Source organism: Eleutherodactylus coqui, chromosome 4, assembly GCF_035609145.1.
Source record: "Eleutherodactylus coqui strain aEleCoq1 chromosome 4, aEleCoq1.hap1, whole genome shotgun sequence".
NCBI lineage: Eukaryota > Metazoa > Chordata > Amphibia > Anura > Eleutherodactylidae > Eleutherodactylus > Eleutherodactylus coqui.
This window is the reverse complement of record NC_089840.1, coordinates 140,021,879-140,093,967: the sequence shown is the minus strand read 5'-3', so window position 1 is coordinate 140,093,967 and position 72,089 is coordinate 140,021,879. Positions and strand designations below refer to the sequence as shown.

The window sequence follows — 72,089 nt, the reverse complement described above, 5'->3', positions numbered from 1 at the left end:
CCCACACCCTGACTTGGGTCTCCGCGTCCACGTCCTCTAGGCCTACCCCTACCCCTCAGCATGGTGTATTACCAGTAGTGCAGAAACAGAACGCTGTAATTAAATGTGCCGCTTATTGGCCTGTGGTTGGAGGCTGACTTCGCTTACGGAACGCCAGGAAATAATTTTGCGCAAGCCTGCTGTAACACTTAGCTGGCTGCGTATGAATTAGGAGGACTACTACCCCCAGCAGAGACCCAGTACACTGAGGACAGTCACAGGCAGCCCAAATAAAAATTTTTCCCCAAATGTTTTTGCAAAGGCCCATTGCCTATATTCAATAAATATATCTCTTCTCTCTCTGCGTCACCGCTACTGGCCCTGGAGTATGTCAAATAACTGCAGAGTGTTGCACTGTGGACTGGAATACAGCGGTGATTTAATGTTTGTGAAGTTTGTGAAGGCTCATAGGTGTCAGAATAATAGATACCCCCACAAAAGATAGCCCATTTAAAAAATACACATCTTAATGTATTCACTGAGCGTTTTGACCCAACAGTTTCTTTTCAAGAGTTAAGGTAATTTAGAGAAGAAAAAATTAAATTTCATATTTTTGCAGACCTTTGGTCGTCGGGAGCAAGGCTATTTAAAATTTTCTGTGCGCTGCCCTCCTTCTACGCACGTGTCCATCATTTTGCTGTCGGGTGCATGCACAGAAGCCGGAGGTCAGTGGAGGATGATTGTGTTGGGGTTCAAATGTGGAAGCCTCTGGTAAGACGTTTCATCGCCCCTCACCAGTCGCATTTATTTATTTATTTTTATTTTAACTTTTACGTGATCGCTATCATTCATTGGATAATGGTGATCACATGACCGGGGATTGCTCACTGCAGCCCTCAATCACTACTCCAGGCTCTTTGCTACCTTTAGTATCCAGGAGCAACATTTTAAATTTCCCGGGCCCTCCCCAGCTCCTGTGCTTGTGTCCGCCATTTTGGCGACAGGCGCATGCACGGAAGCTGGGGAAAGGTCCACGGACAAAGATCCTGTTGGGGGGATGTCGCTTGAGGCCTTAGGTAAGTAAATTTTACCTCTCTTCACAGATTGGATCCGTGATAGAAAGTGAAACAAACTTTTTTTTTAACTTTTACAAGATTACCGTTATATATTGGACAACGATGATCACGTGACCAGGACCGAGTACCACAGCCCACTGTGAAATCTCCAGGCTCTCCGCTTTAAATCTCCTGGGCTCCCCGGCCTTCTGCACATGTGCCCGACATGTGCGCAGGTCCTGGAAGGTCATGGGACATGATGAAGGTGAGTAGTTTTAGCTCCCCTCATGGATCCGATCCGTGAGGGAAGCTGAAAAACAATTTTTTTCACTTTTATGTGATTGCCATTATCCATTGGATAACAGTGATTGCATGACTTGAGGTCGCTCCCCAAGGCCCCCCCATGACAGCTCCAGGCTATCGGCTACCTCCGGCAGCCGTTAGTAGGGAGCAGTCACACACACAGACCCTGGGGCTTTAATCCACAGTGAGGCCATCAATTGACGGCCGTGCGGTTATAGTGATCAATAAAGTTACATTGTTTTGTATATACGGTAAGTGGTGGGATTTAGGGACTTGGCGCAGCCTTTGCGAAGTGTAGCCGCATACAAAACGTCAGTAAGCCATATTCCTCCTCATCCTGTGACTTTTCATGAGTTTTGTATAATTGAAGAGTGCTGCAGCATTTATATATTGTTTGGATGGCATCATCCCCGGGGTGAAGACACTTACAAATATGAACCCACAAGCCCCATAGAAGCAAACTAGAACAGGGAATGGAGTCTCTCTAGCTTTAGATTGTCAGTAAACCGATCTCAATCTGACAGTGCTCTCCTCAAAATACTTTACCCAAATGTCCTCGTCAGCTAGATGCCAGGCATAGTATACAGGGGGAGAGATTAGCACCCACTAGTTAAACCCATTATGGGCATCCGATTGTTGCCATCTCAAGACAGAAGTACTTGAAATCAAGAGTTTATTTTATCTGCGTGGTGAATAAGAAAAGTACAAAGAAATACTGTAGAAGCCTTCTGAGCTACACATGGTTTATTAAGGGAAGTTACATTGCAATCACCATTAATACTACATGGATACAAATAAGACGACTCATATCTGTTTACTCTTTCAGAAATTAAATCATTTTTGAACCAATCACATCAACAGCAAGATCAAATGTCTGTTCTAATTAAGGCCGGGCTCACACGAGCAGTTCCGATGCTGCGTGCGGATATCTACAGTGGAAGACTTGAGACTGATTGCAAAAAACAAATTGTGAATGGTCGCGCATGCATGTGGTTTTCCGTGCGGATGTACGAGTATGGACAGTGTATCATCCGTGTGAAAGAAGGATCGCTAGTAGGGAATGATTTAGAATACAGCCAACCCCCTTCTATCACCCTGGCGACATTCTCTTGTGCAGTCACGGTGAGATGTTCTGAAAGTCCTCAAGACAGGATGCAGCTCTCTGGGCTCAGTTGGTTTACACTACTTTTTTGGAAGTAGTATAATCCGCTTTAAAAAACCCTACTTATTCTTGTGGAGAAAGAGCGTAGAAGAACAAGCGGAGGTTGCAGACAGTCTAGATGGGTTGTTGCTCCCCAGACTCCATCCTGCATTGGCTGCCAAATTCCGGCTTTCTTTATACCAATTGTTATCTGGTCTCCTAGGAACGTGTTAGCGAACCCGCGTCCATACCCAATGTTAATTGTGTATGCACTGCGAATCAAACGCATCCATAGACATCAATGGAGCTCATACGCATGTTAATCCACGGTAAAATAGAGCCTGCTGCAATTTTTCTTACGAATTCGCAATTCCTACCCCCAAGTGTGAGTGAACCGTCAAAAGTCCATGCATATGAATGCATGCGTATTACCACGTATCGTCCGCTTGGGTGGCGTTCGCAGAATCAGCAACTCAAATCCACTCGTGTGAAACCAGTCTTGCTCTGTTGCTTAAAAGAGCAAAAAGCTGACATTTTACTAACTATAAACAGGAATAAGACATTTTCCTTGATTTTGAACTTGTTGATGTGCTTTGTTACACCAGTTATATCTTGCATTAACAGTTCTAACAAATCCACTTTCAGAAAGTTCAACCGTACTCTCATTCATGAAAGGGTTAATTACACAGATTCAGAAATAATTGTGCGTATCCAGCTTTAACATACATCTGTTTCTTCTCCATTACGCCTCGGTCACACAGTGCGATGTGCTGCAGCCTTGATGCGGATTTCAGTCAGAACCAGGATTACAGCCTAAACAGAGCAGAACATAGCAAGAGAAAACCACGAAACCACTACAGGCCGCTGGTCAAGATAGAACATGCCGCGTTTTTTTTTGCGCTCGCGAATTATCTAATTCCGACACACAAATATGATTGGAACTGCGTAAGCCAATGTAATTGATTGCCTGCAAATTACCATGTATCACACGGGCGTACAGTGCACGTGCAATACGTTCATGTGAACCCAGCCTTAGGCCTCATGTCCACGGGCAAAAGAAGAATTAAAATCCGCAGCGGATTTTAACTCTTCTCCCGTACGCGGATCCGCACCCCATAGGGATGAATTGACCACCCGCGGGTAAATAAATACCCGCGGATGGTCAATAAAAGGGATTTTTTTTTAAAATGGAGCATGAAAAAATCTGGACCATGCTCCATTTTCTTGCGGGTCTCCCGCGGGGACGGCTTCCGCAGGCTTCTATTGAAGCCTATGGAAGCCGTCCGGATCCGCGGGAGACCTAAAATAAGAATATACTCACCTGCTCCGGATCTTCCCTTCGCCGCGACTTCATCCTCTCTCCGTCGCGGCTGGATCTTTTTTCTTCGGGCCGGCGCATGCACACGGCACGCAACCGACGTGCCATGCACATCCGCCGGGCCGAAGAAAGAAGATACGGCCGCGACGGAGAGAAGATGAAGCCGCGGCGAAGGGAAGATCCGGAGCGTGCGAGAGGTAAGTTTATTCTTATTTTAAGCGCTCATATCCGCGGGGCTGGAGGGACCCGCTACGGATTCTATATGGAGAATCCGTAGCGGGCCTGATTTTCCCCGTGGACATGAGGCCTTAGGGTGTGTTCACACATAGCAGAGTAGGTGCAGATTTGCCACAGTGGAAAAACCCACAGCATTCAGCGCAAATTTTACACAGATCCGCAGCAAGTGGACGTTGTGAAGTCTGCCATGGATGGGAGTCAAAAGCTCCACCAAACGGTATGGATTTTGATTTGGAGCCACACCAAAATCTGTACCGCAACGAATAGCAGATTTTCTACAGCGAAAAATCTGTTAAATGTGAACATACTCCTAGGCTGGAATCACATATGCAGTTTTTGGTTCAAAACGAGGACAGGATTCAAAAAAGAAACGTGAAATATAAAGGAAGGACTAAATAGGATTTCTGCTGGATGCATTTTTGGCACTGGCTGAAAAAAAAAAAAAAACTACTATGTAAACAAACAATTAAAAGGGGTTTTCAGAGTTTTACCAATTCTTCAAATCCAGCCCCCCATGTACTAAAATAACAAATATTATATGCTCAACCTCTCCACACCCCTATGTGCCTCCCCTCTGACAGTCTGTTTATAGGACATCACAGGTGCTACAGCCAATAACAGAGGTCAACACTTGATTAGTGAGCTCTGTTATTGGCTGCAGTGCCTGTGATGTCCCGTAAACTGGGACTGCAACACAGGCGTGGAGGACCGAGCAGTGCTGTGGGACACAGCGGGGAGCAGGGAAGGGTGAGTATATGCTTATTTGTTACTTTAGTGCATGGGGGGCTGGTTGGATAGAGATGGTAGCACTCTGAAAACCCCTTTAAATGGGTTATAGTTTTTGTACATTTTCTCTTACCTCAAATGCACTTATTAACATATGACAGTTTACATTAGACTGAATCATTGGATAGTTCTACAACGCTGATGTATCTTAGGTTTATTGCAATGAAGAGAGCAGATTACCATCTTCTATATATATTTGTACAGTAAGAAATACACGGCTGCTATTGGTCGGCACGGAGAATTGCTTACGGTTTTCTACCATAGGTAGATGTACACAGTGGAGGCTGCAACCATTGTGTTACATTAAGTGGCTTTATCACAACTATTATCAAAGGACTATTCCATAGCAGGTTAATGTGTGAGCAGAAATATTGGTCCGCTATCTAAAAAGTTACTCTTTCTATTGAGTGTAGTTAGCCGAAGTTGTAAAAATCGGAGAAGCAGCAAGGAACTCAACAGTGAGATACAACAAAAACATCAGTCAGTAGTTTACATTGTATCACAATCACAGAAAGAACTGCAGCTTTTCAAAAACAAGCCGGTCTTCGGACCAGCGGCATGACTTGTAGTACAAATACATTATAAATACCCAACAGTACTCTCAACGTCGTTACTCAAGTATAGAGTTGTATCAGCAACATTAAAAAACCCTTGGATTCATACACTCATGTCTCAAATACACAAATCACGCTGGATCGCATGCCGCTGGTCCTTGGGAAACCATTACTGTATCAACCTATATTAGAGTGTTTAAAGAAAATCATTAAAATATATGCATCTTAATTAACCATGTACAGTGATTAAAAATTACAAAGATATAACATTATGAGGTTGTAAGTTTTTGTGGACACTTTGTGCTCCAAGAACAGTTTTCCACGTTCTAAAATAAATTAATAAATTCTAAAAAGAATCAGACTGACACATCTTGAATGAAGGCCACAACATGAACATTCAATGGATTAAAAAGAAATTAAATAGTCACTAACTTTTCAAACAACTCGTGCTGAAACAATAGCCATGTGATAACTAGCAAAACTGTCCTATCTTTTATTTACCTAAAATTAGGTTTTTATGCTCAAAAATCACTAAGGTGCTGACCACTAGTGATCTAACTTCCTGCCTATTTTCAAGAGATGTTATCTCTGTAACTTGAGTTGGCAGGACAGAGAACGAGATGTGTAGGAGGGATATGAGTTACCTTGTTCATTGAAGTCTATGAGAGTATAGGGGAGGAGGGAGAGACACACAAAGATGTCCTTCAGGAGCTAATGATGAGTTACCTACTATTTATTTCCATCTCCACTGCTCAGTACTGCTGTACTCTGTCCTACATATATCTTTACGTGTGTGCTACAGACAGAGAACAGAGTCTGTACTTTTCTATAAACAGTCCATAGAAGGAGGATGAGGATATATTGGGTGGATCGGGTCCCCCCCTGGTTAGCGCTAGAGATAAGCTCATCCAGGTTAAGTTTCTGCACCGCATATATTATGCCCCCTCCAGGTTGTGCACAATGGGCCTGCTCCCTACTGCAACGTGCCCGCGATGTTTGGTGGCAGACGGGATGGTCATTCATGTGTTTTGGGAGTGTGCGGTCCTACAGGAATACTGGAGAGAAGTGCTTGTCTTCATGGAAACGCATCTAGGGGCACCGAGGATCATGCATCCTGGAACGTGCCTCTTTGAGCTCATGGGAGACCTGCCGGTAGCCGCAGCAACATGTATACTGTACAAGCTGCTACCCTTTTATGCAAAAAAGTGATTCTACTTAATTGGAAACACCCTGGGAGGCCGACTAGGAGCGCATGGGTCCGGGTCGTTAACGCCGAAATCCCAATGTACAAACTGACGCACATGGCCAGGGGGTGCCCTGAAAAATTTGACAAGATCTGTGGTAGCTGGGTGAGTTGCCCCGCGACAGCGTCGGGAGAGCCAAGCCAGGTGGTGGGGGGGGGGGGGGGGGGGAGTGAGGGAGAGAGAAGGATAAAAAGAGAGACATCTGTTCAATCTGCTTTCTATGTTAAAACCCTATGCTCAGAAAACTATCCTTTTTTTATTTCTCCTCTATTCCCACAGTTCTTCTTAAGAGTGTCGCGCCAAGGGGTTGGGGGGGGGGTCTAAGTTTAAGTTTTTGCTTTCTCTCCTGATTGACTATAGTTGATCTATTCAAAGGTTAAACTGCTGTTTAGTAATAACCGATAAAGTTAGAGTTTAAAGGGGGGCGGGGGGGGGGGGGGGGGACGACGAAAGAAATAAAAAAAGTACTAGCTAGGTATAACATGCCAAGAAGAAATATATGTATGTACGCAGTCAAAAGAATGCCTCTACCCTGTTTTTCATGCAATGTACTGTCTGCTGAACCTGACACCTGCGGTGCCAGTTATCCGTGTTTATATGCTTGTTAATTTCTGGCTAAATAAAATCCCTTTAAAAAAAAAAAAAAAAGTCCATAGAACACCACATAAGAGATATGACTCCTCCCACCAGTTCTGGCAGAACCAAGAATTAGGTATACAGCATGCAGAGGTAACGAGGGGAAAAATGCAGGAAACAAGTCCTATATTGGCCAGAAATCGTGTTATTCTTCATGTACACACGGCAGCTTATTCTGAAAAGACATCTGAAAAGCTAGGAAGGTTTAAAATTTGCAAATTATAACAGATAAGTCAAAATTTGCAAGAACCAGCTATACAACTACTGTATGGCATACAATAGAAAAAAAATCCAGCAGTTTTTGTGTAGCAATGTATTTCTAGGTAGAGCGTGTAATAAAAAGAAGGATCTAACAGCAAATACACCTTGATCATTTACCTAAATACACTAATCTAATGGCTTACATGGACTACTAGAAACATTACTACTGCATGAGGACAGAAAAGTACAGCAACCAACGGGTCTGATAAGAAAACATGGAAATGGCCTTCACCTATCACTGCTGACAACAGCCGTTGTGGAGTTGAGGAACGACTAAGGGTACGTTTACACATAGTGGAAATGCTGCAGAATTTCCACAGTGGCAAATTCCGCAGCATTTCCCCATCCAAAATGGAGTCAAAGTCCTCACCATTGGTGCATATCTGGACTCAAAAACCAGCTGCGCATGCACGGCAGATTTCAACTCCAAAGTCTTTGTGCTGTCAGCACTTCCCAAAACCCAGTACCCGGCGGCCTGTAGTGAGCTCAGCGCCGCTGGTCAGGTGATGCGGACATCCTGCAGTATTCCCACTACATGTAAACGTACCCCAAGGGTATGCTCACATGCCGCCGATTTACTGCAGATCTTGTTGAGGATTTGGTGCGGTAATGCAGCAGATTTCATGCCTTCAATATGAACTCAATTGAAAAGGTGAAATTCACTGCAGATCTGCACAGAAATGCGCAATAAAAGCTGCAGCCAATCAGCTACAAGTGAACATACCCTTATACAGTATTTATGTACCACTCCCAAAGAGGAGCCGGAACTCCAGCCGTCCAGTAACATCCTGAATGCCTACACTGACTACAGCAATTTCTGGAATATACCCCTATTTTTAATGCCATTTCTCACATCTTCGATATTTTCAATATTCAAACATATCTAAAAACTCAGTTTGCTTTGTATAGTATATGTACTATATAACACCGATTTACTATATAGCACCGATTTACTATATAGCACCGATTTACTATATAGCACCGATTTACTATATAGCACCCATTCTCAGTCCAGCACAAACAATGCAAGCTCAGGAAGTAGTAGTAGCTGCACAATGCTATTGGATTTCAGTGCTGTATGCCCGCAACCAACCTGGGTTTTAGATAATAGTGAATTTTGAAGTGTAACTTTACTATTAGCCCCTAAAATGTCAGATATGTTGCTTTAACACCAGTTGGTTTATAGTACATTGACAGACAACAAATAGCAAAGGACATGTTCCATCTGCTAGACTACACAAGATATTACACAACGCCGTCCAACAGCTGGTGCCGGCAGAGGTTTTATAAACTCCATGCTCGAGACCGTCCTTCATACACCGCTAGGAGTCTACAACAGAGCGACAAGAGGGACAAAATACAAGTAAATCCCTTTTAAGCTTCTAAGGGGAAGGCTGTGTGCTAAAAGCCCCTTCGATGGGAAGAGATCTGTGCAGCAGTTATGAACCACGGAACGGACTAGATGGATGAAGCCGGGACGTTCTGCAGACTCCGGGCCCATTTACACAACAGCAGAGAGAGAGTGAAAGGCATCGCAACCTTTAGGGTCAGCGGTTCCCCTGGAGGGAGAAAAATACTGTTAATGCTTGGAAGTCATTACATCTCCAGTCACATGCAATGCAAAATGAAGATTAAAAAAAATCTTTTTATCCCCATTTGCAAAAAAATCCTAACTCTTATTTACCCATCGACGAAGAAGTCTTGGGGCTTGTTTTTTCATGGGATGAGTTCTATTTTTTTCAATGGTGCTATTTAATGGACAGTATTATGTACTAAAAAAACGTCTAATTGTGCAATCTTCAGGGGGAACTTGTTTCTGTGGTGTACACACTACAGCAAAAATGCAATAACGTTATTCCATGGGTCAGTACTATTGATCAGGTGGGAACTTTGAAGTGCCGTGAATAAAAACTCCTTTTATTGTGGTCTGTGCATATACAAGTCACAGGTTCAGAGGACTAGTTTCAGCTCCTCATGAGCCTTGATCACCTCTTACAAATAACATTGCTAGCCTATTTAAATAGTGACACTAATTAAAAACAACACCTGATTATTAACCCTTTGTTTCTTCTTTCAAAACACCTCTCACCCTGTTCCCTAAGGGTGGAAGTCATTTTGTTTGAAAAATCACTTAATCACAATTTTATGGATACACATAATGCACAATCTGTTAGAGAAGAGTTCTAGCCCAAAACACATGTCTATCAAAATGATTATACTAGTATAGAACATTTGTCTTTATACAGCAATGGGGGATGGATTTCATATTATTCAGTAGCATACTTGTTATAAACAGCAATGAATTATTATTACCTGTTATTCCAGCGAATACTTATCTTGAATAGCCAAAACATGATTTTTTTTGTCTGTATTTTAAAGTTAGACCCAAATACTTCATTTCAATGTAACATTCATCAATATAAAACTGATTTGATGATATATAGTATAAGGAACATCTCGGCATATAGGCATATGTTCATAATACATTTTAGCTTTTTAAAACTATAGGCATGTGTTCGTTCATTTTACTTTTTCACTTTATGTGGGTGTATTTATCCAATGCCAGAGGTTGTTATATACCTATTGAACATATGAACCATAATATCTTGTTGGTTGCATAATCTCTTATAACTTTGAAATTAAACCAAATTTATTGAAAATAAATATTAATTCTAGTATATAGCGACATAATAATCAGCCTGCAACAAAAAAAAAAAAAAAAAAAAAAAAATTCTCAAAAAAAAAAAAAAAACTTTTATAGAGAAATATGCAGCACAACACAACCAAAACTGGTATGTTACACATAATTGCCTAATATGACAAAATAATTAATATATATACAACAAATCAGTTTTGAAATTCAATCCCTTTGGATATCTAGTGTCCAGAGTTAGGATCCAATAACCCTCCTGTTTTAGAACAGAAAACTTATCTACATGTTTTCTTTTGTTTTTACATTTAACCTTTTCAATGCCAAAATAAGAGAAATTTGCCAAACTCCCACCATGTTCTTCTAAAAAATGTCTTACAGCGCCAGAATGCTCAGCATTTTTATTTTTAATATTTCTGACATGCTCAGTTATTCGTGTTCTCAATTTTCGGATTGTGCATCCGACGTAACATTTCTCACAAGCTGTACATTTGATGACATATATTATATTGGTGGAGTTACAGTTAATGTATTCTTTTATTGGGAATGCTTTTGTTTTGGAACTATTCTCAAAGGTATTACATTGTTTTGCCATATGGCAGGTGCTACATCTGGTGTGTCCACATTTTGCAAATCCCTTAAAGGGTAACCATGTACATTTATTTTCTGTTTGTTCTAACGAGAAAAAACTCGGGGACAACATGTTTCCCAGATTCCTATTTTTTCTGGCTACAACCTTTATACCTTTATCCAGAATATCACTTGTGGTTTTATCTTGACAGAGAACAGGAATATATTTCTTAAAAATTCTTTTTATAGCATTAAATTCCCTACTGTAAGCAGTGGAGAAGACTAAAAAATCTGATCTTATATGCTTCTCCTTTTTTCTGAATAATAATTCATCTCTATCTATTTTACTAATATTTTTTGATACTTTATAGAGATAATTTTTATTATATCCCCTTTCTGTGAGTCTATTGATAATTCCTTCTTCAGTTTCTTTATAGTCTTTTTGTAGGGTACAAGCTCTGCGAGCTCGAATCATCTCACCAACCGGTATAGCCTTTTTCACATGGTTTGGATGTCCACTATCAGCGTGTAAGATAGTGTTGCCAGCTGTGGTTTTTCTATAGGACTTGAACTCTATTCTACCTGTCACATCATTGCCTTTTAGGACTAGATCTAAAAACGGAACCTCATCAATCCTCCCTTCTCCTGTGAACCTTAATCCCATATTATTATTATTGATGTATTGGAAGAATTCTTTGATTTTTTCTTTACTATCAATTATGGAATCATTATTCCAAATTATCACTATGTCATCTATGTAACGTGCATACCACACCATGCGGCCCTCAAACGGATTATTATCACAAAAAATAAACAAAGACTCCCAATAACTCATGGTAAGATTTGCAATGGTGGGAGAAAAACGAGAGCCCATCGGGGCTCCCGATATCTGTAGAAAAAATTCATTATTAAATGTGAAAAAATTATGCTTTAATAAGAAATCAACTGCCAATAAAATAAACTCTTTTAATTCCTTAGTATAATTACTGTAATTATTTAAATGAAATTTGACAGATGTCAGTGCCGCATGGTGTGGTATGCACGAATACAGGTCTATTACATCACACAAAACCCAACTGTTATTATTGTTCCATGAAAATTCGCTCAATTGCTGCATGACAGATTTACTGTCCTGCAAAAACCCAGGAACCCTTTTGACCAACGGCTGCAGGGACCGATCCACCCATGCGCTAAGACGTTCACAGGGTGAATCGATCCCTGCAACTATGGGCCGAAAGGGCGGGGGAAATACATCTTTATGCAATTTGGGTAGCCCATGAAAAATAGCTAATGTAGGATTTTCTGGGCACAGGAACGTTGTCTCTTTTTCTTCTAAGACTCCTAATGTGAGTCCCATATTCAAAAGGTCTTTCAACTTTTTTAAACAGTCCTGTGTCGGATCATTAGGTAATTTCCTATAAATTTTTTCATTGGACAAGATGGAATTCATTTGTGTTGCATAAAAATTTGCATCCATGACAGTGATGTTTCCACCCTTGTCTGATTTTCTAATCACCAAATTTTTATTAGATGATAATTTTTTGAGTTCCCTCATTTCTTTAAAGGTCAAATTATTCTTCTTTATGTCACATCCATTTGTTTCTTCTTTTAATTTCTGTAATTCTTTCTCACAAATTAGTTGGAAATCATCCATAAATTTTGATCTTGCCTCACGAGGGTAAAATTGCGTGTTGGGGATGTCAATTTTGATTTTATTTGTTTCAATTTTTTCTTCCATGTTATGACTCTCTTGTTCCAATTCTGTTAGATTCAATAATGCCAGCATTTCGTTGAAAGTCTTGCCCTCAAAAATATTTTCAGTATTTGAGGGCAAGACTTTCAACGAAATGCTGGCATTATTGAATCTAACAGAATTGGAACAAGAGAGTCATAACATGGAAGAAAAAATTGAAACAAATAAAATCAAAATTGACATCCCCAACACGCAATTTTACCCTCGTGAGGCAAGATCAAAATTTATGGATGATTTCCAACTAATTTGTGAGAAAGAATTACAGAAATTAAAAGAAGAAACAAATGGATGTGACATAAAGAAGAATAATTTGACCTTTAAAGAAATGAGGGAACTCAAAAAATTATCATCTAATAAAAATTTGGTGATTAGAAAATCAGACAAGGGTGGAAACATCACTGTCATGGATGCAAATTTTTATGCAACACAAATGAATTCCATCTTGTCCAATGAAAAAATTTATAGGAAATTACCTAATGATCCGACACAGGACTGTTTAAAAAAGTTGAAAGACCTTTTGAATATGGGACTCACATTAGGAGTCTTAGAAGAAAAAGAGACAACGTTCCTGTGCCCAGAAAATCCTACATTAGCTATTTTTCATGGGCTACCCAAATTGCATAAAGATGTATTTCCCCCGCCCTTTCGGCCCATAGTTGCAGGGATCGATTCACCCTGTGAACGTCTTAGCGCATGGGTGGATCGGTCCCTGCAGCCGTTGGTCAAAAGGGTTCCTGGGTTTTTGCAGGACAGTAAATCTGTCATGCAGCAATTGAGCGAATTTTCATGGAACAATAATAACAGTTGGGTTTTGTGTGATGTAATAGACCTGTATTCGTGCATACCACACCATGCGGCACTGACATCTGTCAAATTTCATTTAAATAATTACAGTAATTATACTAAGGAATTAAAAGAGTTTATTTTATTGGCAGTTGATTTCTTATTAAAGCATAATTTTTTCACATTTAATAATGAATTTTTTCTACAGATATCGGGAGCCCCGATGGGCTCTCCTTTTTCTCCCACCATTGCAAATCTTACCATGAGTTATTGGGAGTCTTTGTTTATTTTTTGTGATAATAATCCGTTTGAGGGCCGCATGGTGTGGTATGCACGTTACATAGATGACATAGTGATAATTTGGAATAATGATTCCATAATTGATAGTAAAGAAAAAATTAAAGAATTCTTCCAATATATCAATAATAATGATATGGGATTAAGGTTCACAGGAGAAGGGAGGATTGATGAGGTTCCGTTTTTAGATCTAGTCCTAAAAGGCAATGATGTAACAGGTAGAATAGAGTTCAAGTCCTATAGAAAAACCACAGCTGGCAACACTATCTTACACGCTGATAGTGGACATCCAAACCATGTGAAAAAAGCTATACCGGTTGGTGAGATGATTCGAGCTCGCAGAGCTTGTACCCTACAAAAAGACTATAAAGAAACTGAAGAAGGAATTATCAATAGACTCACAGAAAGGGGATATAATAAAAATTATCTCTATAAAGTATCAAAAAATATTAGTAAAATAGATAGAGATGAATTATTATTCAGAAAAAAGGAGAAGCATATAAGATCAGATTTTTTAGTCTTCTCCACTGCTTACAGTAGGGAATTTAATGCTATAAAAAGAATTTTTAAGAAATATATTCCTGTTCTCTGTCAAGATAAAACCACAAGTGATATTCTGGATAAAGGTATAAAGGTTGTAGCCAGAAAAAATAGGATTCTGGGAAACATGTTGTCCCCGAGTTTTTTCTCGTTAGAACAAACAGAAAATAAATGTACATGGTTACCCTTTAAGGGATTTGCAAAATGTGGACACACCAGATGTAGCACCTGCCATATGGCAAAACAATGTAATACCTTTGAGAATAGTTCCAAAACAAAAGCATTCCCAATAAAAGAATACATTAACTGTAACTCCACCAATATAATATATGTCATCAAATGTACAGCTTGTGAGAAATGTTACGTCGGATGCACAATCCGAAAATTGAGAACACGAATAACTGAGCATGTCAGAAATATTAAAAATAAAAATGCTGAGCATTCTGGCGCTGTAAGACATTTTTTAGAAGAACATGGTGGGAGTTTGGCAAATTTCTCTTATTTTGGCATTGAAAAGGTTAAATGTAAAAACAAAAGAAAACAATATGTAGATAAGTTTTCTGTTCTAAAACAGGAGGGTTATTGGATCCTAACTCTGGACACTAGATATCCAAAGGGATTGAATTTCAAAACTGATTTGTTGTATATATATTAATTATTTTGTCATATTAGGCAATTATGTGTAACATACCAGTTTTGGTTGTGTTGTGCTGCATATTTCTCTATAAAAGTTTTTTTTTTTTTTTTGAGAATTTTTTTTTTTTTTTTTTTTTTGAAAATGTTTTTTTTTTTTTTTGTTTTTTTTTTTTGTTGCAGGCTGATTATTATGTCGCTATATACTAGAATTAATATTTATTTTCAATAAATTTGGTTTAATTTCAAAGTTATAAGAGATTATGCAACCAACAAGATATTATGGTTCATATGTTCAATAGGTATATAACAACCTCTGGCATTGGATAAATACACCCACATAAAGTGAAAAAGTAAAATGAACGAACACATGCCTATAGTTTTAAAAAGCTAAAATGTATTATGAACATATGCCTATATGCCGAGATGTTCCTTATACTATATATCATCAAATCAGTTTTATATTGATGAATGTTACATTGAAATGAAGTATTTGGGTCTAACTTTAAAATACAGACAAAAAAAATCATGTTTTGGCTATTCAAGATAAGTATTCGCTGGAATAACAGGTAATAATAATTCATTGCCGTTTATAACAAGTATGCTACTGAATAATATGAAATCCATCCCCCATTGCTGTATAAAGACAAATGTTCTATACTAGTATAATCGTTTTGATAGACATGTGTTTTGGGCTAGAACTCTTCTCTAACAGATTGTGCATTATGTGTATCCATAAAATTGTGATTAAGTGATTTTTCAAACAAAATGACTTCCACCCTTAGGGAACAGGGTGAGAGGTGTTTTGAAAGAAGAAACAAAGGGTTAATAATCAGGTGTTGTTTTTAATTAGTGTCACTATTTAAATAGGCTAGCAATGTTATTTGTAAGAGGTGATCAAGGCTCATGAGGAGCTGAAACTAGTCCTCTGAACCTGTGACTTGTATATGCACAGACCACAATAAAAGGAGTTTTTATTCACGGCACTTCAAAGTTCCCACCTGATTGATTCTGCTTTACTTATAAACACCACCGGATCGAGTGGCTAATGAAGTATGTGAGTATACTCCTGCATGTGAAATATATGCTGCAAGCTGAAGTGGATAAGACGAGGTGAGACTTTTTCTGCTGCTTTACAAAGGTCAGTACTATTACTGCAATACCAATATTATATTGGTTTTTTTTTTGCTCTACTACTTTTAAAAAAATATATATCTTTGGGAAAAATGTAAATTTATTTTGTGCCATCTTCTGACTGCCATAACTTTTAATTTTTTACAGATGCAAGAATACCAAGTATGCTTTTGTTCAGTTTTCATTTTTTTAATTTTAAGTATGGGAATAGTTTATTTTTTTTACCTTTTTTATTCCCTTTATTTAAAAAAAAAAATCATCAGAAATAAAAATGTTCCTTTAGTCCCCACTAAGGACTTGAACCTGCGATAATTTGATCGCTTCTACAGTATAATGTAATGCCATAGTATTATATTGCGATCTGACAGGCAGCCCACCAAGCGACACCAAAGGCATGACTTTATACGCAGCCTTCAGAAGGCCCGGCCCCCAACTGCCATAGACGAGTTTATCTAGTTGTGAACTGCATGCTTCGGGTACTTTTGACTGCAAGAGCAGCGCTGCGGGCTGCGCCATTCCTGTCATCCAAATGAAACCTCAGAGACTGAGCCGAGTGCGGGCAGATTTTACAACTGAAAACAAATGACAGCGAACACTTCCTGTATGGTTTTCAGTGTGCTCTTAGTAGTACGTCGTTATTTCAGGTGGTTCTGGTCATACTGATGTAAGCTCAATGTAATACTGATGTAATACTCACATGCAGGCAGCTTCCAGAGAGCGCTGTAGGGTTAAAGACAGAAAAACACCATTAGATGTCATTATAGAGCAGTGATGGCGAACCTTTTAGAGAGCGAGTGCCCAAACTGCACCCCAAAACTCACTTATTTATCACAAAGTGCCAACACGTCAGGGGGCGGGGCTTATCACGATGTATGATTTTACCGCCATCGTTCTAAAAAGGACAAGGCTGTTTCAAAATAGACATCGTGCAGATTTTGACTGCTTTTTGGATGCAGAAATGCTGCAGAGTTTACCACAGAATTTTCCGCTGAGGACATTCTGCAACATTTCCGTCATGTATAAACATACCTTTACAGCTGGGTCCGCTGTGGGGTGTCACTATTACCACTGGGGTAACACCCCCAGAGCAGCCCCAGCGGTAACTGTGAACCCCCTCCCCCCCACACACACACACAGCGGCCCCAGCAGTAATAGTGACATCCCACAGTGGCCCCAGCAGTAATAGAGACATCCCCATATACTTTCCCCCTCCTCCTCTACTCGGCACTGCTGCTGGCGTTGATCCCGGGTGCACACTGTGACGTCAGTGTGTGCTGCCAGACGCCTCCTACCCTGCTCTCACGGAATCAAGTAGGAGACGTCAGAGGAGGAGGATCCCAGGTGCACACTGACGTCACAGTATGCACCGGGATCAGTGTTGCTGAGTGAATACTGGCAGGGGAGCTGTGGCCCCTGCCGGTATTCACTAAAGTGGTGAGCGGCCAACGGCGCAGTTTGCCAGCAGGAAGGGCTCTGCGTGCCGCCTCTGGCACCCTTGCCATAGGTTCACCACCACTGTTCTAGAGGAACGCCTTGTTTCCTTCCTGGAAGGACGTGAATTTCAGATCAGTACGGGGTTAACCCAATAGATATGCCTTTCTACCTGGTAAGTATCTTTTATCTGCAGGTGATTTCATTGCGCTCCGCTGTGATGCAGCAAGATGCCGGGACCTAAAAGGGGTAATCCAGGGCAAAAAAGTCTGTAAAACTTTGCTTGTACTGCAGTATTAAAATAACAGATCACATGGTCGCCCCTCCGCTCTACCTAGGCACTGTCGGCTCTCCAAATCCGGCTGAACTTCACTTCTTGGTGGAGAGTCATGATGATCTGACATTGCGTCACGCGAGAGCCACAGCTATTCACCAATTGGCCGCATTGGTCATCATCGCCAGCTCCCTGTACCCTGCACCTGACAGTAAAGACCAGCAGGGACTAGACAGCTGGTGGAAGGGGGGTATGTATTCTGCGATTTTAATACTGCAGGCTGAGCAAAGTTTTACAGAATATTATGTCCCCAGATAACCCTTTAAGCTCCATGCGGATTGCCTGAAATACTAACTGTGATACAGCAGAAAAAGAGCAGAGTCCTATCCTGTCAGCTAATTGAAGTGGCGGAGGCTACCGCCACCACAGAGCATGGCACAGGCTGCGGAGCACCCTCATCTATCCTGCAAGTGCTCTGATGTGGAATGTGTAGCAGCCAGTAGCAGTCCAACCTGAAAAATGAGAGAGTGGTTTGTGCAGAAAATGTGCTGTGAGTTACCATGACTGCTGGGAAGATATCCCATGAGTGGTTCCTGTCTGCTGCAGCCAATGTTGTGAGCCAAAAGCAGGCTACCAAAAGAATGCCTATTACTTAAAGCTGTGTACTGAGCGTTATATGTTGACAGAGAAAGGGCGTCTAAATTACTGCCCAGGTCCGGCATGATCCATCCACAATACGCAGCACCAGGTGACTGAAGCAACTGACTTGTTACTGAATCCTAAAACTGAGTGTTGATGTTCTACTGTTTACCATTAATAAATGTTCTGTTGAGCAAGTTAATCTGTGGCCTGATCTTAGAAAGAAAGGAATTAGTTGGCAGCAAGTAGCTGAGCCTGTCGGACCATCAGATTAAAAGACGGTTCTTTGGACTGAAAACAAATTGCAGTATGCTCTATTTTGCCACGGATCCCGCAGTGATGGCTTCCATTTAAGTCAATGGAAGCTGTCCGATCCGCGGTACACCTGCAGCTATCACGGCAGATGTGCTGTGGATCCTGCGAGAAAGCAGGAGATTTAAAAAAAAAAATCTCCACAGCACATGTGCGGCAGCCGGCGGGCCGATTCACATGCCAGTGTGCCCTCCCACATCCCCAGAGGAGAAGATGGAAGACCTGCACAGCTACACAGAGGATCCAGAAGGGTAAGTAATGTCCTCTTGCCACGGGCAGGGTGGGATTCAGTGGCGGGCTCCCGCCCACGGAATCTGACCCACCTGTGGACATGAGGCCTCAGTGTGACTAGTGGGGATCCAACCTCACGTACTTCACAATCAGCAGAGCAATAATCCATTAAAAAAATTTTCCTTATTAAAAAAAAAGAATGTCAAAAAGATGGCAACGCTGCAAAGGTCCTAGTGTTAACAATCAACATTACGACAAACTACGGCCTTCAGTGACAAATAGTGAAAGTGGTTAGAAAGAAGCGTGTATGACAGTAAAAGATCAATTCCGTTAATCATTCATGAGTTGACACAAAGGACACTGACTTGTTTCAGTGGGCGATCAGACCCATCCGGAGCTATTCTGTATCTGTCTGCCCCTACTGGATCAAGCGGACGGCTTCCAACACTGTAGTTTCGTGGTCGTCTGACTGTATCCGAACTGGACAAAGGAGTAAAACTGTTTCGCCTTAGTCGCATAGATGTTTGGTTCACATCAAAGGTGCCCTAAAACGATTTGGAAAATCATAAAACATTGATTATAATAAAAGGAAATACTTTAAAAGTATTAGTTTGCTTCTACATCTCGTGGACAAAGCTATGAACAGAAGCGCCATGCTGGTGCCAGCATAAAGCTCATATTGAAGGGTTGTCCAGGCCAGTGAACTGATATTTTACCAAAAAGCTTAGAACATCATAAAATAAATCGGATAAGCTGGAGCGGAGAGACTGGTGGGGGCCCAGTAAGAGTACTAACCAATCCCCTAGCACTGCTTCCCAGGTTCCCCAACAGTCTCTGTTCCCTCTGCTAGAGCAACGACATGTTGCCCTGAACACACTAGCGTCCACTGCAGCAATCACATGCCATTGCTGCAAATGGGTGAGCAAAGACTGACAGAGGATCTGGAAAATAGTGGTGAATCACGGAGGTATTCATTTGGTATTTTATAGCATTGTAAGCTCTGTGGCTTATGCCCACGGGCGTTTTTTCACCGTGTATTATGTGTGCGATGCATGGTCGCAGGATACGTGGTGAATGGAGTAAAGGAAAATCAACCAACTCTCATTGATCCATGCACATGTGCGTGTAGACACTGCAAGTAGATACACATGAGAAATAGATTGCAGCATGCTCTATTTCTCAAGGTACCACACAGCGTGGGCCCTATACTTTTGTAACTGCAGTGCATGCAATGCTGCCCATACAATTTATATGCAACTCCACTACGAAACAGAACAGGGAATTGGAAAAAAATAATCACACTGCGCCTGACCGCGTACATGTGACATGCGGGCAGACACAGTGCACTCGCTGGCCATACGTGGTCTCTCCTGGCAGAGGCGGTATCTACAAGCATCAGTACGACGAGGCTGGGAGGATTTTTACATAGCTGACATGATATAACAATTAAATTACACTGCGCCTGACCGCGTACATGTGACATGGGGGCAGGCGCAGTGCACTCGCTGCCTATACGTGGTCTCTCCCGGCAGAGGCGATATCTGTACGACGAGGCGGGGAGGATTTTTACATAGCTGACACATGATATAACAAAACATGACAATAAAAACATTGCTGATTGTATTTCTGAGCTACAAATCTGATCAACTATCAATGTTTTGAACTCACCTCGGGCTTTTCTCTGTGCGTGTCCACTGCATCCACATTAAGATTGATCAATTCAACTTTACAGCCTACAACAAAAAACAGAATCAATCTATAAAATGGATATCTGTCTAGAAGCAAGAGTAGATTGAGTTTGTGTCTGTGCGTGTTGGAGGGAGTCATTTGCCATTATGCCGCGGGCAGAATGTTGCTGCACGAGTGCCTGGCGCTAACTTCTGGGTTGCAAGTCTGGTTTGCGATTTCTAAATTCTGCGGGAGAAGAGTACATACACCCAGTGCAGGATCTGCAGTTTATCCTAGAGTTGAGGAAAGCACCAGGACTTGAGGGGTGTGTAAGAGCCATAAGTGCTTTCAGGGCAAGTACACCATTGCAGCGCTACCTGCGGGCACTGGTGCGTATTTTGATTTTGTTACAGGCATTCCTGCTGCAGCACCATAGCCTCCATCGAGTTCTTGGTACTAATACTGTGGAGCCCTTATCTTGAGCTGAAGAAGATGGAAAAAGAGCAAATGGAAGATTTGCGGTTTGCTATAAAGCTGCATAAAAGAGCAAATCTGACCAACACCCTATTCTACAGACAACTTATATAAGCCCCAGAGCCAAATATCTAGCAATGGTCCAGGTCTTAACCCTGTATGTGCAGTAATTAAGCTGGAGCGGGGAGTGGTAACCCCTGATAGGAGAATTCTGGATTGTAGTGATCTGGTCATAAAGTACCAAAAAACAACCTGGACACAAACCTGTACCTTGTGAACATCGGGTGACCTCCTTATTTACTCCCTTATTGAAATGGCCATTAGTGAGCAAAATAAAATTTAATGGATACCAATATCTCTCCTGAAAAACTTAGCAACACTAGTTTTAGGTGGATTAGAAATTGACAGTGGTGGATATGCTCCACCTATTGGCATTATATTTCATCTGATGATTTAGAGGAAAGCCATTAAAATTTCATCTAAGCCTTGTTCCGACCAGAATTTAGCACTACTTACAAAAAGGTTCCCTTCAACAGTATAACTATCCTCCCTTCAAGTCTCTCAGAATCACCAAAGACAAGGGAATGAAGCAAAGGGACTCCCAAACGCCAATACGAGGCACACTCCTGGAGTGGTTTGCTTCACAAGCTGCAGCTGATTCAATTCCACCTTCTAGACTGCAAAGTCCTGTTGAAACCTGGTGAAGGCTGCTAAGGGGCCCCACTTCCCCAGGGATCACTCTGCCTGTCCCTATGGTGATGACTCAAAGCATGGCAGAGGAGGAGGAGGAGGAGGAGGATAGATGTTCTTTAAACTTGCATTTACCCCTTCTGCAGCGCTTTACAGAATTTGCATTCATGGAGGCTCTATGGGATAACCATCCTTCATGACATAGTAAGTGAGGACACTTTCTGCACATTTCAGCAGCTGCAGTTAACCTTTTAATATTCCAGATTACTTTTTATTACATTTTTTCTTGGAGAAATGGTGACCAAAAAAAAAGCACAATTCGGGCGTTGCTTAGTTTTTTCCGTTCACTGTTCGGGGTACATAATGCGTTACTTTGATGGATGAGACTTTTACGGACGCATTAACACCAAGTATGTTTTTTTTGTTTTATCATTTAGAGTCTTATTATAAACATAGCAAAAGGCGAAGGGGTTAAACTTTTTACCTTGTAGTTTTTTTAAATTAATAACACTTTTTTACATTCGTTTTTTTTTTAGTCCCCAAGGGGAATAAGAACTTGTGATGCTTTGATCGCTCCTGCACTATAATGTAATGCCATAGCATTACATTATGCCGCAATCTACCAGGCATTCTATTAAGCCATGCAATCTGCAATGGCAGCCCAGGGGCATTTCAGAATGCCCCCAGGCTACCATGGCAACCTGTGATCTCATCGCAGGGGAGAGTGCGGGACACCCCTGTACATCGATCGGGGCATTTAAATGCCACTGTCAGAATTGATGGCGGCATTTAAAGGAGCTTCTGCGTGCGGGTGTCAGCTGTAAAAAAACAGCCAGCAGCTGCAATGTATGGAGCGGGTTCGACTTCTGATCCCTCTTCATACATACCCTTAACGCTACAGGGTGTAGTTATGTCCTGAAGGTTCGGGGTATCAGATATTATCTCCTTTGTTGGGTATGATCAGATCAATCAATAATATGGTTTTACATTGTTAAGTCAAGCGGAGACATTTTTTTGTTTTATAGATGGCAATCAAGTTCGGTTCTATAAAACATCAATTTAGAGACCAAAAAAAGCTCGTAAATCCTTATCTGTGGACTCATTAAGGATTTACTCCCCAAGCTCATCCATAGGTGATAGTCTGATGGCTAAGGAAGTCTCAAAACTTGCACTGTTCGCGTCATTTCATTTTTAGCCATTAAAAAGCCATCGCTACAAGATTATTTTGTTTCTCTAATTACACATTACGATTATTGCTCAAAATGTGTTCTAATGAACGAATCTGAGCGATAATCATTACGTGTAAATGGAAATCGCTCACCATTCGTTCACTTGTCCTCATCGCTGAGCGAGAAGCCCGCAATCCAGCGACAAGTCTTTCAGAGTAAACGCTCTGCACCAGCACTAACAATCTTAGCGGTGATGTCAGCGCTCCTGCAGTTGTTTAAATGACTGTTGGACCGTATAAAAGGGCCATTACTGAGAGCAATTACCTCCTAAACCAGATTTAATGAACGGCTACTCACTCATTGGCATCATCCTAAATATCAGGGAAGGGATTTTTTTGCATTGACCTATGTATATATTTTAGGTTGATTGCTTTATCAGAGAGGTTCAGCCTTTGTTTTTAGCGGTCCGTGGGCTCCGGTAACTTGCTATCTTATTGTTTTTCCATTTCAGCCTGATGAAAGAATTGTTTCAGACACATTGCTGCTACGGCTATGTACTATACAGGGATACAATGTAATGGATTATACAGTACTTGTCTGAAATGTTGTAACACCCGCATGCAAAGTACCTTTGATTATATATATTGAAGTATCAATCAAAGAACGGTTATGTGCAAGAATTGAAGTTTGGAGAGCTGTTCCCTTTCTATAGTTCAAAATGAGATCCAGTGAGACTACTCACCGTAAGCCACTGGGGTCAGCTTCAGTACTTTGTGCAGCGGACAACGAAGGTACGGCAAATCATCTGGAATTATTAAAAAAAGAAGGGCCCGTTAAATCTATGCAGAACCATTAAACTAGGCCAAAAGTAAAAAGGAATTGTTTAAAGAGCGTATTCAACTCATAAAAAAATTCTCAAATAGTGTTTTTCTAATTAGACAGTTGTGTTCTCTCTCTGCAAATGTGCAGGGTGGCGCAACGCCGCACATGCGCGAGTCACGCTGGCGACGACGAGGATCCGCCTCAACTGGCAGTGGGATAGATGGCTTTCATTCACTGTAATGGAAGCCTCCTGTGCAAGCCTTGTACTAGAATAGGACATGCTGCGATTTTCCTCCACGAGCAGAAAATCAGTCAATTTCCACTCGTGGGCATGGAAAAGAGTTTTCCTAGCATGTCCTATTGGAAGTATTTGCTGCGAGATCGGGAGAAGAACGCTCGGTCCGGATCCTGCAGTGCAAATATGGCTGTGCGCATTGAGCCTAAAAGCAACATCTTTATTTTCTCTGTATCTCCACCCTTCCTTTTCAGCTGGAACTCTGCGTCCTCTCGTAGCTTCCTAGTCCACTGTGACATTACATCCAGGGGACATTAAATAACGCTCAGAAAGAGTGAAATGACCCGTGACATCCCCTTAAGATGTTGATTTGTGACATTTCATATTCTTGGTGCTGGGAAAAAAAGACACACGACAAGAATATGAAACCTCACTGACTGCGCAGAAACGCAGTGGAGGTGCAGTCATGTGACCACAACATACCGGCAAAATGGTACCTCTTCAACAGAAACATTATTAGTGAGTGGCATAAACAGGGGGTCAATCTCTGAATTCAATATAATATTTTTTTTTTTTAAACTTTGTTACCTGCACTTTTGTCCAGAAAGTATGCCAAGAGACACCTCATCACAGCCTGGTGGCAGATAACAAGAATGTTTCCCTGACGTTCCAATTCCATTATGACAGGTTCCAGGCGTTGAACCAGATCCTGATAGGACTAGATACCATATTGAAATGTATTAATAAACTAGCAAATCAAAGCAAAAAACAAACATGTAATTTAAATCTCCACTTTGGAGCATCTTAAGGGGACCATAGAAGCAGCAAGGGTACGTTCTCCTTCACAGCCCATACCCCCCTCCAATTGGTGGTGCTATGTTTACACAGATATATCTTTTTGCCTCTCAGACCCGGATCAATGCCTACTTTTCGATTCCTCACTGCTTCTGCACTAACTGTATGTTTTGTGCTGGCTTGATATTGTGAGTAATCTCACATGCGTCAACTGTCGCCATATTTGTTCACATTCACAGACAGGATCTCCATGTATCCATCTCTGTCCCTTCGGTGAGGTTGTTAGGAAGTAAGTTGATGGATATTAAGAGCTCATTGGCCTTTTCCCTCACCACCCGTTTTCATAGGTCTTTGTAATTTTGTGCATGTAACAAACAGTCTCTTCGTGGTAACTGGCTTTTTGTACATGTATGGGATTTCTTGTCTACATATATACGAGCCATGAGATGGGCATTAGAAGGGGTAGGGGGCAAGAAAAACAAGGTCTAAGAAGTCTATTGAGTTGCATCAAATACCAAACATTTGGTTAGTTTGTGCTGTTCTTTGATTGATAATTGCATGTACAGAAATATAAACCTCTGTAGGGATTACAAGACAGGTCTCCCTTACAACTTGTATTCTTTCTGTGGCCCATCAGTCAGATTACTCCTGCTCATCAATGAAGAATGTTGTGATCAGTAATATACCAGACTTGGTTCACCTTTTGCTCACTTGCATTAGAATATTAACACATACAGATATGTATAGATGTAAAAACAATACAGAAACTGAAGCAATTTCTAAAGCTCACCTCCCCTCCAGGGTAGCGATAGAGGTATTTATCCTGGTCTCTCATAGAAAACTCTTCTGGGTATTTGTCTTCAATCTCCTTATAAGTCATCTCCTCACAAACTCCCTAACACAAAGGAAAACAGAGAATACTGTAATTGTATTCTACCTGTGTCACACAACTGCATATTGGCAGGGCTTTGAAGACATTGTACTGAAGCGATTAGCAAACCATAGTCACAAATTAACCCGTTAATGAATAGTTGCCATAAAAGTTACAGGGGGCAGTTACAGGTGAGGTATGGGAGCTCCATACCTGGTGGGTGCCGGGTGCTTGAAACAGCTAATACTCACCTGCAACAACCACGATCGAAGCAAGATCACATTGCAACCATTTAACTACTTTGATACCGCAATCAATGCGGATCATGGAAACTAAGCAGTTTTTTTTTTTGCTGTACTACGTTTTTTTTTTTCCCCCCAAAGACATTATATTTTTTTTAAATAATTTTCTGCCACCATCTTCTGCGTGCAATAATTTTTTATTTTTCCTTCAACATAGTTGTGCGTGGGCTCAATTTTTGCGGGATGTCCTATAGTTTGCGTTGGTATCATTTTGGAATACATATGAGTTTTTGATTACTTTTTTATTACATTTTTTCATGGAGACAGGGTGACCAAAAAAAGCGCATTTCTAGCGTTCTTTATTTTTATTTTTGGACAACTTTCACCGTGCGAGGTACATAATGCATTACTTTGATAGAGCAAACTTTTACGGACACAGCGATACTAAATATGGATTTTTGTTTTAGGATTTAGATTCTTTTATTATAAATATGGCAAAAGGTTTTTCTTAAAAAATTTCTTTTTTCTATTTTATAATTAGTAAAACTTTATTGTTCTTGCTCCTGTCTCCATCAAGATATAGAAAGGAGCAGGATGAATTGATACGCTAAGCTTCTATAAATATACTCTAAGTTCTGTATTAGGGATGATAGTGTGACGGCGCTATTTAACAGACTATCATACATAAGAGATATATCAACAGTTGGTTTCATGCATGATGGATTATCTCAAGTATATATCATCTGAATCTGACTTTTGATTTAATCAGCTAGCTGATATGTAGTATATGTTCCTCAGTATATAATCATTACTACAATATGCATCATTGAACTGATACACATCCCTGCTGAGTGAGAGTGCAAATTATCTTTACCCTTACTCTTATGTCAGGGGTCTCAATCTCTGGATACAACAGAATTTAATTCACTTAGCTTTTGATGATCTATCGCTCATCGTGAAATATAAATGAGGAACTATATACAATATACAAGAATTAGATGCAGTATACATCTGTAAGCTGGTATAATCATTTGACATCTATTATCAGGGCAGAATAGTCAGAGAGGAAGCCATTCTATAGGAGGCTTGACCTGATTAGAGGAGTTCCCTTTAGAACCCGGTTATGATTTGAATAGAACTGGGCTATCAGCTTAATTGATAACAAGGAACATATGTAATATTATGAATAATCTTGATAACCCTTAATCTATAGGGGTCTCCATAGTGATATTAACAGTTTAAGTGAATGGAATGATAGGAATAAGTGGTCATAATAAGCTGGGTTGTTGAACTTTATATAACAACCTTTTTACTTATCTTCTGCAAAATTTAAAAAAATTAAAAAAAATTTAATAAAGGTTAAATTTTATTTCATTTCTGTTCCCTTCGGTGATTACTAGAGGTTTTTTTTGAAACATGTTTTTAAGAACCTGCATCATCATATGGTTTTACCAGATAAGGGACAACTTTACAAAAGCTTTTTGTTACAACGTGATTGCACAATGCAAATCTCCCCAGAGCGCACTCAAGTTCAAGAGGAGATTCTCAGAAGCTCCCACAATAAAATGAAGTTAGTAAGAGATCACTGAACTAAATGCAGTATCCATTGTATTCTCTGGATCTACTGTCATCAAGGGTCAAGAACCACATTGAATGCAGTACTTAGTTATCAAATATAGTAGGGGCACTATAAATTAATTATACATGACCTGACATGGGTGTATGAGAAAGGGCTGTTTATCATCATATTAGTAAACTGAAGGCAGCGACTTACAGCATCTATCTCATTGAGAATTTTCCACTGTTCATACGCCACACCGAGCGCCTCTGCGGTTTGGATGGTTCTCTTCAGCTGACTGGTCCAAACCTTGAGGTCCACAATTTCCTGTTCTTCAATAAACTTTTTGAGTTCCTGGGCAAACTACATGAATAAAATGTACTTCAGTAAGATGTAACTGGTTAACATGGTTCAGTTTTTTTTTTATTTTGATGAACATTAGAGCAATATCATACATAAAAGCATTTTCATATTCAGCTCTCGACAAACAAAGACGGCCAAACCGCTTCTCTGACTACCTGATGCACATAGTAGGAATCGAAAGCCTAAAACACTGCATGCTGCGTCAGCACAGCTCATAATGACAGTACTAATCAAAGCAGGTGTGGTGCTTTAAGGCGCATTAAAACACAGTGATTATCGCCCAAAATTCTCTCAAAGCCATCTTGTGAGTGATAATCGTTGCATCTAAATGCATGGACATCATGGAATTTTCGTGCATGATTCGTTCCTCGCTCAATTCTAGTTTTCTAGAATTGAGCAATGAACTCTTATCAGCAGTGCAGGCTGTTCTCATAGTCAGCAGCGCTGATAAGATTCTTTCAGCTCCTATCCCGCTGCTGGTTCACAGTTGGACGTGAGCTGTAAGCGCAGAGAACAATGCAGCTGTTTGGTTATGCAAAATAGCTGTATTGTTCTCGTGGTGATCGCGATGGTACCCGCTCCGCCTGCATAGCTCTTTAGTAGCTAATTAGCTACTGTAGACTATGCAAAGATTATCACTCAAAACTGTGACTCAAACTGTGGTTTGAGCAATCATCGTTCAGTATAAATGGGGCTTCAGACTAATGAGGTCTACTATTACATAATGTACACCAGGTAGTCTGAGAAGCTGGTGTGGACACCTTTTTGCATCCAGGCCCAGAGGGTTGTTTTAATTTAAATCACATAAGGTTGTCCTGTGGTTTCTCTCATTTGTAATTAAATGGGTAAGCCAAATTCATGTTTCCCCCCAACATTTGCATTCTGTAATATGTACCCGTTTCCCTCGTGCCGAGAGGCCAGAGTCTCCTCCAATCCTCCCAGCTAAGTTACATTCACTTTCGCCGTGTCGGCACAGGTAGATAGTCCGAGGCTGTACGTGAATGTTCATGAGATAGTAGACAATCTTGCTCTGTATATAGTCCTGAACCTTGTTCACCAGGAACCTCTGGCCAACATTGATAACTTTTATAAGAGAGTGTTCCCTATAGGGGAAAAAAAAAAAAAGTAGGTTACAGGTTTATATAGTCAGAAAAAAGGACAACATAAGAGTGCAGATGTCTGACAGCCTGCTACACATGTTACTTCAGCAGCAGTTACGCTATTCACCTCCACAAAACAATCTGCATGGATTCTACCAGAATACTCACAGATTCACTTATGGAAATTGCAGGTCCAAGGATAGAGGGGGAAAAAAGGGAGCAGAATAAGTGAGTGCAGCGCAACCAGAAGCTATACAATGCACCTGAAGACTTACATCACTGTGATGTGGGGACAACAGTTTGCACATAATTTTCTATTTACAGCTATACAAAAAGAGGGAAAAAATATACAAAAACAAAAAGAAAAAAAAAAAAGCACAATCCTAAAGTTAAACAGAGCTTTATTAGTAACATAGTATGAAGAAATGAAGAAAATGTCCATCTTGTTCAGCCTGTTTTAACCTCCCCCTTGTTGGTCCAGAAGAAGGCAAAAAACCGCAGCGAGCCAGTTAGCCCTTACAGAGGAAAATTCCTTCCTGACTCCATAATGGCAGCCAGAGTAATCCCTGGATCAACATTTGAGATCAACAACCCCGCTGGTCACCTAATGTCTATATCCTGTAATATCGTAACACTCTAGAAAGACTCTAGTCCCTCTCTTAAACTACTCCTATGGATTTCAACATCACCACGCCCTCAGGCAGAGAGTTCCACAGTCTCACTGCTCTTACAGTAAAGAATCCCCTTCTATGTTGGTGATGAAATCTTCTTTCCTCTAGACATATAGGATGTCCTCTTCTTACCAACATAGTCCTGGGTACAAACAGATCATTGGAGAGATCCTTGTATTGTCCCCTAATGTATTTATACATAGTTATTTGATCGGCTCTAAGCAGTCTTTTTTCCAGGGTAAATGATCCTAATTTTGATAGCCTCTCTGGGTATTCCAGTCCTCTCATTCTGTTTATTAATTTAGTTGCCCTTCTCTGAACCCCCTCCAGCACTGCAACATCTTTCCTGAGCACCGGTGACCAGAACTGTACACAGTATTCCATGTGGGGCCAGACGAGTGCTTTATATAGTGGTAGAATAATGATCTCATCCCTTGCCCCTATACCTCCTTTAATGCACCCCAAGACTTTATTAGCTTTTGCAGCAGCTGACTGGCATTGATTGCTCCAGTTAAGTCTACAGTCCACTAGTTCACCCAGGTCTTTTTCAATATCACTTTTCCCTAGCTGTACCCCATTTAGTGTATATTGGTAACATCCGTTTTTCCTGCCCATGTGCATAACCTTACATTTATCAATATTGAACTTCATTTGCCATTTTTCTACCCAACAGCCGTACCAGCAACTGTCGCTCCTATGCTTTATACAGAAGTGACAGTCATTCCAGTGAATGGAGGCAGGGCGGGCAGGGGATCATTCTGGCCTGCTGGCCCAATTCATAGCAAACAGGAGTCACTCAAAGATTGGGGTGTTCTTTTTTACACTGAGCAAGAAGCTACTCAGCGGTTGTTCCTTTTCAGCGAGCTGAACGACTAGTGACAACTCAGAAAGTTCTCGCTTAGTGCTCGGTCAGGTGCCGTGTGTAGAAGGGCTGACAGTCCCCCATAATCACTCATTTGAGCCATTATTCAGGCAACTATTGGCTGGTGTAAGGGCTCCTTCACACTGGTGAGCCCAATATACTCACAAGAAAATGGTGGCAAAATCGCATATGTGTACATGTGATATCTGAGCGTCAGCGATGTTTTTTCCTGACAAATAATCTCGCATCTCTGCAACTTGCAATTTTCTAGCGCAATAGACAATAGGAGTTTCTCATTTTAAAGAATTGCATGAACATCAGAAGTTCGTGCATTGTGATGCAATAAAACGGAGCCTCCATAGAGAGAAATGGACAATATGAAAGAAATAATACCATAAAATGCAGAAAGGTAGGGCAGGCAGCGATTTCCAAATCTCGCAACATCGTATGAGAAAAAATGTCGCAGATATGAATGAAGCCATTGAAAAGCATGGGTTTCATATTTCTGTGTTTTCACACACTCTTGCATCGCACAATAATCGCATGATTTTCTCACACGTGTGAAGGCACCCTAAAGGTACTTTTAGACTGGATACAATTATATAGACTCTTCGCTCTGAGGACAAACGGTTCAGTTTGTTTTTGATAACCTGTGACATATAACACAGCGACTCCCAAGGTACCACGTAGTGGGCAAAAAAATATAAAAGCTTTTATGCCACAATTCCAGAATTTAAAGAAGGTGAAAAGGTTTGTACAAGTCTCTCTTGAGCAAAAACTTCCAACTGTTTAGCTCTTTGCAACATCCTGGGGCTTGTCGAGAGGGAAAGTGGCACCTGAGGCTCACAGAATGGTTTTAAATTTATGTCAGAAATTGGCGTAAATTATGCCAGGAATGTATGCCAGGTCGGACTTGACATACATTTCTGTGTAAGCACACATAGGTGCCAACATGTGCCTAATACAGGATTGTGCGCCAGGAAAAATTTACTAAGACTGGCCAGTCTTAGTGAATGTCCCCCAGTAAGCCTTTATGCAGAATTCCACTATACTGAAAAGTGCAGCTAACCGAGCAATGCAGTAGAAACAGCAAGGCCTCGTTAACACTGAAGGCAAACTATGTACTTCAATATCAGGTCCGCACTAAGGAAACACTGCTTCTCGGATAACAACCAGATACATGAATATCATTTTACTGTGTGCTGGAAGTCAGCCTGTAAATCTGTTTTAAAGTGAACTAGTTAGGGGATTTATCACACCGCAATAAAATTATGCAAGATTTGTGTGTTTTGAGATGCACAAATATGAACCCATTCCTTTGAATGGGGTCATGCACATTAGTGAGGTTTTCCTGCATAGCACCGTGATGCAGTAAACAAATCGCAGCATGTTCTATCTGCATCGCAGCCCCTCTAAAAGCAATGGGAGAACTCCGCGATCCTATGCTGCGGCTGTGACAGCCACGCTGGGGGATCCCTGCATCCCCGAAGTGATCCGAGGCTGTTTTCCCATGAAAACTCTTCACATCCCTTGGTATTTCACATGGTGGGAAGTGCAATATGGGGGCAGGATTCACAGCCCCATGCCGCGCCCACCTGTGTGAAGCTAGCCTAAGGCTGGTTTCACACAGGCAAGAAAATATCGTGATTTTCGCGTGATATGAGAGTCAGTAAAAAAAGCTGATTATGAAACCAAGGATTTACCATGGTTTCCTTCAATTAGTGAGGTTTTCACTCAAGTGATGTTGCGATTTAAAAAAATAAATAAATAAATTGCAGTATGCTCCATCTTTTATGCTGTGATTTTTAATCTTTCATGTTTCCCTATGGAGCCTCCTTTTTTCGCATTGTAATACAACAAACTTGCGATGTGATGTGTTAACATTAGAAAGTCCTATTGACTTATGCAATAAAAAATGTACGATTTTCTTGCGGGCGGCAGCGATGCAAGATTATTCCAAAAAAAAGCATTGCTGACGCTCAAAAATCAGGAGAACAAAGAAATCGCGATCGCCCATGTGGAACTAGTCTAAGGATGATATAATAGAGGAACGGAAGCTGCGTTCTGCGATTTGTAGGTTTAGAATGATTTCTGAGTAAGAAGCAGACATAAATCCCGATAGGCCTCCGAAAAGAGACTGAGAGTCACATATAGTGATTGCCAATCTCCTCTTTACACACCAATACAAGAATAGCTGTCCATCACTGTGCGTGGGCAGGGTAAGCAGGATTGTCAGGATGTATTCTGTATTGCATCATGTGCTTCTCTCAGGGCAGCACAAATCATCAAGACCTTCCCAATATATCACTTGTGTCTTGTTGGGAAGCACTTCCTGCAACTGGCCATACATTTACAGCATGGGCATCTGATAAACGCCTGAGATCAAAGTTAACTCCTAAGATGCGGCAGTCAATAGGGACCTTGGCATCTAGTGATTATGTAGTGACCCAGTACATCATTCTGGTCCTCTCCATAAATGTCATACATGTATGTATTATGTGGATGCACTGTGCAAGCCTGTCTTGTCATTTCCAGTATGTGTGTTGCACACCTGCGGCACATGAGAGGTTAACATCTCTAAAATCCAAAGCCTGCATGTAAATCTATCTAGTCTGTCATGTCACGTGGTATGAGAGAAGGTATAAATAAGAGTGCTTAGGAACGGGAAAGTGGTCTTCATCTTCAACCTGTGTTCCATCTTCTGGGTGTGACAGTCTCGAGCACAGAGCCACATGGAGGCACCTTTAGCCTTCTTGTGGTGAAGATGCAAGAAGAGGAGAGATATCCTGTGCTGCTTGTGGATTGGATATGTGTGGAGTGAGCCCCCAAGAGTAAGAGAGTGAGCAATTGTAAGTGACTGCTTCTTTTCAAGGCCAGTGCAGAGGTACTACTTCACTGGCTAACTTTTCTACGCAGCAGTCTTGAGCCTAGATCACCGTGTAGAGATACACCCTTTAATTGACACACCTCTGCGTTTTCCAGACTGGGTGGAGGTACTGCAAGAGAAAATAATCACCGTTTACACACGTGCATCTCTGAGCATGCGAGAGCCGTGTGGAGGTACTAAGTTTTGAAGACTGACGTTTTAGCATTACATCATGCTGCATTCTGACAGGCAGTCTTGTAAGACAGCCATGGGGCCTTTCAGAAGGGTCCAAGCTGCCATGACACTTGCACGGCTCCCCCAACCCCCGAACATCAATCAGGGAATTTAAATGCGGCATTTAAAAGGTTAATAGCCACGAACGGCCGTGCAGCCAATTGCAGCTATTGCCCGCGGGTGTCAGTTGTAGTAAACTGCTGACGCCCGCACTGTATGGAGGGAGATAGCGGCGCTATCTCCTTCCATACACGTCCTGCAATGGCAGGAGGTAAAAAGACTATTGGGCCGTCACTAAGGGGTTAAGGCTGGGGTCACAGGGGACGCAATTTCAGCAGAATTCTCAGAATAACCGCACCGAAAAAACGCAAGATTTCCGCGGGAAAAGTGCTACTTTAAAACCCGCGGTGTTTAGCCGCGGACTTTGGAGTGGTTTCGCCGTCGGCATTCCCCTGCAGCTTTCTCTCCCCATAGAGAGGAGAGTGGCAGCTGCGGAAACAAGTAAAGAATTGACATGCTGCGGAATAGAATTCCGCGCCGCATATCAGTTTTCATGTGGCTTGGCTGACGAGTTTTTGCAAAATCTCGTCCACTTTGCTTGCTAATCCTGGGATTAGGAGCCACGGGCAGAATTGCCGTGCAGACTTTACGCACTGAAATTACGCAGCAATTCCACCCCGTGTGAACCCATCCCAAGTGTTTAACCCATTCCCACTCCAGGACGTACATTTACGTCCTGGAGTGTCGGGGTGTGTATGAAGAGAGGTCGCGGGGCGACTTCTTCATACAGCGCGGGCGTCAGCTATTTGTTACAGCTGACATCCGCGGGAAATAGCTGCAATCGGCCGTGCGGCCGTTCACGGCTATTTACCCTTTAAATGCAGCTGTCAATTCTGACAGTGGCATTTAAATCCCCCGAACATCGGTCACATCACCCCGCAGTGAGCCGTGCAGGTGTCATGGCAGCCGGAGGGCCTTCTGAAAGACCCCAGGGCTGCCTTGGGAGACTGCCTATCAAGCCATCTCCATGGGGTGGCTTGATAGGCTGAATGTAAAAAAGCAGTATGACGTAATGCTGTAGCATTACGTCATACTGCATGAGCAATCAAAGCATCGCAATCAAAGTAATAAAAAGATCAATAAAGCTTTTTTAATTGTAAAAAAAAAAAAAAAAAAAAGGCGAAGTTTAATCACCCCCCTTTTGCCATATTTATAGAATTTAAAAATCTAAATCGTAAAACAAAAATACATATTTGGTATCACTACGTCCGTAAACGTCCGATCTATCAAAGTAGCACATTATTTACCCTGCACAGTGAACGTTGTCCGAAAAAAAAAAAATTAAATAAAGAACGTCAGCAATGCACTTTTTCAGTCACCCTGTGTCCCAGTAAAAACGCAATAAAAAGCGATCAAAAAGTCGTATGTATTCCGAATTGATACTATCGGAAACTACAGGACATCACGCAAAAAATGAGCCCTTGCACAACTAAGTCGACGGAAAAATAAAAAAGTTATTGCGCGCACAAAATGACCGCAGAAAATAATTGAAAAAAACTAAGTCTTCGAAAAAAAAAATTTAAAAATAGTACAGTAAAAAAAAAGAAAAAAAACAAAAAAAAAAACTATACAAGTTTGGTATTGTAGTAATCGTACTGACCCATAGAATAAAGTTATCATGTCGTTTTTGTTGCAGTTGGTGCGCCGTAGAAACAAAACGCAATGAAAGATGGCGGAATGTGTTTTTTTTACATTTTATCCGACTTTTAAAAGTTTTTAAAAAGTTTTTCAGTACATTATATGGTACTTAAAATAGCATCATTGAAAACTACAACTTATCCCGCAAAAAACGAGCCTTCATACAGTGACGTCGATGGATAAATAAAGGAGTTACGATTTTTTTTAAAAGGGAAAGGAAAAAACAAAAATGGAAAAAAAAAAAAGTGGCCGCGTCATTAAGGGGTTAAAAGGTCACATAACCTAAAGCAAAAAGTTTGTGAAAACAAATTTTATCGGTTTTATATGAATCCAAAGACTCTGGGGGCAGACAATTTCTGGACCCTGTCAGGTTTTGAGTTCTTTTAAGTCTTTTTTTGTTGTTGTTGCTGTCAGTAACCCCTATTAGTTTATGGCAAGAGATCACAGATTCAGCGTTTCTGCATTTAAACTAATATTTAACTTTCCATTACCCTTGTACCAGTTTCTAGGCAACCTGCAAGTTAGTTATTTTACCGGAGGCCACAGCTTAGTATCTGGTAGTAAATTTCGCACTTGCATGACCGGCGTTACCTGCTTACTGAAGCAAATTTCTGAGGTTCCCTTTGCAAAAAATATTTTATAAACAGAGTTCGAGTTAAGCATAATGTACACAGTGAGATGTATATAGTGCAGATTTTCCTCTCACTTGTCATAAGCATCCGGGTCCAGCGGCTCATAAGTAACTTTATAGCATTCAATTCTCTTAAGGAAGTCATCCATGACATTCTCTCGGTTTCTTTCAGGGTAATCAGGACTGGAAACCTTCACCTCCTGGAATTAAACCCAAATATATGTTCATATATTTAATCCTTTTATATTAATACAATACATTTTTATATTAGCCATCATGGAGAACAACTGTGTGACTGAGTAAAGCCCTTGGCATGGAAACTACAGGCCGGTAAGTCGTACTTGTATTGTGGGCGAAATGTTTGAAGGGTTTCTAAGAGACCGTAACATAGTAACAGCGTGTAAACAAAAAAGAAACAAGTCCATCCAGTGGAGCCTAGAACTCCCCAATGTTACTGCTATCCTGGAGGACCTCAATGAAACTGTATAGCTCCATATCAGCATGGGTTTATGAGGGGTCATGTCTGTCAAACCAACCCTAACAGCTTCTACGAGGAGGTAAGTTCTAGACTGAAGCGTGGAGATCATTGGATCTTGTGTATCTGGACCTTTCTGAAGTGTTTGATACTGTGCCTCATAACAGGTTGGTATATAAAATGAGAATGCTGGGTCTGGGTGAGAATGTGTGTAAGTGGGTAAGTAACTGGTCAGTGATAGAATGCAGAGGGGGGTTATTAATAGAACATACTCTGATTGGGTCACGGTTACTAGTGGGGTACCACAAGGGGCAGTACTGGAGAGGGTCACCATTACTAGTGGGCTACCAAAGGGAGCAGTATTGAAGGGCTCTTTGTTACTAGTGGGGTACCACTGGGATCAGTATTGGAGTGGTCATTGTTACTAGTAGGGTACCATAGGGTGAGTATTGGAGGGGATCACTAACTAGTGGGGTACCACAGGGGGCCGTATTGGAGAGGTCACCATTACTAGTGGGGTACCACAGGGGGCCGTATTGGAGAGGTCACCATTACTAGTGGGGTACCACAGGGGGCCGTATTGGAGAGGTCACCATTACTAGTGGGGTACCACAGGGGGCCGTATTGGAGAGGTCACCATTACTAGTGGGGTACCACAGGGGGCCGTATTGGAGAGGTCACCATTACTAGTGGGGTACCACAGGGGTCGGTTTTAGATCCTTTTCCTTTTAATATATTTATTAATGACTTGGTAGAAGGATTGTATAGTATAAAATATTAAAATTTGCAGATGATACAAAACTATGTAAATTAACTACCACAAGAGAGGACAGAATACAGTTGTAAATTGATCTAAATAAATTGAGGGTAGAAAATAACCAAATAACATTCTAACAGTCTGCTATATACTTACCATGATATTAGCAGCAATTACTTCAGGATCATCACATTCAGACTCCACAAAAAAAACCTTATTACCAGAAACAAAGAATGGGAGAGATTCATAACGGTTGGCATATATTACAGAACTCTGTATAATTGTTGCTATTGAGCAACGTCACATTTACAGATGATTAAGGCCCAATGTCTACGGGCGGGTTTGATTTGCAGAATCCACACGGGGCACCTGCACGGATGATCCGCAAATCAAGCCACCTATAGGAATTGCTTAGGCGTCCACAAATGCATTAAATCATGTGGATTTGATTTGCGGGCCTTTCGGTCCGGAAAAAAGTAATTTAAAAAATTGCAGCATGCTCCATTTTGCTGTGGATCCCATAGGGACGGCTTCCATCGAAGTCAATGGAAGCTTTCCGGTCCACGGCACACCGGCAGCTGACACTGCAGACAGGCCGCGGATCCACGGGAAAGCAGGAGTTAAAAAAAAATTATATATATATTATATATACACATTTATATATTATATATATATATATAATATTATATATATGAATAAATGTACTGCGTATGCGTGCGGTGCACCGGCACACATCCGCAATGCAAAAGAAAAAAAATCTGGACTGGGACACAGCAGGCCTGGACAGGTAAATAATTGTCCTTGGCCTCGGGCAGCATGGGATTCCGCTGTGAGCTCCCGCAGGCGGAATCCGACCCACCCGTGGACATTCAGCCTTACATTGGTGTGTAGACTTGTTATATCCAATGTTAAAAAACAAGGTTTTGTCATATTAAAAAAATCCAACAAAGATGACTAGTTTCTGATTTGCCCCTTCAGTGTGACCCGCTATCTGTACAATCCCATTGTAAAACAAACAAATCTTTTAGAGTGGAAAAATAAAACAAAAACCTAAAATAATGTGGTTGCATGAATATGCACACCCTAAAAAAAAATAATACTTTCTTTATGTACCCTTTGACTATGGCAGCATTTAGTGCCTTCGGGTAGAGGAGGTCTATCAGTATGGCATATCTTGACTTGACATTCTTTGCCCACTCTTCCAAAAGCGCTCCAAATCTGTCCTATTGCGATAGCATCTCATGTATAGCGCCCTCTTCAGGTCAGCAACAGATCTTCAAGAGGATTCAGGTCTGGGCCCTGGCTTGGGCATTCCAGAACTGTGATCTTCTGGCTGCGCCATTCTTTTAGTGATTTGGTGGTCTGCTATGGGTTACTCTCATGCTAAAAGGTGAAATTCCTCCTAAGCTTTTTAGCAGAGGCCTGAAGGTTTGGTGCCAAATAGTGAGGATTTTGATACAGTTTCTGGTGTGGAACCAGACCAAAATCCACAGCGCAGAATATGCTGCAAATTTTGGTTCGGATTAGCACCAAAATCCACAACATGTGAACATACGCTAAAGGATGATTGTTGCATAACTCCGTAGACTTACAGAAAAATTTAAAGGGTATTCCGGTTTCAGAAATTATAGGCTTATTGTAGAGTTAAGAAGTTTTCTGATATACTTTATGTTCCTCAGTTTTCAGGACTTTTACTTGTCATCATTAACTCCTTAATGACTGGACTATACCAAGTCCTAAAGGGGTTATCCAACCAAAAGAATTTATCATCTATCAGCAAGATAGGTGATAAATGAATGATTTATGTGGGTTTGACTGTTCAGAACCCTAAAGTATCATGAGAACAGCGCACCCCGCATTCCATAGGAAATTGGAGCAGTAGTGTGCATGCGTGACCACCACCATTCACTGCTGTGGGATTCAGGGAGATGGACTAGCCATAGACAGTGAGTGAATTGAGTGGTACTCATGCATGCACACCACCGCTCCCATTCAGCTTGAGGGAGTGCCTGTGGACAGGTAATAAATGGATTTTGGTGGGATAACAGATTTCCTGCTTAAAGAATAAGTGGTTACTAAAAAACTCCTGTTTTTAGAATAGTCTCTTGCTCTACAGCCAAGAACAGAGAAACCTGCGATCTCAGCCCTTTAACCCTTTCAAAGCTGTGGTCCATGACTGCAGCATAACAACAGGGGTCCCCCCCTTTGATCTGGTGGCCCAACTGAAGTTGGGGGACCTCTCTGCAGTGAGACCCAAAGACCTAGAAAGGAACCCAGGGATTTCCAGTTCAGAAGGCCTGTTAGAATACCCTATGTGTAAACCCCACCCCCCAACCCCATCTCATTCAGAGAGCCTCAGTGTGAATATGTGGTCATATGGTCAGTGGTGAATAGGAGATGGGAAAGAGGGGGGGGGGGGGGGGGGTGACACATGGGGTATTCTAACAGGCCTTCTGAACTGGAAATCCCTGGGTTCCTTTCTAGATCATTGGGGCTGACTGCAGAGAGGTCCCCCAACTTCAGGTCTATAATACGACCACAACTTCCTAGACTAACCATGGATCTGATGACCTAATCTTACAGAAACAGATTCCATTAGTGGAATCGTCATTAGAACCGCAGTTGGGTCAGGCCATTAAAGCATATTGCAGAAACTAAAACACAGCCATTTAGTAAAAGAATCGCACATTTTACGGTCCACTTCACACGTATATTTTGGCAGGTGTTTTACGGCTGAATTTGTTACAGAAAACCTGGAATGGAACATACCCTGAGAAAAGGGCTATGAAAGTATTTTTCACTTCTGCCAGTTTTTCTGGATCCAGTCCAAATGAGCGATAATCGTTTGGTTTAAATGCAAGCCAATGACGAATGAAAATAGTTCTCTTTTCATTGGTCATTCATTTTCAGCCACCGAAAAAATAAAAATCCCCGTTGGCCCATTTACTTCTCGTTGCGTATAAGCACTCCACGCTTACATAAGAACGTGAAACACTGAATGAGAAGTGAACGATGACCTGTGAATGGGTTAGCGGTGACGTCACTTGCTCGTTCACATGGGAACCTGTTTATCTAAAAGGAGTATAACAAACACTGACGCAAAATACACAAGTGTGAGCGAATCCGAAAAACGTTGCAATCCAAATAAGGCGATTATCCATATATGTAAGTTACCTTGAAAGCATTTTCCTTGGCATAGTCTAAAATAAGATCTCTTCTTTCCCGAGTAGTATTTGTGGCATCAAACACCTGTATACAGATAATAAAAGCGGAAAGGACATGTTATTTATGTACTTATAGTGCATCAAAGCTGCAGATATCCTGGGACTTTTCATTATATCTCAATCAATTCCTTATAGTGGCCAAGTAGGATTTCTTGCTTTAATGGGTAAACATAGTATTACAAATATGAAGACACTACTTGTGCTTACTCTTTGATGCGTTCTGAAAATGCTGGCGTCCAATGACATTTGTACCTCAGCAGCGTGGAGCAGTCAGAATATCCCATAAGACTTGTTAAGAGTCATTTTAAATATTAGCTTATTCATTCAGTGTCACCAATATACACTAAATGGGGTTCTGCTAGGGAAAAGTGATATGGAAAAAGACCTGGGAGTGCTAGTGGATTGTAGATTAAACTGGAGTAACCAATGCCAGTCAGCTGCTGCAAAAGCTAATAAAATCTTGGGGTGCATTAAAAGAGGTATAGGGGCGAGAGACGAGAACATTATTCTTCCACCATATAAGGCACTTGTCAGGCCTCACATGGAATACTGGACACCAGTGCTCAGGAAAGATGCTGCAGTGCTTGAGGGGGTTCAAAGAAGGGCAACTAAACTAATACATGGAATGAGAAGACTGGAATACCCAGAGAGGCTATCAAAATTGAGATTATTTACCCTGGAAAAAAGATACTTAAGGGGCGACCAAATAACCATGTATAAGTACATGAGGGGACAATACAAGGATCTCTAACATGATCTGTTTATACCCAAGACTGCATCTGTAACAAGAGGGCATCCGCTACATCTAGAAGAAAGCAGGTTTCATCACCAACACAAAGAGGGGTTCTTTACTGTACAAGCAGTGAGACTGTGGAACTCTCTGCCTGAGGATGTGGCGATGGAAAAATCCATTGCGGAGTTTAAGAGGGGACTAGATGTCTTTTTTGAGCGCTAGGATATTACAAGATATAGATATTAGGTGAACAGCAGGTTGTCGTTTTGGGTCTTACATTCAGGTAGGAATTATCAAAGGTTGATCCAGGGATTATTCTGATTGCCATTATGGAGTCGTGAAGGAATTTTTCCCCAATGGGCTAATTGGCTTCTACCTCTTGGGGTTTTTGCCTTCCTCTGGATCAACAAGGGGGTTGAAACAGGCTGAACTAGATGGACATTGTCTTCATTCAGCCTAACATACTATGTTACTATGCTGAGCGATAAATCAGTGGAAGGTCTCCATGTGACATGGTCACTCACCTCTGTATGCGTGCCCCAATGTCTGCTTGCAAGTGCCCCCATATCCAGTGCCAACTCCACTGGTTTCTGGACAGAATCTGTAAGCAGCCACTCAGGAGTTACTTCTTTTCACTCCTGAATAAACCAGTGGCTGAGCAAACTGCAAGACCACCGCAGACTTAGGCTGGCTTCATGTGGGGGTAGGTGCTATTACGCGAACCTCAGCGCAATGTTTTTATGCACAGAGCGAGGCTTTTTTGTGCATATTTTACTGTACTTTTATTGCCCACAAGGCATGTTAATTTGCCTTGTCTAATTAGTTCCAGGTGTGTTGTTCTTCCAGCGCAGTATTTCACACACCTTGCGTATTGTGCACCCATTTCTGCATCCCCCTATTGACTTCTATGGGGACCTTTGGTGTACACAGAAAGATTTATTTTTTGTACATGGAAATGCGCACAGTTTTATACATCCAGCACTTGGTCTGCCCAATGCTCACTTAAACCATACGAACAAGAAAATAATGCAACAGCAAAATGTTGATTTTATACTTTTGTAGGAACTTTTAGGGATAGATCCATCGGTGTCAGAATACAGAGGCCGTTAAAGAAACGTGGCATATAATTAAGATAACATACTACATGTCTGTGCAAAAAAGAACAAAAAAAAAACTCGTCCTCCTAATATAGTACAAGTACTATGATGTACAGCACAGTGAAAAGCTTTTCTCCTAAACATTTGTACACATATCAATATTTGATCATTCAATCAGCAAAAAGTAGTTAATGTGATGTAACTGAACAAAAACTAACAAAAAAAATAAATTTGAATTTGCTATATAACCTTGAAAATTAAGTCAGACATTACTACTGCATCTTCGAGCATTGTTGGGGCGCTTCTTCACGGAAGCAGAAGAGCTTCTAATGAACTAAACCTGGTTCAGTAGAGCCATGGAAAGTCTAGGCATTACTGCTATAATACAGGCATTAAAATATGCCCATATTACAGTTATGTAAAAAAGGGGTCTTAGTAGGGACCTTGGAGGAACTAGTCTTATTTAAGCCTAGTTTGGTTTGCTCTTTGTTGTGGAAATGTACGATATCCCTAGGTTTGTTTCTCATTAATTTTATTAGATTTTGGATAGAATAAAAATATACATTGAAATATATATAAACAATCCAGTCATTATTCAATAAACATCGGATATGGAATGCTTCACGGAAGATTATACTCCTGATAGAAAGTAATTCACATCTGATAAAATGTTGTTGGAAGGAATAATTATCTTAAGATATGACTGTCGAAACAAACAAAAAAAAAAAGGGGGGGGGGGGGGGGGAGAGGTGGATGGTTTAAAGCTGGGCGTCTTCACATCTGCCTGGCCTATGAAATTCTACTAATCTCATGGTTTCTCTTGAGCCGCTTCCAGGAGGTGTATAGCACTAAAGTCTGACTAAGGTTGCGGGGGGTAGTTTAGGCTAGGGCCGTGGGGTTCCAGATCCGCATAGTTAGGGAATACTGATACCAGGATGCCCAAGTACGATCAAAGAGTTCCTCCTTGTCCATCAGGAGAGAGGCCAATTTCTCATTAGTCATTATCCACCACAATTTAACCTTAACAGGGTCAATGCTGACCGAGGCCTTCCTCCAGGAGGGTGCAATAGCCACTCGAGCGGATAAGAAGCACAGGAAGATCCATCGGGACATATGTTTGGGTATATCAGGTATACACCTTCCCAAGAGTGCCTCCCATCGGGATTTACGTAAATTTACATTTGTGATGGAGAATATCAAATTATATACTTGTATCCAGAATTGTCTTAGTCTAGGGCAATTCCACCAAATATGTAAGTAAATGCTCTGCCCACCGCAACCTCGGAAACATAGACCCAACGTCCCTGGGAACATCTTAGAAAGCCTCTGGGGGGTTAGGTACCATCGCATAAGTTTATATTCTGCCTCTGTGATAGATACATTGATGAACAGTTGAGTTGTTGTGTTAGCTATTTTATGCCAGTCAGATACCCGTAATTCCTCTCCCAATTCCTCTTTCTATTTAGTCAAAGAGTTTACCCCGCAGAGTCATAAAATTGGAATATAGCTTGGTAATGGTTCCCCGCACCACCTGAAATTGTGTTGCAGATGCTTTCAAAGATGGACATAGTAGCTAATGTGCGCCTATCCTCAGTTAGAGAAAGTACAAAATGTTTAATCTGCCGCAGGCAAAAGATTTCCGCGTCTGGGATTGAGTGTACTGTGTAGAAGAATTCCAACGACCGGAATGCTAATCTGTCTACTACATCTGCGATCCGTGTAATACCTTTCACAACCCACCACTTCAAGTTATTAATATCCTGGCTTGGGGGGATTCGGGATTACCGAATAGGTTAGACATCAGGAGGGGTTTTGATATTAATTGATATCTTTTGGCTAATCTAGTGCACATCTCAAGACAGATGGAAAGGGCTGGGCACATTACTGCGAGCCTTTTCTTTGCCTCACACCAAAGGGTTTGTTCAATTGGCATGGGGGACACTGGCAGGGATTCAATATCAACCCAGGAGGGTCTATGGACTTGGGAAAATAGAACAAATAATTGTGCCAAGCGGGCCGCATGAAAATATTTTTGGAGACTAGGAACTCCTAAGTCACCCTCATTTCAGGGCGCATATAAAGAGGCTTGTTGCATGCATCTAGTTTTGTTCATCCAGATAAAGAAGAGCATCTTGGTTTGAAAGTGTTTCAATGTCACAGAGGGGGCCGGGAATGGCAGGGCTTGAAATAAGTATACTACCTTAGGTAACCAAGATATCATTAGGTTTGGTCCAAAGAGGTCTTTGATGCCTTCAGAAAGGTTACAGATGCCTATATATCAGGATTAATAGTTTAAAAAGATATTTCAAAAACAATGCCTACTTGTCCTGGCCAGGCCATCCATACCGGGAGCAGAACAAATGCAGTGTGCTGTGGACAGATGAGGCACAGACATTTGGCCAAGTATCGGAGGACATAATTGGCAAAACCCATAGACAGCATTTCACCTGTAGAACATGATACCAACTACAAATTATTGTATTGGAGGTGTTATAAAGGATTCTTAAATGGCCAAGCCTAAGATTTGATGTAAATTCGATCGAGATGCTAAGAGGATTAGGGTGGACAACATCCAACAACCTGTGCATGCAACAAAAACCTTAAAGGGGGGTATTCTGGTTATGCAAAGTTGATGTCAAGTGAATGCCAATCAAAGGTTATTAAAGTCTGCAATGTGATTCTGCTTTGGATTGTGTGTCTAACTCTATAAACCATTACCTTCTCTTGGCAATTTGAAAGTATATTCACAGGCTGCAATGGATATGAAGGCGATCCAGCACTACAGGTGGGGCTCGCTCAGCAAGAACAACCAGGGACAGCTTGCAGCCCAACAACAGGGCAGCACTTAGTGGGCATATGCACAGAACAGAAATACAGAGCAGGACATTGTGGCAAAAGTAACTAAGATCCATGTCAGCAGGGATTCGACCACCATCTTTTAAAATAGCGATGTGGGGAAATCATCAGAAATGGAGGACAGGATAAGAAGGTAATGGCTGCAGGACCGTACCCTTAAAACAGCTGTGCATAAATATGGTGCAAACACCTTTCATAGCTGGAATTTTTGAAAATATGCTTTACAATCGAAATACCCCTTTAAAGCATCACACAGCTGAGGGGAAAATATATATATATATATATATATATATATATATATATATATATATATTAATAAACACACACACACACACACACACACACAAATTTCTCCCACTCAATGCCAGACATTGGTACCATAAAAGGTGCCTGCTGGAGGCGGTTTCTGAAGAAGGGTACACCACCAATATATTCTTTCTTTACTTTGGCAGAAAGAAAACGTATATCTGAAATTTTTGTTGAATTAACGATTGCAAATCCAATGTATCTGTAACATTACAATCACCTTCATCCTATTATACAGCTATACTGTCTGTATGGAACATATATCAGATGCATACATACACACAAGCTTTGCATAGAAAGGCTATATCTTTGCTTACACCAATCTGGCCTCCTTCCTCTGTTAGGTAAAACTTCACATCTTCCAAGGCAATCAGAGCACACTGCCTGCAACAAAAAGCATTAGAGATTGGTACTTGGCTGAAGAATATTAAAAGAGATTATTCGGGTGCGGTCGATTCTTTTTAACCCCTTAAAGGGGTTGTCTCGCGAAATCAAGTGGGGTTATACACTTCTGTATGGCCATATTAATGCACTTTGTAATATACATCGTGCATTAAATATGAGCCATACAGAAGTTATTCACTTACCTGCTCCGTTGCTGGCGTCCTCGTCGCCATGGTGCTGTCTAACTTCGGTGTCTTCTTGCTTTTTTAGACGCGCTTGCGCAGATGGATCTTCTCCCTTCGGCTGGTCTCGGAAGCGTCGGCGTTTTGGCTCCGCCCCCTTGTACGCGTCATTGCGTGGCTCCGCCCCTGTCACGTGCCGCTTCCAGCCAATCAGGAGGCTGGAACCGGCACACGTCATGGGGCGGAGCTACGCGATCACGCGTACAAGGTGGCGGAGCCAAAACGCCGATGCTTCCGAGACCAGCCGAAGGGAGAAGATCCATCTGCGCAAGCGCGTCTAAAAAAGCAAGAAGACACCGAAGTTAGACGGCACCATGGCAACGGGGACGCCAGCAACGGAGCAGGTAAGTGAATAACTTCTGTATGGCTTATATTTAATGCACGATGTATATTACAAAGTGCATTAATATGGCCATACAGAAGTGTATAACCCCACTTGATTTCGCGAGACAACCCCTTTAATGACGGGCCCATTTTAGGCCCAAATGTCAAAAATCAATTTTCTGTTTTTTTCATCATCACATTCCTAGAGCCATGATTTTTTCGTCACTCTCTCTTTCTTCTATAATACTCTCTGCGCAGTCTACTACAGATATGTCCAGAGGCATAATGCGAAGCTCCCGTGCCCCAATGCAAAACCTGTAACAGGGCCCCCTACTATAATGCTTTATTCATAGTACTGGGCTCCCTATATGGAGAAGAGAGGCCTTATGGGCCCCCTAAGGCTCCTGGGCTTGGTGCAACAGCATCTCCTATAGTTACGCCAGTGGATTGGTCTCCCCTCATACCTTATACAATTCATATAGACTACAATTAAACTGTGTCAGATATAGAATTTGGTCAGGTCTTACGGGCAGTTTTCCCACCCACTTGAATTCTCCAGGGGTGCAGTCATGGGTGAGCGGGTAAAAGCGTGATTGCAACCCAAAATCCCTCCCACCCCCACCACTCCCCAAAGAAAGGATATATGTGTATATATTAGATTATATAAAAATTTTAAAAAAAGATGATTAAATGAAGAGTTTGAATTTTTTGTATACCATTACTTTATTAATCTCATCTTAGACTTCCTTGCCAAAAACTAAGGTATGGAGAGGTGTCCCACTGTAATCTTCTCAGGTTTTCTGTCCAGCAGTGGGAGGTCCTCTCCAGGGGTATCTTCATGGGTTCAAGAAGAAAAAAAAAAACGAATTCCGGTTGGAGTAATCACATTTTTTTTGTATTTTCACATGCTGACTGAGGAGGGTTTTTTTACTATTTGATGAACCATATGACTTTCTATTGTTTTTTTTTTCGGGAGGGGAGACATGCCAAATTAGTCATTTTCATCACATTTTTTATATATATTATTCTAGCGGTTAAATAACACACCATTTTCTTCATGTGGGCCAATACAAACGCAGCGATATGAAATTTGTGATTTTATTTTGTGCGCGCTTCTTACAAAGTAAGAGGCAAAAGATGAGGTTAAATGTCACTGCATTTGATAATTTCTATAGTGCACTGCAATATTTCAATTTTGCAGTGCATTATATTGGTCTATGAGACCTAGCCTTTAGGCTACCATAGATGGCAGTCTGGAGGGATGGCCATCTTCAAACCCATGGGTGCCATTGCAACTCATCAGTGCCCAGTGATTACAATGCAGGGGTCCAATGGGCTAAAGGTTCGGATGTTTCACTGGTCCCAGCCATTAGAGCTGGAGCCTGGCTGTCGTCATACAGCTGAGCTCCTGCTTCTACCTGGGCATGAGTCCCCATATTGGTATCCTGATGCAGCACCATAAAAATCTGCATGTATCAGAATAAGGCCCATTAGTATCGCCCATATAAAAAGGTCGCTAATGAGTTAAACATGGGTGCAAATGTGTAAAACAGCAGCGGTACTTGCTTATTCACTTAGCTGGCAATCCGGTTCTCCCAGTCTTTGTTTACAAATAGCAACTATCCGGACGCTACAACCATTCAGAGGCCATAGCCATGACGTTCCATTATCCTGGCATCACGGCTTATATGCTGGGAGTCATAATGCCAGGAAAACAGCACAAACTCCAACTGGATGCAGAGGATAGATGGTAGCAGTTCCTTAACAAATATAAATAAGACTGGGAGGCCGTGGGAGCTGCAGAGCTAGAGCTCCAAGTATGGCAGTTTTCATTGTTTTAACACATAAATAAATCATCCACATGTGAACAGCCCCTTTAGGCCTCCTTCACACGGACGACAAAGTCATGCGATTTTCTGGCTTTGCGACAATGCTACAAATTGCATGTATGTGAAGCCCATACTTTCCTGTGGGTTCCTTCCCATTTGTGATGTTTTGTAGCATGTGACATTTCTAGTCCAAAACCTTGCTGGTTGCGCGATATGCACGCAACAAGCAAGGTTTTGTAGCCCAGGTTTCCCTATGGAGCCTTCCTCTCTGTTGCACTGCATGAAAACACAGTTTTATGGGCGGTGCGATGCAACTTTGACAGTAGGAAATCCTACTGTCAAAGCCATAACCTAAGGCCTAGCTGCAGGGAAAAATTTAAAAAAAAGATACATAAGCTTAGAAACTCTGTCCGGCGCCGCTGCAGCCTCCTCCCAGTCCCTTGCACTGTTCTTCATCTCTTCTGGCCGGGGATTGAAAAATCCCTGCCTCCTGGAAGCACTGCCTCTGACTGGCTGATGCTTAGCGAATCAGAGCCAGCACTCGATGGATGACTGTGATTGGTTCGAGTGCTGGCTATGACTGGCTAAGCGTCAACCAATCAGAGGCAGCGCTCTCCTGCTCCCCCACCCCTCAAGAAAATATCCTTGCAAGTGGTGCTACAAAGTCGCGTGTCTTTGTAGTACCACTTGCAAGGATTTTTTTTTCGCGTGTCTTTGTAGCACAAGATTGCGCTATCACTGCCAGAAAATGCAGCGATCTCGCACAGACCAGCAATAAGATATTGCTGCCATTTACTCGGGGCGACGCAGTGTTGCCCGTGTTAAGGAGGCCTTAAGCTGCAACAAAAAAAAAAATCTTTTCAGAATTATCAGGAATGATCACAAATAGATTACACTGTTCACATTTGCTTTGGAGCTTCCATCAAGGTTCCCTTACTTGAGATGGTAAATATAGGGCAGCATGCAGCAGTACGCTATTCAGATCTACTATATGATGGATCAGGTTTACAGATTTCTATTAAGGTTGAATGCACATGGGCGGAAATTCCGTGGCGAGATTTTACACTAATTTCTGCCATTGCATGCTGCCAAAGGATTGCATTAGTTCATGCAATCCTATGCAGACAGCCACGATTTGACCGCATGAAAACTAACGCGGTAACAAAATCACGGCATGTCCTGTTTTAGTGCAAGCCTCACAGAGGCTGGCACTGCAGCGTCATTGCTGACGCGCTGGCTCTGCACTGCGCATGTGAAGCTGTGCGCCAGCCGGCACATGGTAGAGCAGAGAGAGAAGACGCCGGATGGGTAAGCGAGAGGTCAATGCAGGGTCCCTGGGTCGCATCCCGCTGCGAGAATCTCATAGTCGGAATCCAACCCGGCCATCTGCATTCACCCTAATGCTAGGAATGGAAGCCATGGGGCAAACGTGGACCGAGCAATAGTAATATAAGAGTCAGAAACGATTACTGGTAATTTGAACATAAACAAACCGCACTGCTGGAGGGATTCCCTTCCAGAGGATCAGTAAACAATAGAGAAGTGGTTTAAATTACCCTTCCTTACCTCTCTAAGCTAATACCAAAGACTTTATTACAGACTCGCCAAAATAGAAGACATTAACCAACCCATAACCAGAAAGGTGGGAGAAAAAAAAAACTGTGATAACACTGTGCAACAAATTTTTCAAAAAATTTTAGTAACAAAAAGTGATTGTTCTTGTAAAATTAAAACATGCTGATTACACTGGTAAAACTAAATAGCAGCAGCACGTCTCATTTTCAAGTTATTTAACCCCTTTAGTGACCATGCTTTTATTTTTATTTTTTTGTTTTAAAAAAAATCGTAACTCCTTTATTTGTCCATCAACGTGGCTGTAAGAGGGCTTGTTTTTTTGTGGGACAAGTTGTATTTTTCAATGGTACTAAAAATCATGCTGGGGCTTATTTTCGGGGTAGGTCTTATTTTCAGGGAAGCTGGTTATTTAATGTAACCATATAATGTACTGAAAAACATTTTAAAAGTTCTAAGTGGAGTAAAATGAAAAAAAAAAAAATGAAAATTTCACCATCTTTCGTTGCGTCTTGTTTCTCTGACACACAAACTGTAACTAAAACGACATGATAACTTTTTCTATGGGTCCGTACAATTACTACGATACCAAAACTTATGTAGTTTTTTTTTTTTCTGTACTAATTTTATTTTTTTCCAAAAGACTTTAATTTTAAATTATTTTCTGCCGCCATCTTCTGCGCACAATAAACCTTTTAATTTTTCCATCCACTTAGTTGTGTGAGGGCTCATTTCTTGTGAGACGTCCTGTAGTTATTTTGGAATACATACGACTTTTTGATCACTTTTTATTTCATGACCTTTTTATTGAATGACCAAAAAAAGCGCATTCCTGGTGCTTTTTTTTTTTGCTCACCGTTCCCCGTGATCTCATATTTCAATTCAGCGCACTAAAGTTACCATAAGCCTCCTATCTGTTACACAAATTGTTGTGCACAGTGTTCTCATCAAGCATTCATTTCCCCCCTACATCTCTATCATAGCACCATTTTTGTCTACAGCCTTTTCCAAAATGTTGTCCAACTCTGGACTGAAGACATACTTACCCTGAATCTCCACAGCACACACTTTGTTTCTATATATTGTGTCTCCTGACTATAATTTAAGCCATAAAGCCCCAGGTGTTGAATTAGTTGGGGCTCCAGTTTCAGCTCCAAACCTTACAGATTCTGCATGGAATCGCGTTTTTTAACAGAGGCATTGATTCAATAGTCTGGTCTCTTGGGTTTTTAGATTTTTAATGATTTTCTAATTTGCTTATCCATATAACCACAGAACGAGAAACAGAATGAGCTTCAGTGCTCGCCTGTATTGTGCTGGCCTATGCTTCCCAGGCCTTTTTTAGAAGGCGATCAGCCTTACGATCCATTGGATCTCATAACGGAGAAGAATCTTCAAATGGCAAGGTGGTTCGCCTGAATAGCTTCTATATTTTTGGAATCTCCTCCAAAAGGAAGAAATCTTCTGTGTCAAAACGCAAGTCTGTTTTAAAACTCTCTAGGGATTAGTAGACATTTCTCTGAATGTTTTCATTCTTCAAAAAGGAGTTCCCGAATCACCTAGGGCGGGCAAACACAACGGGACTCCTGCCCAGAGGAGTGCTGACCGGATGGCTCTTGCAGAAGGGAGGAGGCTCTACAGATCCCGAGCAATATACCATCCTCAGACCTCGTTAGTATCACTCCAGCGTTCACAGAGCTATATCTCTGCTCCCTATTCCTCTGTAGGGACAGGAAAACACTAGGGATTGTATGGGGGAGAGGACTTAACGCCTCTGTGTTCCCTGTCTTTACAGAAGGCGAGGAGCAACCTCCACTGGGTGCTGTCATGAAGGGAGTGGAGTGAGAAATACTATTATTACTGGTATAGAGCCTTTAGATGGATCGGCAGGCTTGCATGTGTGACTGTCTCTATATAACTCATACTTAGTAGGAAAAAGCATTACTTGTCAGATTATCAGAAACTAAAAAGGTGCATAGAAATACAATAAAAGAATGAAAGAAATCAACATAATCACAGCACAAAAAGGAGACTCCAGACACTGCCTGAATAGCTCTTTAAAGGGTTTTGTTCACACGGTTTTTATTGACGCAGAACAAATTCCCACCATAGTAGACCTCACCGATCAGCTGTTCACCGGGAAGATGTGTTCATGCACAAATCTGATTTCTGCAGGAAGCAGACAGCTCCATTCCCACTGCAGTGGACAGGATTGGTATTACAAGCAAAGTCCCTACTAAAGTGAGTGGGATCTTTGCATGTAACACCAAGCCTGACCGCTTCAGAGAGAACAGAGCTGTCTGCTTCCTGCAGAAATCAGATCAGTGCATGAACACATCTTCCCGGTGAACAGCTGATCGGTGAGGTTTCCAGACAGCTGACCCTTGGTAATCTACTACGGATGGCCTATCCTAGGGATAGGCCACAAATAGTTTATAAGTGGACCAACCCTTCAACAGTTTGTGTCCATGTGTAGAGACTGTTACTATATGGAATACAGACCTATTTTATACCACCTAACGTATAAAAACATGGAAGCTGGAACAAGTAAAAAAAATAAAAAAACAACACACTTCAACTTACTTGCGAATTCTCATGGCCTCTGCATTGTCATGACGAAAAAACTCGTAAGACTTGTAAGATTTGACCACTTCACGACGATATGCTCCGAGATTAAATACTGGGAAAAGAAATAGACTGATTGTAGGAGGAACACTGCAATACCAACAAGGAGGAAATACTCAGGCCTCAACTCAAGCAGAAGAGGTAATACTACACAGAAACATATATTGTGCTAAAACAAAAAATATGTATACAAACATATGTCTTCTATAATAGATATCTGTTCTTTTGTACCAGAGAAACAAGGGATCAAATGTGTTAACCCCTTAATGACACGGCTTAGCTTGGATCCAAGTACACAACAATTGTTTTTTATTCTGTGGGGGTGCTTGTTCTTTGTGTGTCACACCGTAGTTTATATTGGAACCATTCTGAGGTACACAATGAATTGTACAACTCTTGCAGATTTTTCGACAAAACAGGGGGAGAAAAAAAAAATATATATCAATTCTGCCATTTTTTTATGACATTCACTATGCTATGTAAATTACATGATAATTTTTTTTCTGCTGGCCAGTACAATTACGATGATATATCAATATCCTTTTTTTTTTTTTTTGGGGGGGGGTTCCACTCCTGAACAATAAAAACCTTTTTTTGGGGTGGGTGGGGGGGAATATATTTTTTTGCATCAATGCATTACAGACCCACAACCTTTTTTTAATTTTCCATGGATGGAGCTCTGAGAGGGCTTGCTTTTTTACATAATGACTTGTAGTTCTTATTAGTACCATGTTGGGGTGGTACTTATGACCTTCTTGATCACTAAGGCCTCCCTCACACAGGCGTTTGCAAAACGCATGCGTTTTGGCTGCATTTTCAGCACAGCTGAAAACGTAGCCAAATAAGCTGGAAATACCAGAACTGAGCCAACTGGCATAGCAACCTGCGTTTAACGCTATAAAAATGCAGCCCATTCATTTCAATGGGAGAGGCACAGCTGAAAACGGCCAAGAATAGAACATGCAACGCTGTCAAAACGCACGTTTAAAACGCTGTGTTCTAAACCTTGTGTGAACAACCCCACTAAAATGAATGGGAGCGTTGTACAGCGTTTAGCGCAGTGCTAAAAACGCAGCGCTAAACACTGTACAAAAACGTCTGTGTGAGGAAGGCCTTAGGGCTCCTCTGCACACTTGCGTTTTTCTTGCACTTTTTTTTCCCACACGAACGCAATTGTCAATGGGACTTTCTAATGTTAAAAACACTGCATAAAATCTCGAGTTTGTGTCTTGCGATCTTTGTGCGATGCGTTTTTAACATTATAAAGTCCCATTGACATTCGCATTAAAAAAAAAAAGCTGCCATATTGCGTGAAAAAAACACAAGTGTGCAAGAGCCCTTACCGCTGTTTTTTAGAAAATGAAATGAACAAAAAAGGTTAAAAAAAAAAAAAAACACATTAATTTTGTTTTGTTTTTTTCTTATCTCAACATTGTTTGCTGTGCAGGATAGAAAGGGTGCTCAACTTATTGTAAGGTAATTATGGATACGATTATACCAAGGGAAGAATATGTAAAAAAGGGGATATTTTTGCCTTTTTTTAATTTATTTTTTAGAAATTTTATTTTACCTTTTTTAAAAGTACTTCAGCGTTAAAAGGGTCATGCGAGTTATATAGCGTGCCCCTCAGCAGGTCCCTCCAAGTTATAAAATAAAGCAGCCAATTCTCATCCCTCCCCATCCGTCTCCTGCCGCCAGCCTGAGCTGTCCAGAATCTTGCTGCTGCGTTCAGCGATTATGGCCGAGGGCTGTCATTGGTTGCAGCAGCAGGTTTACTAGACATCAGTTCCAGCCTGTAAACAAATGTAGTGAAGGCAGGAGCCAGCAGTGAGGACCAAGTGCAATGAGGCGAGTATCAGCAACTTCTGACAGACTTGCCTCTCTTTAGGGTGCCAGCACACGGGCGGATTTTTGCTGTGGAATCCGGAGCGAGCATCCACCTCTGGGTTCCACAGCAAATACCCTCCATAGCATGCGGACGGGCCACGGATTCTGCAGGAAGAGCAGGAGTTTACAATTATATATCATGTCCGATGCATGCAGGCCATCTGCAGTACAAATGAAGCGAACCGAAAGCAAGTACGCACGAATGCCGCTGCCAGGGCCAGGTTCTGCATGCAGAATCCAACCTGCCCGTGTGCATGCAGCCTTAGGCTTAAACCTCCACATGACTTAGGCCGAAGTCTGTCAATGTAGGGTCCAACAATACAAGAGGTCACCTTGTCAAGGCAAATGGGCCCAGACATTTTGATCACTAGGAGCAGATCAGTGGGGTCCACCGCCTGGGAACCATGCCGATCATCTGATGACAAGAAGCTGCAGATGGCCAAAATGCTTACAGTGCTCTTTATAGTACAGCGGATGGGGTAGAGGCGCAGCAACTACACAGCACTAATTGTGACACCTGATACTAACTGCAGCCCCAAGTACACCTGAGTAAATTAACCCATTGTAAATAATGTCAATTGTAGTTGACAGCAGCACTCAGATATACCTCAAATCCTGAGGGGAGGCTCCAAAAACAAAATGCGCGATGCAAGTTTTAAAATGGACCCAGATCCAAAGTTCATAGATCCGACAAGTACATGCAAAGATTAAACCGCATCCGGGGTACAAAAGTAGTAAAATACTCACAGTCCCATGAAAAGTGCTTTGTTCTTTATTAGCTGCACATAAATGAAGACAAAGTTTCGACTGCCTTATGTAGTATTTTTCGAGTGACTTTAAAAAGACCGCATAAGGCAGTCGAAACGTTGTCTTTATTTATGTGCAGCTAATAAAGAACGAAGCACTTTTCATGGGACTGAGTATTTTACTACTTTTGTACCCCGGATGTGGTTCAATCTTTGGATATACTCATTGTAAATAATGTGTCATATTATTATATGTGTCACACACGAGTTCTATGTATCTCGCAGTCACACAGATGTGGCCTAGGGGTGGAATCACATACAGGTTTTCTGGTAGTCCTTGGGTAGGCTCACGCACAACAGGAAAGCTGCTCATTTTCCACAACAGCAGTGACTGCAGACTATCTGCAGCGTCTCACAGCACCAGCAGCGTGGGGAGATTGGAAGAAGTCCCATCCATAAGTGGGCTAAAAAATCTGCAGCGTACATTTACCTGCGGTATGTCAGCCTGCGCTGACAGAAAATGGCCGTTACTTGCACTCCTCAGTCAGTAAGTAACGGCCATTTTCTGTGATTGTTTTTAATTCTTGATTTCCCCTTCTGTGAAGCATTTATATTAGTGTAGGGACCCACCACATGCAAGGAACCGTGAAGTGGTTAGTGGGCTCATGTATCTTGGCCAACATCCAACCAATGCCTTGCATTTGTTATCTATCATTCACATGCAGTGTAGCTTTAAGATTCCAGGGTAGCAGTACCAATGTGGTTCACTGTTGGAAATGCAGGGCAACCCGCCGAATTATCATGGCGTCATTAATAGGTTGCTGGTCTGCATGGTGAACTACATATATCAGAATGGTCTGGCACCCTGTATCCACTATGTGTGGGAGTTTACACCAAGCACCCACCCCCCTCATTATCAGGAGGCAGTGTGAGTGGTTGTTATATCGGTGTCCTGCACAGGTGTTATTGGCTCCTCCATTTGGTAGTCAGCTACCTGCATGGTGAGAGGATGCATCTATATGCACTCCTCACTCACTAAGTAACGGACATTTTCTGTGATTGTTTTTAATTCTTGATTTCCCCTTCTGTGATACATTTATATTAGTGTAGGGACCCACTACAACGCTAGGAACCGTGAAGTGGTTAGTGGGCTGATGTATCTTGGCCAACATCCAACCAATGCCTTGCATTTATTATCTATCATTCACATGCAGCGTGGCATTAAGACTCCAGGGGTAGCCCAGGGTGGCAGTACCAATGTGGTTCACTGTTGGAAATGCAGGGCAACCTGCCGAATTATCATGGCGTCATTAATAGGTTGCTGGTCTGCATGGTGAACTACATATATCAGAATGGTCTGGCACCCTGTATCCACTATGTGTGGGAGTTTACACCAAGCACCCACCCCCCTCATTATCAGGAGGCAGTGTGAGTGGGTGTTATATCGGTGTCCTGCACAGGTGTTATTGGCTCCTCCATTTGGTAGTCAGCTACCTGCATGGTGAGAGGATGCATCTATATGCACTCCTCAGTCAGTAAGTAACAGCCATTTTCTGTGATTGAGTGTAAAACCTTTAGTTTAGGAGGGCGGGACGTCCTGCAGACAAGCCGCACTCCTCTCATGAAGCAGCAGATTGGTGCTGGAGGAGGTCCAGTTCCTCCAAGAGATTGATCAACCCCTCCTGAGAAGGAGAACATCATACCTCATGCCCTATGGAGCTTGGCCTGACAAAAGTGACAACTAGAGTGTGCTGAGAAAAGCAAATAGAAGTCTAATAATAGCCAGAAACTAGATTTACTCAAAGATTCACGCGCCTCTTTTTCCTGAAAATTCACCCGGAATGATTGCTAAACTTTAACCTATTCCTGACATTCACCATCTGGTGACTACACATTGAGTCTCGGGAGCCGAGCCGCTGGACGTGTTGTAAAATATAGCCAACAAGTGGCCGCTGCAGCTGAGATCGCAGACAACTCCAGGTCCACCTGTATGGCCTTATGTATCAGTCAGTGCCGACTGTCCCCCATTTGCCCCATCCCACAACAAGATGACAAGGTGAGGCAAGTGGGGCCTGGGACCTGATGGAAACATTTAGGCCGACCATGAATTTCCTCCTATTAAAAAGATATAAAATAACGATAATAAATAATGATTTAAAAATAATCAGGTGATAATTAGTTCAATTTTCCATTGTGGACTAAGAAAAATTAAAAAATAAGTTTACTACAGTTTTGTTTTATCTAGATTAGCAAACAAACGAAAAAAAAAAAAATATATATATATATATATATATATATATATATATATATATATATATATATATATATATATATGAAGAAATATATTTATTGGCCAAAGGCCCAATGTCCACAAGCGGATTTGATGCGTGGGGTACCCGCGCAGGAGATACGCGAATCAACTTGCCCACAGGGATGCATTAGCGTCCGCAGGACAGTAAAAAGCATGTGGATGTGATTTTTCCCTGGCGTGCGGATTGCAACTCACGGGAAGAAATCACAACATGCTCCATTTCCCTGCTGATCCCATACGGACGGCTTCCATTGAAGTCAATGGAAGCCGTCTGATATGCGGATCGCCCGCAGCTGTCACTGTGGACGGGCCGCGGATCGGTAGGAAAGCAGGAGATATGAAAAAAAGAAAAAGGAGCACTGCGCATGCGCAACAGCCGGAACGTCTGAACACATCCACCATGCTGAAGAAAGAAGATCTGGCCGCGACAGAGACCACCAGCACTGGATCCGGTGGGGTAAGAAAACGTCTTTTCTTCTCCATGTCCGCGGACACGAATGGATACCGCTGAGGGATTCAGCAATGGAATCTGTGCGTGCAAGTGGGCATTGAGCCTTAGGGGGTCCATAAGACCTCTCCTCTACATATAGGGAGCATTATATTGGGGGTCCTGTCTCCAATAAAGAAAGCTGAATGAAAGGTGATGAGAAAGTCAAATGTACCCTATAATGACACTAATAGAAACTGCATCTCACCCTCTAGAAAATAAGCCACAGACAGAAAAATAAAATTGTGGGTTTCAAAGGTTGGTGCCAGAATGCAGATTTAAGGAAAAAACAAAAAGTTACTTGAGAAAGGGGGCGAGGTTATCTCTGAAGCGTTGCTGAATATCAGTTTTTACTGTATTACCGATAACTCTTGTCAATGACTTTATACTGATATGGTGAATATACTGCGTCTCAACTTTATACAGTCATCTAAGGATTTGCTGTAGCATCGATGTGCTGACATGTACGGTCATACGGACACACACACCAGTGTGGAAGGACTGGACTATTTGAGTCTATTATATAAAAATATATTGTTTTGAAGTTAAATTTAAATCCACGCTTCCATTTCTTATATATCTGAACGGCGAGCGGCGTTTAGAGATTGTAATTTGCAAAGTGACAGTGAGGTGCAGTTTTCCTACTGCTCCAAACTAAACAGCTGGCTCTTTTTAAGTTTCTAAGGCCGCTCTCACACATTTAAGTGGCAATGAGCTGCAATTTAAAACAGCGCTTTGCCGCAATTTTACTTTCGCTTTTGGCCGCAGCCAGCGTATTTTGGCGCACCGCATCATTGTGACGGGTGAGGAGGTGCGCTAAACAGACAAATGTAGAGCAAACTGCGCTCGAAAAATCGCAGCGTAGAAAAGACTCGTCCAGCGCTGTGACTGAACACATGTCTGCGAGGCCCCACTCTTTTCAATGGGAACGTTATACCGCGATTAACACGGTGTTCAAAACACTGCGTTAATCACGGTAAAAAGCGCCTGTATGAGAGGAGCCTAAATATTATTATACTCCCTTACAGGCCAACAATGCCAGAGTGTCAGTCCACAAGACCTACCTTTCGTGGGTACACCAATCCAGTTGAGGTATCTGGTTAGCTTCTTTGACATGTAGGTCTTCCCTCTAGCAGGCAAACCGATCATTACAATCAGAGTCGGAGAGTTTGTCATGTATGAAGCCCAAGCTGAGGAGCAAATAGAAATATTACCTTTAAATATATTAACCTTTCCCTGTTAGGCGGGGCTCACATGACCAGGTCGGATTCGGCATGCGTTAGGCTCGAAGTGGTTTCCGTCTCTGAACCCAGCCGATGACCCTGCATACCTCCTATTACTCTACTGCGGATGACTGCGGAGGCTCACAGGCGATCATATTAAATACAGGGTTTTTTTCTTGTTTGTATTACCCGTGCCATCACTTAACTATGACGTGGGTACCCGCAGCCCATACGCAATGTTAATTGCATATGGGCTGCAGGTCAGAAACCATCATTGACCTCAATGGAGGCTATCCACAAGGATCCCATGGCAAAATACAGAATGCTTTGATTTTTCTTCTGAGCAAAGAATATGCAATTTGTATCTATGAGTGTGAACAAAAAATCAAATATACATGTTTTTTAATGCCTGCGTTTTACCGTGGAATCCGCAATTCAAATCCATTCGTAAGAGACCAGCCTTAAAGGGAACCAGTCAGCTACTTCATGCAGCCCTTGCAGAATGCAGTTGTGATTGGCAGGCTGTTTTGAACACAGTGTCCCTTATTTATGTCTATGGAGCCATATGGTCAAACTCACAGTTTAATTCTTGTCCAACGCTGTGAAGAAAGAGTCTGATGTAGTCCAAAATATGCAGGTGCCTCCGTCGACCAGTCACTGGTTGACAGATTTCTTCCTATGCACAGTAATAGGGAGAAAGCTGTCAATCAGCGGTGGGTAAAAATCTACATTACATTAATGCAGCGGACTCCTCTTTCTTCTTCCACAGCATTAGACATGCATTGCCAGGATTTAACAGCGCGACACCATAATCATAAATAACACACACCATTTAAAAGAGCCTGTCGGTGACTACTGCAGGCATCTCTCAGAGAGGGCAGCATGAGCTAGCAGACAGGTTGTCTCTAAAGAATGACTACTATACATTATAAACACAAAAACCAGCCCGCAGCCCTAGTCCGCAAGATGGTCAGAGAGATTAGATATCAGCATGAGAGTCTGGCATGTAAGTGAGCGATACTAAGAATTTCTGGCTCATGTAACTGCGTAAACAGAAGATGAGCAAAGAAAAACAGAAAAATCCCAACATTTCACAAGAGCCGCAGCAGTAAAGTCAATACTTACAGCACTTTTTCTCTGTGCTTCTAGCTGGCAACTTGCCCCCAGCACTGTTGAACTGTCCGGGGTCCTGATCCCTCTCCTCCGACATGACAGCAGCCGCCACTCACTTGTTATGGGAAGAAGGCGTCGCTATCAGCAAGACGTTCCACAGGCTGCAAGAAGAAGTGACAATTAGCAACTAGTACAACTCGTACCGTCCGGGCACGGCGGGTGCCATCTGACAGCTCTATGCTGACCTGACACGTCACACCTGTGCTCAGAGTGCGCAGTGTCCCAATATCTCTCTGGTTACAAAATACACCGCAGGGCATCTACGGATTGTACGGTGGGGGGAAAGAGTCTACGCGCCCCGGTACAAGGCCGGGTTAAAGAATCAGACAAAAAGGAGTCATTTCAGATTTATGTCCCCTTCAGTGTGACCCGTTAGCTGATCAATTCCATCAAAAAATAAACAAAACTTTTTTAGGGTGGAAAAAACTAAAAATAAGTCTAAAAAACGTGGCTGCATAAGTGTGAGCATGCCGATCCTCTCAGGGGGCACAATCCAGCGCCACTAGGAGCTTCCCGATAAGGAGATGAAAGACTGAAGAGGGTCCTCATAGAGCAGCCACCGCAGAGTATCAGCTACTACGTCATCAGAGGGGCTACTCCCACCCATGGAGCCCCGCAGAACAGGTAAGGCCGCCCTCACACCGGCGCTGGGAGCAGCTCAAGGTTTCCGTCTCTCTGCTCCGGTTTTGGAGGAGAGAAACGGGAATAAGATGGAAAAAATGGATGTTCCACCCCTCCTCCCCTCTTGATTTCCAATAGGATTTCAATAGAGCGAAAAGTAATGGTAACGGCTTCACCTCTTTCTACTCCGTCAGGTTTCCGTTTTATGAGAAAACAACGTTGCAGACTGCGCTATTCTCCAATCCAAAAAGAAACGAAAACCGAACGGACGTCAGAGGAAGCCTTTCCGGTGTTCTCCAGTTTCAGGCGGCGCTCACATCGGCGCTGGAGCCTCTGCTGAGAGGTTGTGTCGCGGATATGGCACAAAACACCGGAACAAACCACTGGTAAACCGCCGGACAGCCGAGCGGAAACCAAACTGACTCCATTGCAGTCCGTTCAGCTCCGCCATAAGACAGACCCGTTGAGCCTCGGGATTCTCCGCAACTGCTCGCCAAACGCCGCTGTTCACACTGAGCGGTTCCCAGTGATGTCACCACCGGCTCGCCGCGCGCGTGCAGCAGATTCATCTCTGACTCCATCAACCAGAACTGTTTAGTCGCCGTGTAAGCGAATGTGAAAGACTAAACAAACGCGGTTAAAACGGAACGATCAGTGAACGCGCCAACAATGAGGTTTATACCTGCAGAAAACGTACGTCAGGCGAGAAGCGAACGGCTCCCGTCCGTCATCGGCCCGCGTTCAGACGAACAATTCTCACTCACTTTCGCTTGTTTGACGTTCCGTCTAATCGTACCCTCATTTCAGTTTCTGTCCTCGGAAGCCCTGACCGACCTACCATGTACAGGTAGGTCAGGCAGCACCCTGTACACACTAGCCCTTTATGAACGCCGGTACCGCAGCAGTGACCGGCCACATCCCCAGGCTCTCACCGGCGCTCTCCTCGGACGCCTCACTCACTCGTTGTCCCGGTCACACAGGTGGGAGCTCCGCTGAAGGAGAAGGACGCGGCACCGGCTCCGGCGTGACGTCACAGGGGGCGGGGAGTGACGCCGCGGACTCCCTGTTTAGTAAGGGCAGCTCGGCCCCACCACACGGCGTCCGGCCGCCTGCGCTGCATATACATGTGGAGGCTCGGCGTGCCCCGTGTATGCCCGGTTTGTCATGCTGGAAGCGATCACCGCGGCCGCCCGTAGCCGTGACTACGTAACTTATTTATTGGGGAATGCCCTCATTACTAAAAGCCCCGACTGACGGAATGGTGACGGGACGGCTGCTGAATGTTCCCTGTCAAATGATGCCACAAAGTAGTGGGAGAACTCTGTAAGTGCCCACAAGCAACATGGCGGCCCGAGCCTCGCATCGGCTCCTCAAGGCTGCCCCTAAGAAAGTTTGCGCTCATTACATATCGCCCGCCCCTGACGCTTAATTGGTTCTCTCAGGTGGTGTTGCAGAAGAGGTATGTACCGAACAGCCAATCAGCTTGAAGGAAGGTGTTCCTGCAGCACCATGGTAACGGGCTGCGGACTACGCCGAATCACGTGTTATGTGTCTGCCGCCCGTCTGCTGCTGTTGACGGAAGCGAAGGGTGAAGCCGAAAATATGACGTCTCTAAAAAATACTCTGATATGATTGAAGTCTCCACTGCAGAGAACATCAAAAGTACCCAACAAAATGCTGTGGCGCGCTGCACTAGTTTGTTCAGCAAAATGCGAGCAAGCTGATGGATCCCCTTAAAATTCTGCAGGGACTGCGGGCGTCCATCATGTTGGCACTTCCATTATATTCATCATGCAGCTCCTACGACTCAGCAGAACACGGTCCGGTCACCTCTGCGTTCCGTTCAGACCCCGGCGCAGATCCAAGATGAAATAGCAGAGTGCACCGAGCTATTGCGTCCGGTACAATGCCAGAAGCCGGAGGGACTCCATTATAGTTTGCGGGGTTCAGTCAGCGCTGTTCGGCTCCGGCACGCATCAGAAGCAGCGGTTCCCGTATTTTTGTTGTTTGGCCTGAACACAGAGCCAAACAACAGAAATGACCAGAAGTGAATGGAGCCTGAGGGCTCCCTCACACTGGAGATCGCAATATCGCGGCGAGAAAATCGCGGCAAAATCACAGTTCTGTTCAGACAATTTTGGAGCGTCAGCAAGTCTTTTTCCTGGGAAAAATCATGCATCGCAGCCGTCCGCGACGTTAGTGCGCAAAAAAACAGGAGTTTCTAATGTTAAAATTGCATTGCACGAAAATTGGAAGTTCGTGTGTTGCAATGCCATAAAACGAAGGCTCCATAGGGAAGCATGGGAGATGAAAAGAAGCAAAACGCAGAAAAATAAGACCTGTTGTGGCGACCAATTTGGTGATTTGGCCATGATTTTATCGTGGCAAAATTGTGATCACCAGTGTGAAGGAGCCCTAAGTCGCCCTTCACACAGGCGTATGCATATTTGCACGAGCCTGAGCACAGCGGATATGCAGACTGGACAGTGTTTTTTTGCGCACACATCGGCGTATTTTACTGTAGTTTTTTGCAACGGCAAGGCATGTTCATTCGCGCGCAGCAAACAAAAATGCACCAATTGAAATGGCTAATTAGTCCAATGAGTTTGAGATGTGTTGTTTTGCCAGCACAATCACACCGTATTTCACACATCTCCTACTGGAGATGCCAGTCAGCATGTAATAAACTCCCCACCATCCACGACTTTTTTACTGCTAAATCTTTAAATCTGCTAGCTCTCACAGAAACGTGTATACAGCAGTCTGACACGGCCTCCCCTGCTGCACTGTCCTACAATGGCCTGCAGTTCTCCCATACCCCGAGACCAGATGACAGGCGTGGCGGAGGAGTAGGTGCTCTTCTCTCCCTGAAATGCACCTACCAGGTCATCCCCCCTGTACCCTCACTCACTTTTCCATCATTTGAAGTACATACGCTATGGCTTTTCCGCCCGCTGTCCATGCGAGTAGCAGTTATCTATCGCCCCCCAAGTGCTGCTCGCCTGTTTTTGGACCACTTTGCTGCCTGGCTCCCCCATTTCCTATCCTGTGAAATTCCAACCCTCATCTTAGGTGATTTTAACATCCCCACTAATGACCCCAACTCCCCATCTGCCTCTCAGCTTCTTTCACTCACCTCCTCCCTTGGTCTCTCTCAACTCACAGCCTCTCCCACTCACAAGGATGGCAATACTCTGGATCTGGTCTTCCTCCGGCTCTGCTCTGCTGCCAACTTCACTAACTCCCCTCTCCCGCTCTCGGATCATAACCTCCTCTCTTTCTCTGTCACGCTCCCTAACATCTCTCCAGACCCACCTACCTACAGTACCTACAGGAACCTTAAGGCCATTCACACCCAGAACTTTGCTGAATCCCTACAGTCCTCTCTGTCCCCCATCTCTCTCCTCACCTGCCCCAACCTGGCTGCCGCTCACTACAACACCGCTCTCAAACATGCCCTGGATGAAGCGGCGCCCCCCCCAGGACCCGAGCGATCCGATGTAGACCACGGCAACCCTGGCTCATGCCTCAAACGCACTTCATCCGGCGGTGCTCTAGAAGTGCTGAACGGCTGTGGAGGAAATCGCAAACGTCCGCAGACTTCCTCCACTACAAATTCATGCTCAGAACCTACAACCTCGCCCTCCACCGCGCCAAACAAGTCTATTTCACCTCTCTAGTCTCCTCACTATCCCACAACCCTAAACGGCTCTTTGATACTTTTCACTCCCTTCTCAGCCCTAAACCACAGCCCCCGGTGACGGATCTCAGTGCCAAAGAGCTGGCTGCTTACTTCAAAAAGAAAATTGATGACATCCATCAGGAAATAACTTTCCAACCCCAGACTAGCCCTAACCCTAGTCTTGTCAGCACTGCATCTAGCTCCTGCTCACTGTCTGTACTCAGACCAGCGACAGAGGAAGAAGTCTCTAAATTGCTCTTCTCTGCTCGCCCCACCACCTGCACTAGCGACCCCCTCCCCTCACACCTCCTCCGTTCCCTCTCCCCAGTGGTCATCTCCCATCTCACCACTATATTCAACCTCTCTCTGACCTCTGGCATCTTTCCCTCTTCTTTCAAACACGCCATCATATCCTCACTGCTAAAGAAGCCGACTCTGGACGCGACTGATGCTGCCAACTACCGACCCATCTCAAACCTCCCCTTCATCTCCAAACTACTAGAACGGCTGGTTTACTCCCGCCTTGTAAGCTACCTATCAGAGCACTCTCTCCTAGACCCCCTACAGTCTGGCTTTCGACCTCAACACTCGACAGAAACTGCCCTTACAAGGGTATCCAATGACCTACTGACAGCCAAATCGAGGGGCGATTACTCCCTACTGATCCTCCTCGACCTCTCCGCAGCATTTGACACTGTTGACCACAAACTCCTCCTCAGTATGCTACGCTCCATTGACCTAAAGGATACTGCCCTCTCCTGGTTCTCTTCCTACCTATCTGACCGCTCTTTCAGTGTCTCCTTTGCTGGCTCTACCTCCCCTCCTCTTCCCCTTGCTGTTGGGGTCCCCCAGGGCTCTGTCCTCGGCCCCCTTCTTTTCTCTATCTACACAGCCCCTATTGGACAAACCATCAAGAGATTTGGCCTCCAATACCACCTGTATGCTGATGACACCCAGCTATACACCTCTTCCCGTGACATCTCTGCACCTTTACTCCAAAACATCACTAACTGTCCGCTGTCTCTAACACCATGTCCTCTCTCTACCTAAAACTAAACCTCTCTAAAACTGACCTGCTGGTATTTCCACCCTCCACTAACTTACCTCCTCCTGACATCTCCATCTCAGTGTGTGGCGCCACCATAACTCCTAGACAACATGCCCGCTGCCTTGGAGTCATATTTGATTCTGATCTCTCTTTTACCCCCTACATCCAATCTCTGGCCCGAACATGTCAGCTGTACCTCAAGAACATCGCAAGAATCCGCTCTTTTCTCACTGTGGACACGCTAAAAACGCTTACTGTTGCCCTCATCCACTCCCGGCTCGATTATTGCAACTCGTTGCTGATCGGCCTCCCCTGCACCAGACTCTACCCTCTCCAATCAATCCTGAATGCGGCAGCCAGGCTCATCTTCCTGTCCAGCCGCTACTCGGACGCCTCTGCCCTGTGCCGGTCACTGCACTGGCTGCCCGTTAAATACAGAATTCAATTTAAACTCGCCACCTTCATCCACAAAGCCCTCCACAGTGCAGCGCCCCCTTATATCGCCTCCCTCATCTCAATCCATCAACCAGCCCGGGCTCTCCGCTCTGCTAACGAAACCAGATTGAGCACCCCTTTGATTCGAACTTCTCGTTCCCGCCTCCAAGACTTCTCCAGAGCAGCACCGGTCCTCTGGAACACACTACCAAAGGCTACCCGGGCAATCCAGGACTAGCAGAACTTCAGGCATGCTCTAAAAACGCACCTCTTCAGGGAGGCATACCGAATTCCCTAAACAAACCCCTCTGTACTCCGCCTGATAACATGCACCCTGACCTACTGACTGCAATCCCTGCTAGCCATCATAAGCCGCTCCTGCAGTCATACTGTTTCTGCCGTCACACGGCTAAATGTCTGACCATTGTCTATGTGTATAACATCGCTCACTCTCCACCTCGCCATACCGTGCACATCTCCAGCTCCTTTACCTTCTGTATCACCCCACTATTCGTAGTATGTAAGCTCGTTGGAGCAGGACCCGCACCCCTATTGTTTCCATCAATTGATTACTTTGTAACCGTGGTTCTGTAATGTTTGTACTTTTGTCTTTCTGTATCCCCTGTCTATGTAAGCGCTGCAGAATATGTTGGCGCTATACAAATAAAGTTTATTATTATTATTACTGCACATGTATATTTTGCATATGTACATGTGAACGAAGCCATTGAAATCAGCGTGTTCTTTTCAGTACGTACTGCATTTGCAAATACGCTGTGTCAAAAACGTGGTACCACGTTTTTGACAGCGCTAAGCGCAAGCCCTAGCTACACTAAAAAAAATCAATACTCACGTAGCTGGCCCAGTTCAGGTCCCTTCTGCTGCTCTCCGGGCTGGCTGCCGGGTATTCGTCAAGCTGACAAAGCATCTATTGGTAGTGATGGGGTTTGAAGAGATTGCGCTGATTAGTTCCTTGAGCACTGGCTCAACCAATCAGAGCCAGCACTCGATGAACCAATCCCAGCCATTCAATGAATGGCTGAGATTGGTGCATCCAGCACTGGTGCTGATTGGCTGAGCCCGCGGCTCAGCCCACAGCTCAGCCAATCAGAGCAATCTCTTGCTGGAGGCATCCTGTTACCATCAAGAGATGCTCTGTCGGCAATGATAAGTGCCTGAGAGCCTGGAGGGACGCCGGAGAACAGCGGGAGGTACCCGGACGGCTCCTGTTAAGTGAGTATTGCTTTTTGTTTTCAGCTTCCTTAGCTGCGTTATCAGCTGTTCTGAAAACGCTGGCAAAATGCATGCCGGCGCTGCTGAAACCGCAGTAAACGCAGTGTGGAAAAATGCTGCGTTTCTGCAAACACCTGTGTGAGGGAGGCCTTAGGCACACTAAGGTTTTTTTTAATTTCTGTGTGTAGTCCAATTAGAAACCGGTCTCCTCACGAGTGGCAGACGGACCCATACATTCAATGTGGCAGCACACGACAGACATGGACTGCCTGAAAAGAATTGTTGCATGCGCTATTCTGATCCGTTTTACAGATAACACGCTTCTATCCGAGTCAATGGGGATAGAAAAATACAAAAAAAAGATAATTGGGCGTGACTCTGTTTTTTTGCTAACGTAAAAACTGACGACACATAGGGTAAAAAAAGGGACACACGGACTGAAAATAGACCAAAAAAGAGGCCACTGAGGAAAAAAAGTCCCTTTATTTGCAAACGCAAGTGAGCACTTAGCCGTAGGCCAAGCTCACACAAGAGTACGCACACCTTAGCCCCGCAATCACGCTGCATGTTTGCGTAACGGAAACATACTTTCGCCAGCTCCAGCGTGTATTTGTGTGCAGAAATGCAATGTGATTGTCTATTTCTGTCCAGCTTTTCTGCGTATGTAGTGCGCATTTACGCAAGCCCATTGATTTTAATGGGCTCTATTCACTGCGTAATACACTTGTATGAACGAGCCCTTATGGCAGTAACAACGCACATGTGCATGAAGCCTTACATGTGCTGTTTTTGTGGTGTTTTACTTCAAAATTCTTGTTTCATTGGTGATTTTATGCAAAAGCGTGGCATTAGAAAACTGGTTACCCAAAATTGCATCGCCACAAAAATGGCACCTTGAAATATGCGCTTAACTGTTGCTTGAAATATCCTAATCTTATTGTGCTCATAGCATGGTGGTAATGTGCAGTAAAACCTATGCAGTTTTAGGGTACAGCCATATGGAGCAGCTTTACCGCAAATTGGCGCAGTTTTCAAATTGTTAAAGGTGTTGTCCCAGATTAAGAGATAAATGTCTGTATTAATATCCTCTCAGTTAAAAAAAGGAAAGCACTCGAGGTCAACAAGATTAAGAGCATAAAATTAGTAAATTAGAACTAACATGTATACAGCAGCCTTACCTCCCTCCCTAACTTATCAGAATTTTTAATTACTACATTTTTGTTCTTTTTTATCATAAAATTATTTTAATTCCTGTCCCATGGCGTACTGAAAATCACCCAAAACATGAGCTCAAGAGCTAATGGGGTAAAAGGATGGATTAGGTATCATACACTTCAACCACTCAATATCGTCTTGATTTACACAGCTTTCCTGATGCAAAACATTTTTTGCCCTTCAAAAAAACCGTAAAATAAAAGCCACCGTTTTTTTAAAAACCTTTTTCGGCCATTTTTGGGTGCATTTTGTTTCTACAGCTTACACACTGCAACAAAAATTACATGATAACTATATTCTATGGGTCAGTACAATCATTACAATACTAAATTTATGTAGTTTTTTTTTTTGCTGTGCTACTTTTATTTTTTTCAGAGATATTTCATTTTTTTTTATTATTTTCTGCCGCCACTTTTTTACTTTTCCATCCACATAGTTGTGCCGGGCTTATTTTTTGCATCCTGTAGTTTCTATTGGTACTATTCTGGAGTTCATATAACTTTTTGATCACTTTTTATTACATTTTTACTTGGAGATGCTGTGGGGAAAAAACTTAATTCTTGCGTTCTTTATTTTTTTCTTTTCTGACGACGTTCCCTGTGCAGGGTAAATAATGCATTACTTTGACACATTGGATTTTTAAGGACCCAGTGATACAAAATATGTTTCTTTTTAAAATCACTGAAAAGAACTAAAAATTTACTTTTATTAATTAAATATTAAAATCTAAATGTCGTGTACACATACAAGTATCAATATAAAGAAACAAAAAATACATACACCAAGTATCACATCAAAAGGTAAGTCCCCAATAGTTGATTACTTCCTTGGGACTATACTGCGTGACTTTGCTTATATACAACTACATGGTAGTTCCTCCCCGCTCTCCCTCGCGGCGGCCCCCGAATCTTTAAGGACGAGCAGGGAGATACTCGTCTAAGGCACATTACTCGAACGAGTAGTACCTTAGCAAGTATACTCGCTCATCCTTAATTATGACACCTAGCAGCCTTTGTGACATAGACAAAAGGTCGCTGTGTTTATGGCTCTTTTCTGTTTAATGCATTGCAGTAAAATATTGCGCAGTTTTTCAGGATCCTCCGTCATAATTATTTTTTTTTAAAAGCGTATTAAAAACAAGGGAGTCACTGGGAAAAAACAGTTCATTAAAAGAAGGGTTTAAAGATTGCTGAACGACGAGGGTCTCTTCACTGTCTGCCAGCCTTCCCGTTCTCAAGGACGTCAGATCTGCAGGAAATGACGAGAAATCAGCAGGTTAACAGTCACATCCCACCAGTATTACTGATTCCTAGATCCGCTCAACCCACTTACAATGACCACTACTCCCCCAACCAGGTCAGAAGAATTATGCATGCATCTATACATGCATCTATGCATACATACATGCATCTATGCATGCATACATGCATGTGTGCATCTATGCATGCATGTACGTGTGCATGTACACGCATGCGTGCATCTATACATAAATGCATGCATACGCACGTACGCATACAGGCATGCATGTACGCATAAGGCACGCGTGCACGTACGCATAAGGCACGCGTGCACGTACGCATACAGGCACGCGTGCACGTACGCATACAGGCACGCGTGCACGTACGCATACAGGCACGCGTGCACGTACGCATACAGGCACGCGTGCACGTACGCATACAGGCACGCGTGCACGTACGCATACAGGCACGTACGCATACAGGCACGCATGCATGTACGCATACAGGCACGTACGCATGCATGTACGCATACAGGCACGTACGCATGCATGTACGCACAAGGCACGTACGCATGCATGTACGCACAAGGCACGTACGCATGCCTGTACGCACAAGGCACGTACGCATGCCTGTACGCACAAGGCACGTACGCATGCCTGTACGCACAAGGCACGTACGCATGCCTGTACGCACAAGGCACGCATGCCTGTACGCACAAGGCACGCCTGTACGCACAAGGCACGCCTGCACGCACAAGGCATGCAGGCACGCATGTACGCATACAGGCAGGCACGCACAAGGCATGCATGCATGTACGCATACAGGCATGTACGCATACAGGCACGCATGCATGTACACATGAGCAGATGCAAGCAATGAAAAATTTGGCAGATGCAGCAGCTTACCTCGCCGAGTGACGTCACGTGATGTCCTAGCGAAGCGAAATTCCTCTCCAGAAGAGTCGTCCTCTCCAAAAGGCGGGGGTCAAATGTGAGATCAGCACCTAAAACGGCAATCTCCGGTTCCGTACGTTGTACAAAACGCAGCCAAATGTCAGGTTCCTCTCCACACGAGTCGTCCTGTGGAAAACGGAGAGCATATCACCACATGCAAGCAAAAATGCACATATCTGGTGATGCAGGAGAAAACCGGCAAATATGCGCATATCAGCAGATGCAAGTGAACACCTGCGAATATGCGCCAAGTATGCGCATATCAGCAGATGGAAGCGAAAACCTGCAAATATGCGCCAAATATGCGCATATCAGCAGATGCAAGCGAACACCTGCAAATATGCGCCAAATATGCGCATATCAGCAGATGCACGCGATCAAAATTTGGGCAGATGCAGCAGCTTACCTCGCCGAGTGATGTCAGATGGTGTCCGAGCGAAGCGAAATTCTTCTCGAAACGTGTCCAAACGTCAGGATCCTCTCCACACGTTATTTTGCAATAAGGCGCACAAATCTGCAAAAAAAGACAGGTTGCGTCAGGTGGCGTCGCGCAAATCTCAGGTGACGTACTCACCACACGTAGCGCACAAATCTTGGGTGTTGTCTCCACACGTAGCAGCGCACAGCGCACAAATCTCAGGTAATCGCGTCTCCACACGTAGCAGCGCACAGCGCACAAATCTCAGGTAATCGCGTCTCCACACGTAGCAGCGCACAGCGCACAAATCTCAGGTAACCGCATCTCCACACGTAGCAATGCAGCGGCATGCTGGGGATCGTGCTCGTGGACAATGCAGCGGCGACAATGCATGCAGCGGCATGCTGGGGATCGCGGAGACAATGCAGCGGCATGCTGGACAATGCAGCGGCGACAATGCATGCAGCGACATGCTGGGGATCGCGGCGACAATGCAGCGGCATGCTGGGGATCGCGGAGACAATGCAGCGGCATGCTGGGGATCGCGGAGACAATGCAGCGGCATGCTGGGGATCGCGGAGACAATGCAGCGGCATGCTGGGGATCGCGGAGACAATGCAGCGGCATGCTGGGGATCGCGCTCGTGGACAATGCAGCGGCGACAATGCATGCAGCGACATGCTAGGGATCGCGGCGACAATGCAGCGGCATGCTGGGATGCAGCGGCATGCTGGGGATCGCGCTCGTGGACAATGCAGCGGCATGCTGGGGATCGCGCTCGTGGACAATGCAGCGGCATGCTGGGGATCGCGCTCGTGGACAATGCAGCGGTGACAATGCAGCGGCATGCTGGGGATCGCGCTCGTGGACAATGCAGCGGCATGCAGAATTGGCCGCCTCTCCGCCAATGCGCGCAGGGGAAGTAAGAGCGCAATTAAATGAGCAGATGCAGCAGCTTACCTTGGCTTTTAGTAGTCCTGTGTAAAACGTCCGCTGGCAAATCCACTTGCGCAAAAGATGTAAAACTTCCGCTGGCAAATCCACTTGCGCAAAAGAAATAATCACCTTTGGCAAAAGCACAAAAAATACCTGCCAAAAAGCACAAAAAATACCTGCCAAATCAATAACTGTCTGTGCACACACACGAGTGGCATGTAAACCGCGGGCAAGGCACAATCCTGTGTGCACACGAGTGCATGGCAAGGCACTGAGCACGTGAAAGCGCGGGCAAAGCACAATCCTGTGCACGGCAATGCGCGGGCACGCCGCTGTTGGCTGAATCGGC

General features: G+C 43.0%; 1 protein-coding gene and 1 long non-coding RNA gene across 2 annotated transcripts; both read right to left on the bottom strand.

Annotated features, from left to right (window-relative positions):
- Nucleotides 1-7,043: 7,043 nt before the first annotated feature.
- On the bottom strand, nt 7,044-16,871 carry LOC136625749 (uncharacterized). Its single transcript, XR_010792575.1, has 2 exons — nt 16,572-16,871; nt 7,044-9,073 (listed from the first exon to the last, which is right to left on the bottom strand). It is a non-coding gene; the product is annotated as an uncharacterized lncRNA (long non-coding RNA).
- A 2,228-nt stretch (nt 16,872-19,099) lies between these two features.
- PFKFB2 (6-phosphofructo-2-kinase/fructose-2,6-biphosphatase 2) lies at nt 19,100-61,631 on the bottom strand. The gene is made up of 15 exons (XM_066601590.1): nt 61,515-61,631; nt 59,914-60,062; nt 58,630-58,755; nt 52,093-52,189; nt 45,476-45,542; nt 40,117-40,191; nt 37,099-37,155; nt 35,786-35,910; nt 28,544-28,751; nt 27,502-27,648; nt 25,405-25,509; nt 24,408-24,537; nt 23,505-23,567; nt 20,430-20,494; nt 19,100-19,306 (listed from the first exon to the last, which is right to left on the bottom strand). Exons 2-15 carry the CDS (start codon nt 59,996-59,998, stop codon nt 19,100-19,102), a joined length of 1,557 nt encoding a protein of 518 aa, XP_066457687.1. The 5' UTR covers nt 59,999-60,062; nt 61,515-61,631.
- Nucleotides 61,632-72,089: the final 10,458 nt, after the last annotated feature.

Excerpts from the sequence above, each read along its gene's own strand:
- PFKFB2 (XM_066601590.1), bottom strand. The coding sequence starts at position 59,998 with ATGTCGGAGGAGAGGGATCAGGACCCCGGACAGTTCAACAGTGCTGGG. Across the intron at positions 24,538-25,404 it reads ATCGCTACCCTGGAGGGGAG|TCCTATCAGGATCTGGTTCA; the intron begins GTGAGCTTTAGA and ends TATGGTATCTAG. Across the intron at positions 20,495-23,504 it reads GCTGACCCCAGTGGCTTACG|GCTGTAAAGTTGAATTGATC; the intron begins GTGAGTAGTCTC and ends TTTTTGTTGTAG.